The sequence below is a fragment of the Acomys russatus genome, chromosome 14 (assembly GCF_903995435.1).
Source record: "Acomys russatus chromosome 14, mAcoRus1.1, whole genome shotgun sequence".
Taxonomy (NCBI): domain Eukaryota; kingdom Metazoa; phylum Chordata; class Mammalia; order Rodentia; family Muridae; genus Acomys; species Acomys russatus.
This window is the reverse complement of record NC_067150.1, coordinates 21,215,041-21,287,129: the sequence shown is the minus strand read 5'-3', so window position 1 is coordinate 21,287,129 and position 72,089 is coordinate 21,215,041.

Sequence of the window (72,089 nt, the reverse complement as noted above, 5' to 3'; positions counted from 1 at the left end):
AAGCAATTAAAAAAAAAAATCAGTTTGAGAAAATGAGAAATTACCCACACCAAAAGTTTATGCAGGAAAAATAGACTCAAATGCTGGAGGAGTTTAAGTGAAATTATGACAACCCTACAACCAGCAGGCAGATTTGCATGAAAATGCACACACACACACCCCATAGGCTCAGACATTTAAACAGTTTGTCCCTACTTGGTGGTCCTGCTTGGTGAGGTTTAGGAGGCGTGGCCTTGCTGGAGGAAGTGTGTTGCTAGGGGCAGAAGACACTGAGATGTCAGAAGCCAGTTAGCTCTCTGTGATTTGTGCTCGCAGTTCAGGATGTGAACCTGCAGCTTCCTGCTCCTACTACCATGCCTTCCCTCTGCTATCATGGACTCTAACCCTCCAGAACAGTAAGCCCACATAAATTCTTCTTTCTTTGCTTTGGTCATGATGTTTTACCACAGCAACAGAAAAGTTAAGTAACACAGCCAGGTATCAAAGGAAAAGGAGACATTACAATAGTGACTACTTTATTATTTCGCTATGAGCCAAGGTCATTCCTAAATCCTTTAACGTATATGAAGTGATTTCATTCTAGAAGCTGAACTGTAGGGCGGGCCTTATACCGCCCCCACCCCCGGCCCCCATTCTACAGATAAAATAGGCTGTGAAAGACATATGAAGTACCAATGTGACAGATGGAAAACCATGGATCCGGGATGGAGCTGGCCAGGCTGGCTCCAGGGAACTTTTGATCTTGCTGAATAATGGTCCCCCAGACAAATAAATGCTAAGCCCTCAAACTTTACACCGTGTCAGCAGCACAGGAGGCTTTTGCAAGATGCTGCTGAGCTGAGGATCTTGAGATGAGAGAAATACCCTGTCTTATGAGGAGGCTCTAACTGCTGTTACAGGCATCATTATAAGCACACAAAGAGGCAAGACAAATACTTCGGAGACACTGGCCGTATGAAGAGGCAGAAGCTGAAGCAACAGAAGGTGAAGGAGGCAAGGAAGAGATGCTTCCTTCACATCCCCCAGGGCAGTGTGGTCCAGCAGAATTTTGAATCCCTGACCTCTAGAACCATGAGAGAGCAAACAATGGTTGATCTTTGCCGTCAAGTCTGTGACTATTTGCTGTAGCAGACATAGGAAGCACCAGGCTCTTAGGCAGAGTTTTGGGGAGACACATATCAGTCGATGTCACCTTCACTTGGGCCAGGAAAAATAATAGCAGCTAGCACAACCCACAAGAGGGTCTTGGGAAAAAGAGAACACCAAGCTGGGCTGGATCATGAGCTAAGCGCAAAGCTTAACAAGGCGACACTTTTTCAAAGCACTGTCTTGTGGGTCCTACCACGCAACCATCTAACCCCAGCCAAACCCTCCACACAAAGAACAGAATCACAACCTTCGTGTGACTTAAAAACCTGAGCCATGAACTCCTCACTTCCCTGTCCTCTTCCAAGTATCCCCTTTCTCTCCTTATACTCATCTTCTGCGGAAGAAGAGAAACAACGAGGAAGCCTCATGTGTGTGTGTGTGTGTGTGTGTGTGTGTGTGTGTGTGTGTGTGTGTGTGTAATTTAATCCCCACAGGAGTGTGTGGTCTCTGGGCTCTCTTCCTCTTCCTGTCCTCCAAGGAAAAAAAAGGCAAAGACAGAACCAGCAGTGCCTTGACTTTGGATCCACCCCAGCTACACCAAGATCCAGCACATGCAAATGCACAAATTCCATGCACAAATGCTCAGGATTCTTCTTTCTTTCTTTCTTTCTTTCTTTCTTTCTTTTTTCCCCCTCATTTAAAAATAAAAATAGCCTTGATGTAAAGTTAAAATGGGGTGATTTGCATGAGACCCTGAGCTCTCAATTACACCAATTACTTTATAATTACAGGCAATGCCATCTTGGTTGTTCAAAACCTACATCTAGTCTTAAAGCTCTGTCAGGAAGAAGGCTTCTTTTTGGAGAGATATTTCAATTAGTATGCATGCTGTATACAGAGGGAGAGAAGAGTCTGCTGGAGCTCCAAGGAAGAACAAGGAGAGGAAAGCTTGAGTCACCTCCCACTCATCAAATGGGCCTGTTCCTATAGGAAACCAGAACCTCTGAGAAACACCTCAACTCTCATCTCTGGAAGAGGGATACATGAAGGCTAACTGCTTGGACCTCTGCAAAAATGCCACCTGCCTGATGCTCTGGCTGCCAACACTTCTTGGAATGAGGGGAAAAGAGCTTAACATACTGCCTTTAAATGACTTCAGCCACCTTACAAGGCCATGAAGCAGTAAACAGAATGGGGTGCACGGATGCTCCACTGTCCCCTGTCCAGTGATCTCTGAGGAAAGATGAAATTGTCAGTAGGGATGTTTGTTTAGGACCTCTAAGAATAGGGCCTGAGGAGTGGGCACACACAGCCAGTAAGCCCAATAGCCCTTCCCTTGTGCCCTTGCTGAAGCACCAGCATTAAAATGCTATCACTCAAAGCACAGCTTCCTGACAGGAGCCAGGTATATCTCCAGGCTAGAAAGGGAAGCTGAGGGAGTTGGGACATCAAAGGACCTTGGCAACTCCTGAGGCTACCTCCTTATACCCTGTAAAAGCATGTCACCGGTCCTTGTCCAAGCAGAGTATTGCCGTGTGAAGTCACTGCTGCAAAGCACACATATTCCCTCTTCCCCTGTGTATGTACATGTAGGTATGTATCGACGATAGTTTGTTTTATTCTGACAGGTGGATGTCATCTCTCCTCCACCTCCTGGGGCTCCGCACATAAGATGGAGCATCGAAGTCTGGGCAAACTTGGTACTCAGCTCTATAAACAGCACCTTGAAAGGGTCTGTCTATGTCTCCCTTTCTGGAAGAAACTGCCACCTTCCTATAATTAACTGACTCTCTTCTTCGGAAGATTTTTAGCCCATGGCTGAAACCTGTTCTTTCCACTGCTGACGTCACTGTTCCATGCCGCATTTCTTTAAGAGCACACTTCTGGTTACAGTTTGCAAAGCACCTTGGTTCCTGTCAGCTCAGTCTCCCACCAGGCACAGCACTGCTGAGAAGGCTGCTTCTACCCTGTGCCTCCACCTTCTGCTCGCTCCATGTCTACTCTTCATAAAATGGCTGAAATAAATAAAGGAAAGGAAAAAAAGGAAGGAAGCAGGTCTGGGTTCTGAGAGATTGGAGCTCTCAGTGGGGATTAAGCCTTGAGTGGCTCCCTTTAAGCAGAAAACAAAGTCTGAGCTTGCTTGCATTAGCTCTCTGCTCTCCCCCCACCCCCTAAATTCCAATCAGATCTCTGAATAAAAGGCCCTGCCTGAATCGCCAGGAATTCCTATTTCCCTTTCTTTGCTTTCCTAGCATGTGGTGTCTCTATTTAAATAGTGTTTCTTATCTAGCTAGCTTCATAAAGGCATGCGCCTGTCTCACCTACCCTATTCATTTTCTGTGTTGCTCACTGATGCCTGCCACAGCATCACTAATTCTCAGCCTTCATCCTTTCTTGAACTCATCAGAAGGCTCACCTAAGTCTCCCAAGGTCACATGACAGGGAAGGGCCTGGCAGGCCTGGAAAGTAAATAGTAGGTAGCATGGACTCAAAGCCTTACCACCTGGGTTCAAACCCTACCTCTGGTCCAACGAACTGTATGGTGCTGGGTGTTGTTCGTTTTCTTTTACTTGTTCTAAGTCAATAATAATGACTCCCACGTGCAAAATGGGTTTTAAATGTCTAGCCCATAGAACATGCTCACAGAATATTTACACCTTTGGTCAGTCTTTTCCCTGCTCACACACAGTTACACAAGCAGGCCTCAGTCCCAGACTCAGACTCTGATGCCCACGGACTCTGATTTGGCTCCCTCCCATCATGTGAGACTAACCCTACCACTTACCTGGACACTTCAGATCAGGAATCATAGACCCACACCTTCCCCTCCTGTTAGACACTCCCCCCCCCCTTCCCCAAGTGTTGCCTTCAGCTTGTGGGACTTTCAGAACTTCCTACATCTTCTTACATTGCACAGTATCTTCCCTTCCCCTCTTCTTTAAATGTGCCCTATCCTGTGCCGCTAATTAAAACCCATCTCATCCCATCCTTGGCCTCTGGGCTTCCTCAGAACACATATTCCCTGATCCTTGGACTTACCTCCTCTTCTCAGCTGTGCCACAGCGTCCCTTGCTTAGATATTCAAGTCTTCTGACTGAACACTTAGCTACCACTCATCCTTGATCCAGTTCTCTGATGCCCCTTTACCTTAGAGCTTAACTCCTGTTGGTAAACTGAAAGCCACCCGCATTCCAGAACCAATCCACCTTCAATGACCCATCGATGGCAGGAACATCAGCACCAGCTGCCAAATGCAACGTATTTCCACTGTCACCAGGGGTTGCATATTCTCCCTTTGCACATGCTTGTGCCTTCACAGCTTGCCACTTTCCTTTTCCATCCTCACTCAGAAGCACCCTTTTATATACTCTTCCCCCAATAAATCTATTCTATGAGCTCTGTTGCATGGTGTGACTTTGTGGCATCCTTTGGACTGCTGATGGATGTAAACAAAACATAAAACAAAAAACAACAAAAAAGCACCTAAAGTGATTATTTTCTCTGAAACAAGGCTTTCCTATTTAGGGACTTTAATACGCAAATGATCATATATCAAATACCCTGACCTCAAGGAGTTGGGGATACAGTTCAGTGCCAGAGCACTTGCCTAGCACATAAAAGGCTCTGAGGTAGATCCCCAGCACTAAGAAAATGAATATGCAGTACACTAGCTAGTTTTGTTGTTGCTGTTGATGATGATGATGATGATGATGATGAGATAAAATATGTGACATGAGCAATGTAAGAAAGGAAAAACTTGTCTTGCCTCACAGTTGGAGCGCACAGTCCATCATGGCCAGAAACTCATGGCAGCGATAGTGTGAGACAGCTGGTCACATTACACCCATAGGAAGGAGAGAAAGATGAATGCTTATTTGATCTAGGATCGCAGCCCATGGAATGATGCTGATGAGGACAGGAGATGAAACGTGTTAGCTGGGTTTAGGGATAAGGAACCAAAAGTGTCTTTGGTTTTGTCCTGACCTGAGGTCAGAGATGCTAGAAGAGAGCTGATTGCTTATCTTTCATCCCCTGACTTCTGGCTGGAATACATGAGGGTGTGGCTAGAACTTCATTGTAGATGCTGATTTCTTCTCACGAGCGACTTTAGAATTGGGCCTCTGTATTTTTATGGTGGAAATGAGCCGATCTCCTAAACAGTTTTAAGGTCTGAGCTCTTAAGGAGGAATGCAATAAGGATCTAGACCGTGAAGATAGTGAGGAGGTCATCAAAGATGGAAGTTTTGTTGAGGATCTAGCCCGTGAGGATAGTGAGGAGGTCATCGAAGATGGAAGTTTTGTTGAGGCCCATTAAGGTAAATCTGTTTTCTCCTCGTCAAACGAATGTAAGCTACAGATTTGGTCCTAGTAGAGACAAAAAAAATCTGATCTGCTCCAAAATTTGAAAGGTCACAGACTGTGTTCTCCTCCCTTAAGGGTTAATCCAACTGAGCCTGTCAATTACCTGGACTACCCACAGGAAGGCTGATTCACCAAAATCCATGTTAAGGAGATAGGAGGAATACTTATCCCCTTAATGAAATAATATAATTATCCTTCTCAGAGCCCCTGCCTCTCCCATGTAGTCTGTAGGAGAGTTTCCAATATGTTGCCCCTGGGCTTTCTTCATTTCTAAATTACTCAGAAAAATGTATCACTTTGTTTCTCTTTTCACTGTCACTTTTCCTGAAGCCTGGGATGGTTTCCCAGACACTCTGGGCTTTCTCCAGTTTTCAGTGAAGCCCCACTCCTTTTCCCATGCAGCTTCTTGTCTGTCATGTGCTCACTTGCTTACCTCCATTGCTGAGCCTGCCTGCTTTCACAGAGATGACCTGATCATGTCCTCCTTCAGACAGCTGCCAAGAATTACCTCTTGCCTACCCTGTTATTTGTCTCTCAAACTCTGACACAAATTTTCTTTGAGCTCCTTTCTGAGTCTGTTTTAAATTATTTTATTAATAAGACTAAAAACCCTTGAAAGAGAATGTTGCTTTTAAACAAAATTCCAAACATTCTATTTTATTAATAAAGACTCAAGAACCAGATGCTAGGGTAAAAGGCTACTAGCTCAGAGAGGCAGAGAAAGAACCCAGCTGACATTTCTACTCAAAGAGGTCTCAGAAGGAAAAGGCCCCTTCTCCATCTCCACACTTTCTTAAAATCCCCTCAAACTGAATGTCCTTCCTTTCTACTTCCTGTGAGTCTCTCTGTTTCTGTGGATTTTTCCTATGTTCACTGCCTGTCAACTGGTTGTTTGCTCCACCTCTTGACCTATGGTTGACTTTATTTAATCCAGTTTCCAGAAAGCTCTGGGATTAAAGGTGTGTGCTAGGGCTGAGCCATGGCACAACTAGAAACAGGTTTTTCCAGTACACAGTCTTGGAGTTCACAGTATGATCAAATGCCTTGTAACAAGAGACTTTCTTGTCCTCTGGTAACGTGGTGTTAAACATGAAGCTTCCTGGTGTTTTTGGTGACTGTTATAGGTCTCCTCACCTCAGCTCACCCAATCTAGAAAGTCCCCCGTAGACATTCTCAGAGGTTTTTCTCCCAGTGTTTCTAGATCCCTCCAAGATGGCAATCAAAAGGATCCATCACACCCTGTACTCAGGGCTCATCTGAGAATCAGTCCTATTTCCTGACTTCCCTAGCTGTCCTCCTGGCACTATCTTTGACCTTGCCATTAAGGACACCTGCTGTTTGTCCCTAGCCATGACATGGAGCATTTCATGTTCTTATCATCTCATCCTCTCTCAAATCTTCTTCCTTGAGTAGCCCAATTTCTGTATAACTGTTCCTGAAGGGGAACCCCACTGCACCGACTCCATAGCCTGCACCTACCTCTCCCTCCTCCTCCTATAGCTCAAACTTGTACCCATCATAATGGCATGCCCTCACTTCTACCTTCTTGCCCTCATTCTCTCTACTTCCGTGTGCTTTCCTTCATTCAGCTAAAGCACACTCTAGTGTTGTCCCACTGGGTTTACTATACAGCAGAACACATTTAAGAAAAGCTCTCAGCCATGCTAGCTTATTTTAATTCATGATCAATCCATTCAAGGAAACCATGATGCTGTCTGGCATTCCTAACCAAGTGCTTTTTGCATGCATACTCTGAGGCTTCACTGCGTGGTTAAGTTCCATGTTCTCATTCATACGGAATGTGCATTCACGAATCCTCACTCACAGCTGATAACCTTGTTTGTATTTAATTGAAAAAAAAAGCCAGCAACATGAAAACAGACAATTCCTACTACCACATCTATCTGCCTTCTAATGTCTGCACCTGTAACACTTCCTTCCCTCTATTTCTCTGAGTGAGTACTCCTATCTAAGGCCAGCCCTTCAACTTGTCCATTAAACCCATCATTTCTCATCTGCTCAAGGACAACACTTGTAGCAATTTCCTCTCCTTTCTCTTACAGCACCGATTTTTCTCACTCTCCTCAGCCTTTTCCATCAACATACAAACACACTTTGGTTTTTCTATTAAGAAACCCCTCTCACTCATGCCTCACAGGCAACTACCCCTCCCCATTTCTTTCTTTCCCAAGAACAAGGTTTATATCTATTATCTCAAATACACCTTCCCACGTTTGCTCTTTAAATCTCCTACAGTGGTTTTCATTCTTTCAATTCTGCTCTTTACGGTCACAAATATCACACACATGCCCAAGGTTTATGGCATGTGTCAGTCTTTGTTTAGTTAATGGTCACCAGTATTTTATAGGGTAGATGGCCTTCCATCAGTTTCAAGGTTTCCCTTAGGAAGGCTTCCTGGACTTCTAACATTTTCACCATCCTTTCTTATTTTCTTCTTGAATTTCTGCTTTATCATACCTCCAAACTCTAGAATACCCTGAACATAGCTCTAGAACAGCCTCCCCCATTTCCTGAGTGTCATCATTCATTTCTTGTTTCCAATATCATGTTTATACTTCTGTCAGACTCCAGATTTTGTGTTTCTAGCCCAGTCTTTATTACATGCTTCATTCTTATATCATACTGTCTGAGAAGCCATCCCATCAGGTAGCTAATGGAGGTCTAAAACCTGAAGTGCTTAAAGGTAAGCTCCTGCCATATAAAACCTTGTTCCACTTTCTTACCAGTACCAATTAGTGCAACGTCATTCTTTCAACCATGGAGCTAACCACACTGGAATGACTCTGGCATTTCTCATTTCCTTGTCCTCATATCTAACCTACTAGCAAATGTTATTATCATGACCATTTTAACTGTGTGTACAGGATCTTATTCCAGCAGTTAATGATCATTAACTATCCTAGATTTAAACTCACATAGGAAATATAACGTTCCTCAATGTTTTCAGAGAAACTTAATTGAGGAGAAAAGATCCACCCTGAATATGGGTGGCAGTATTACACGGGCTATGATCCCAGATTGAGTAAAAATAAAAAATAAAAAATGAGGCTCTATCTATCTGTCTGTCTGTCTGTCTATTATCTATCTAATCTATCGCACTATCTTCCAACTGACTATCAATACAACCAATGGGACCGTCTGACTCCCAGTCCCACTACCATGCTTTTCCTGCGATAATGGGTGGCACTCTCAAACCAACTCTTTCTTCCTCAAGGAAGGATTGTCATAGCAACAAGACAAAGTAATGAATGCACAAAGCATGTGTGGTTTGGAAGAAGCTGGAAGAGTCTGGACCTGTTGCTAGAGAAGCCCAAGCGTACCATAAGGAGAGCTTAATGAACCATTTTGGTGGGAAGCATGGAAGACCAGACAAAAAGGCAGAAAGTAAATATTGTGCTCACAAAGATGCAGAGGGGAACAGGACCCTATTGGGCACTAGACTAGAGGCTATTCATGTTTCATTCTGGCAAACACATCTGGCTGCTTTCTGCCTCTTTTCTGGTCATTTGAAAAATGCCAAATTGAAAAGCAATGGCCTAAATTGTTTGGTAAAGGCAATTTTAAGATAGCATAACATTCAGACTGTGGCACGGTGATGGTTCACTGTGTTTATTGAGGTTTATAATGAGAATTCAAAGCAGGAAGATACTTTTCAAATGTGCAGTTTGGCACGAAAATGAGTGTGAAGGAATTTAAGCGACAGGCAAGGCAAGTGGAGAGAAAGCAGCTCTAACTTTTAAGCTTGCATATATATATATATATATAATTTATTATATATGTATATATATTGCCATCAGGGTAGATGGCAAGCCATTTTACCTGTTGAGCCATCTAGTCAACCCAACAGCAGCTATAACTTTTAAAGAGCTTAGCGCCACTAAATAGAAACCTCAGGCTCTGCACCAAGACAATTTTTTAAAAAGAGGGACTCCTGGAAAAATCCACAAAACAAAGCTTCCCACCTGTGGAAATGCAAATTTATTTGAAAAGAAAGAGCCTTAACCAAGAATTCCACTGAAGGAATTTCTTCTTCAAAAACTACTTAAGAATGTGTTGCCCATCTTGGTAGTCTGCTATCCTTCCTCCGAGTGCCATCGGGCCTCCCCATCAAAGGGACATGGCCAAATATGGGGCACCAGAGTTCATGTGAAAGTCAGTTCCCAGTCTCCATTTAACTGTGGAGAATATCTTATCCCATGGCTAGGTCTGGGTAGGGGTTTGATGATGACTGCACATATTGTCCTTGGTTGGTGCCATAGATCGAGCAGAACCCCTGTGCCCAAATCTGCCCATCATAGTGTTCTTCTTGTAGGTTTCTAGGACCCTCTGGATCCATCTATTTCCCTACCTCCTATGTTTCTCTCACCTTAGGATGTCCTCACCTCTATCCCACTTTCCTGGTAAGTGAGGACTTTCATGAGACATGCCCCTTGGCCTAGTGTCCAGATATAAGTGAGTATATACTATTTGAGTCTCTTTGCTTTTGGATTAGCTCACTCAAGAAGAAATTTGATACCCTAGCATCATATTCAAGGGGAGGAGGTCCCCATCAGTCACAGTCATAGGGAAGGGGAATGGGGTGAAAGCGGGAGGGAGGGAGGAAAGAGAGGATGCACGGGATGGGATAGCAATTGAGATGTAATATGAATGATTTTATTTTTCAATTAATAAAAACACAAAATACACACATACACACACACAGAATGTGTTGTCCAAAGTTCAGCCATCAAAGCACACAGAGGACAGCTTTGACTAAAGGGTGTCAAGAATACACCTTAAGCTTACCAGGTACTGATGAACTAGGAAAAGTCATTCACAGGGTGAAATGTAGGAGTAAAAGAGTCACCGTAAATTCCAACAAGGTTCCAGAATGCAATGGAGGCCAGGCAATGTGTGGCAGATCTGATTTTTCTCTGAGTCCCTGAGAGACCATTGCATGAAGTTGAGAAAGTAAAACTGGAGTTACAGTGGAGAAACACAGGATGTTGGAGATGCTATGACCATGGGGATATTCTGAGGAAAGCTGTAGAGCTTACCCGAGAGAGGGCATTTGTGCTGCAGAAGTAGAGCTGGGAGAATAAGGCTTCCTGAGGTATTTGAAGCACAGATGATGCCATCATGAGCTCCAGGTGTCGAATACAAAGCTGCATCATTTACTGTTGCCCTGCAGAGTCTTGTTTTAACCCAGTGTTTCCTTGCTTTGCTTTCCACTTCTCTTCTTTGGAGTGAGAATGTTTCTTCTATTTCATTGTATCTTGAAAGGATGTAGTTTATATTTTTATAACTGCATATGGACTCACAGTTAAGAGATCATCTTGACACCATGTACTTCAGACACATGACCTAGAGGATTGAACCTGGATCTGACCCAAAACCCTCCTCTTTAAGAACTGACTTTCATAGTCCCAGAATGTGCTATATACACTGCCAAGGGAGAAAAACAACGAAAACTCCCACCCAGATGAAATCCTATGAACAACATGGAAAGATATTTCTAAAGGCATAATAGTGGCAATTATATCTCAGTGGTAACCAACAGCTATCTAATTAGGCTTAAGTCCTGTTCAAGAGAAGGGAAATTATATCTGCTATGGAAAACCTAGGCAACAACCAATCCTGGTGATGTCATTGCTCATAGGAAAGAACCTGCGCTCTCCACTCTACTAAACTAGCATAAGCCTTAACTGGATTGTAAAATTTATACTTATGCCCACTATACCTCTCAACTCTCACCAACAAGGATTCTTTTTGCAGTAAAAGGAAATAATCACAGAAATCCACAACTGGTCACCCAGTGCTCAGGAAAAAAAAAAAAAACCTAGAAGAGGGCCAGGAAAGACTGTAAGAGCAAGAAGATCAGGAAATGTGAGACTGTGTCCCCTAGAAATAACCAGGGAAACTTCACCTATGATACCTCCATGATGCAGCTGCCTACACAAGTCCAAACAATAGGCAAGCTAACATGGAAGGGGAAATCACAGTACTATAGGCCACTGAAAGCTGCTAATAGTGGTACAAGTAGCTTTTCCCCTGGGAATGAGTTCCCTAATTGGTTATCCAATAAAAGGTGATCATCCCTGAAATCATATACATGTTACATACAAACAGCATTAAACAGACTCATCAAAAAAAACGAGGTAAGCAATTTGAGAGGAAGGGTGGAACATGGGGGAATCTGGAGGAAGAAAAGGAAATGGGAGAAATTGTGTCACCATATTTTAATTTTAAGACATTATCTTCCAGAAAAAAAAGAGATTGTCTTCGGTCTCCCAGGGGAGCTGGAATTCTAGACTTATGAATGGTGTTTGGACTGCTAACCACAATAGGGCTTTTGGAGATGTATGGTATGCATTTTGTACTATAAGATAGATGACAGACTTCAGCAGTCAGAGATGCAATGTAATGATGATGGGCTTCGGTTTCAAGGCGATAAGGAATAGAGTTGTGGTGGTTAGTCTTCGTCACCCGCATGCTGTGTTTGGAATCACCTAGGAAACACACCTCTATGCGCATGGAGTATTTCTAGAGAGGCTTCACTGAGAAGGTCTCACCCTGAGTGTGAGTGTCACCCTCCAGTGCCAGGGATCCCAAAATGACTATGAAGAGAAAAGGCTGGTTGAGCCTCTCTGCTTCCTGACTGGGGTTGCAATGTGACCAGCTATCTCATGATCCTACCGCCATGCTTCTCCACCATGATGGCCTGGCCCCTCAAACTGAGCCGAAATACACACCATTCCTTCCTTGCATCGGTCTTGTCACATATTTTATCACAACAACAATAAAATGTCTTGGCTCTAGCCAGCTCCCATGCTCCATGCACACTGAGATTCTTTCAGAAATTATTCATCCTACTTGCTGCCCTGCACTCATCTCTTCATACAGATATCAGAGCGACGTTGAATTGGACACATCATTTCACCTCTCAGCGTGCAGGGAGTAAAATCCCCAACTCAGTCCAACAATGCTGCGGGGCCTGCCTCTGGAGTCTCGGGCCCATGCAGGCCACCTTCCTGCCATCACTGTGGAGCTCCTTGGCATTGACTGTACACTGCTCCTGGGCCACCACAAGCATCTAATTTTCAGACTCATGTACTTGCTGTTTCTCCTGTCAGAAGGCATTCTTTTACATTCCATTTATATCTTTCAAGCATTTCTCTAAATTTCACCATCTAGTGAGTCATCACTTGGACGCTCTGTCTAAAACTCGTAGTCTCTGTTTTGGCTCACTGCTGTCAAAGGTGACGCTGCTCTCCAGAGAGCACCACCCATCTATTCATCTTGGGTGTTGGCTATCTTTTTTACTTCATGAGTGAGAAATTTTGTCTGCTTTTATTCTTGCTATACCCATAGTATCCAGAGCAGTGTATTGACGGTATAACAGAGGCCAGAAGCCTTGAACCAAACCAATGGTTCCTTGCAATGAACATCTGCAAGTAAAGCTGTTTGAGCCAAAGGGTAGACAGCATGACACAGCACAGCTTCCAATGCCAGCACAACAGAGGAGTATATGATGGAGAGGCAGGGAAAATGGAGGAAAGATGGTACATGCACAGCAGTACTGGAGACATAACAGCTGTGACAGATGTGAGAGAAGGCTGTGGTTGATAGAGAAGCAGGTGGTTACCCAGAGGAGTTGGTTCATATATATATATTGGTTTTTTGAGACAGGGTTTCTCTGTGTAGTCCTGGCTGTCCTGGACTCACTTTGTAGACCAGGCTGGCCCCAAACTCACAGGAATCCACCCGCCTCTGCCTCCGGAGTGCTGGGATTAAAGGTGTGCGCCACCACCACCCAGTTTTTTGTCAGGAGGTTACAAGAGTGGAGGACTGATACGGAAGGACTCTGAAATAAGTGATATTGGGGTACATGATGTGAAATTCCCAAAGAATCAATAAAAGATTATGTTTTAAAGAGGGGAAAAAAATAAATGCACGTGTAATAAGTGCACAATAAGCTAACAATGAAACTGATGATAGCCATTGTTATCTGTTGGACACTAACACATTCTGATGAGAACTCTTAATTTATATGCCCCTCTGGTCCTACACACACACACACACACACACACACACACACACACACACACACACACACGCTCTGATTGTTTCCAGTATTTCTTCCTTTCCTTTCTCTTCCCTGAGTCCTTCCATTTCCTCTTGACCCTCAACCCACCAAGCATAAACTCGGCCACTCTACTTTCAGGTTGCTCACAACTCTAGCTCCCAAGTCATTCTCCACCGTTCTCCTCTCCCATCTCCAAACCAGGGCTTAGCACTGGCTGGACAACTGAAGCCACTCTTAGCTGATTCCTCTAGCCTCCCCCTCTACAGTCCACTCAGTTCTTTTCTTATCCCTGGACTTGCCGCTAAGACATCTGCCACATGGCCCACACACCATCTCCTGGTTCTTAACCTGTCTGGCTTTTCCTCCTTCGGGTCTCCCTTGGCTCTCCAATTGCCTTTTCTGAACACCCTCCCTAAAGCAGTTACCTTCTCGACTATATTTACTCTTCCACCATTGCCATTACTAGTTTATTTTCCTGCAAGCAAGTGTCAAGCTGCAGTGACCTCATTTATTTATGTAAATGTTTTTTCTATGTCCCCATTGAAACCATGACATCAGACAGAAAATTAGCATGCAATAAGTAAACTGTTTGTAGGGCTGCAAATGCATCCAGAGAGGGCTAAAAGGGAGCACAGAACAGCTACCATCTCTGTGGCCATCAGCTGTCCCCATCCGCCCTGGGAACAACTGCCGTATAGAAGCAGCAATGAAGACAGAGCAACTTGCTAAAACATCTGGCCACCAAAATCAAGTGTTCTTTCTTTCCACATTTCTCTGCCCATCCTTGATCTTTGCCTGGGGCAGTTTCTCACCATCAAGCTCAGGGAAGTGGGGAGAGCCTACTCCATCTAGCCGAACCGCCCCAGACAATATGTGAAAGGGCTTAAGAAGCAAGAAATAACTCATCCCAAAATAACCTCTCCTTGGCTTCCAGCTGCTCTGAACAGCTGGATGCATTTTCCAAGCTAGATACTTCTGACTTTATACTAATAACGCGGGGGGAAACCAAACACACTGAGACATGCTAAACAGGGTCATTGTTGCTAATTCCCTTAGGAGGATAAATGCCGTCAGCTCTCTCCATGAACATTTCCAGCATAAAGTTTCAGACTCGGAGCTTAGCACTGGATTGAGTAGCATCAGAGATTCATGGAGCATCCACTCATATGAAATATATAAACTAGCTGTGCTGAGAAAAATAATGGCACAGGCTAGACAATTGGAAACTATCATAATGGAACATAATAAAGTAACAAGCAGTGCCCTTGAGGTTCAGAAAGAACTGGGGACTGAGGCAATTGAGAAAGGCTCCTGGAAGGAACTACACTTGGACAGGTTGAGAAAGTTAAAGGAAAGGCGGGTACACTCTGGATAGCGTTACCTGTATGTGTGTTTTCAGGACTCACTGCTTCATATTAGCTAACCAATCTCTATGCTCTTCCTCAGACTCTTTCTCCTTCTCTCAGCATTCCTAACTTACCTGTAGTTCTTTTGTGTAGGGCTGAAGCCTACTAGGCTTTCCCCTGCCCATGTCAGCATGTCAGTTAACACACACACACACACACACACACACCACCACCACCACCACCACCACCACCACCACCACAACAACAACAACAACAATAACAACAACAATTAGTGAAAAAAGAGGGCATGGATTTTTAAAAGAGCAAGAAAGTTTTGAGGGAGCAAAGAAAAGGGGAAATGTTTTGATATATTATAATCAAAAAAATAAACGCAGCAGCTTTTAAAGGTAGGTACACAGAGAGAGTGAGCATTGTAAAGTTCTGAACTGGAATGAGGCAATTGGCCATCATCCTACAGCTTAGGAGTGGCAGAGGAGACAAGCACAATGAAAATATGCTGTGTGACTCTCAAATCTACCACTTACACAAACTCTTTTACCTTGCCGAGGTTCTTCTCCTACCAAGTAAAAGTACTGCCTGTGTTGCCTACTTAGCTCCCTACACAGCCCACGTGGGAACCAAAGGATGTGGGGGAAATCACTGCACACAAGGCACTAGTGCTGTTCCTGCTCCCTGGGAAGCATTCAGTTAACAGGATGGAGTGAGTCTGCTGAGGCTTGAAAGGCAAGCCGAATTGGAGGCTCCTCTCTGAGAGAAGCAGTGAAGACATTGCATGATGGATGCACGCTTTGTGAAAACATGTTTCTCTTCCACATTGAATACAAGATTGCTGGTAAAGCCATGGCCACATGCTAGCAGGCAACAGCAGCTCCCTGCTTGACAAGTAAAAGATTTTTATAAAGGGCAGCGCCCCAGGATTGGGAAAGCATCTGGTGTTCCTTTGGGAAGGGTATGATATGCTACACTTAGACTTGCTTGCCCTGCTCTGGGGCTGTCTTACAGTGCTGTCTCTGGAAATATGGCTTTGGCAACTTCCTGGGGCAGGGCTTTGTTCCCTTGTAAATGCCGCCATCTGCATTTAGCATATGAGAAACCCATCAGTTTGTCTGGCATTTTACTGGCCTCCAAGTAGGAATGCACAACCTTTCAGGAAGGAGGGAGCTGCAGTCTGGAGCAGGTGGGGTTAACAGAGGGTGGAGACAGCAGGCAGGGAGCCATGGGAAGTTTCCCAACTCTCCCACAGAAGATTTTGCCCTAGTATGTAAGTAAGAACCTATGTGGCGTGAGGGTCCCATAGCTTGGTTCTTAGCACCGCTGTGGAAGCAGAGGGTGCACAACAAATTCTGAACTCAGATCTACCAGCTTGCCTTCAAGCAGCCCCTGTGTATCCCCTGTATGGCCTCAATCTGCAACATCCCACCACAGGCTCTGGTTTTTAGTGTTTGGGTCTCTGTTTGTGTAACCATTTTGAAGGTTCACGAGTCATTAGGAACGGGGCCTCAATGGCAAAAGAAGGGGGGCTGCCTACAAGATGGCTTTGGCATGTTGTATGTACCCCTGATTCATGCCTGTCACTGTATAAGCAGTCTCTACCCCAAATAGGGCCATCCTTTCACGATCATGGGCGGCTTCAATCCCTTGGAAACCCAGAGCCAAAACAAGCCTTTTCTCCTTTTAATAGATCGTCAGGTGTTTCATTACAGTAACTCAAAAGTAATACACCCTGAGGTAATTCTGTTTCTGTTGTTTCCTCTGTGAAGGTGGGAGTCAGGTTTCTTTTAGTAGGTCTCTATGTAAATACAGTCAATGTCAGACAGAATGCCTGTCTGTACCTCCCCACTCCAACTCCCACTTTTTAGAGGTTCCCACTAGGACAGGCATTAGACCAGGGCAGTCATCAAAGCCTTGACAAGGTCTTTGATAAGCTGCAGAGTTTTGAAAAAGCCTGATCTCCAGAGTCACTTTGCATGCTAACTATGGCCAAGTGCCTGGCAAGCAATTTAGAGGAAAATGTTCCCATAATTTTACTTCAGCCAACCATTTAAGGACAGAGGGTCCATCACGGAGGGGGTGACACGATGCCAACTACCTCCATGATGGCAGAGGTGTGCTGCGGGCACTCATACGTTGTATGAACAGGAAATGGGGCCAGGCTCAAATCCCCCAATAAGTAAGATCCCCAGGCTGCCCGCCACCAAGGCTCTCCCGCCTAACGGTGCCACAGCTTGCCAAAACTCCACCCCCAGCTTGAAACCCAGTTCAAACGCATAAACTTGATTCTTGCAGTTTGTGCCCCACCTTCCTTCTGCCCAAGCAGAACAGAAAGAGTCCTTCTTTACACTCATGCCTCGCCTGTGTGCTCATGTCTCTGGGCTCAGGAATACTGTCACAGTTACTGGGTGTTCAGCTCTCCTGTGGTGCCGGCCTTCCTTGAGGGCAGTTAACAGGTGTGTCTGATTCCAGACTCTACTGCAGCAGCAAGAACATGGCCGGGTGTAGTGGGCACACAGCTGAACTGTGATTGGTGATGCCCTTTGTTGTGTACTTCTGTGTTCTTCCTGCTCTTTCATTTCTTTTTGTCGCTGAGGTGACACTCGAATTAAGATTAGAGTTGTGCATCCAAATAGCTGCACTTTCACACTTGGGTATCCATCTGAGGCCCAGGCCGGCTGCATTTGATTCGCCAAATACAGAAAGGGTCAGCTGCACTCTCCTCATCTTCTTCTACCCTAGCTCAGATGAGACCATTAGCCCTGGGGAGGTCGGCAGCCTAGAAGAAAGCTGGCCGCTCTGTCCTTGAGCTAAGGCCACAGTCCCGGGCTATGGGATGCCCTCTGCAGCCTAGCCTGCCTTTCTGAACTCAGGCCAGCACCTCCCTAGGCAATGCCCTCCTGGGAGAACAGTGTATTTAAGATTCCCTGCACGGGGGAAGGTTTGGGAGGCAATCCCAAACATCTTGCTGCAGAGTGAACTAATCCTACCAGGTAAATTCTCCCTCTCAGTTCAGTCCATCTTATTAGAACTGGCAGGCACCCTGCGACGCTTCATTACCCGTGCCACTCGAAGGTAAGGCTTCCTTTAATGAGCTGAACAATGTGGGGAGCCCCTGCTAAGCACCCCAGAAGATGCATTTGTCCTAAAAGGGAGGAAACCTTAACTACTTAGCTTATCCACAGGCCAAACTGTCAAGAAACAGATGGGAACGGCTAAAGAGCTGATGGCACCGAGTTAGAGGGGCTGATAATGCTTGTCACTCACTCCGGACACACTTCACAGAGTATAGAAAATGTTTAGTCTCAGTCAAAGGCCCCAGGATTGAGAAGATCCAGCCCTTTGTCCACTTACTGCAACTGCAGTCTCAGGCATTACACCTTATTTTCTAACAGAGAAACAAAGCTACAGAAGGTCTCGCTTCCAGCCTCTAGGAAGCACTCCAAGAAGTGGATGGAGGTGTGTGCAAGAAAGGGAACAGGAAAGCTATGTGGCACGTGGGTGGATTTGAAGCACCCAGGTACCTGGAATAGGGCCTGCAAGTGGGTGAGGTGTGGCATGTAGAGCAGCGACAGCCAACCCTGTGGACAGTAAGCATCTTTGTCCTTACATAGCTCCACCCCCCACCCCACCCCCCGCTGAGCAGGCACACTGTCTGAAAGAGATTTCTCCTAATTAACCAGTCCTCTCTTGCCCCTAGCATGAGAAAGGACTCCCACCAGAGTATAAAGTACTGGGACAGCTAAGAGAGGACAGTCAACTTGGCATGGCCAATGGGGACAAGGCAGAAGGCCATCAGAGGGGCTTAATTACATCTTCCAGCATGCCATGCCTCTATTCCCAGAAGCCTCAGCTGCCAAGCACACTCCCCCACTTGCTGGCTTTGCTTTGTTTGGTCTGTGTTTTCTCCCTCCCCTCACTCAGCTCTCAGGCCCCTACCCTTTTGCTGGGTGGCATTTCATTTGTTACATTCCATGTGCTCCTTTTCATGAGTGTGTGTCTGTGCACGGTACAGTCTTTCACAACATTTCTCAATTGCTGTGGCCCAAAGGGAGGAGAAAAGAAAGAAAGACCGTGGCTAACACCAGAGCGAACACATCCACGAGCTGCCACAGGGTAGGGACAGCTCCCAGATGAAAGGGCCTTTGCATGCCTTGCATGGATGGAGGAAAAACCCTGAGAGGGCATGGAGAGGGAGAGGAAAATAGCTTGTGGAATGCACCAGCTTAGTCTCCAGCATAAAAGAGTCTCCAACAGAATAGCCCCTGTTGTGAGGCTCCACTTGCTGGCAATTGGCAAACAACTTCCCAGAAAGAAACCAAAGGGGGGGGAGGGAGGGAGGGAGAGAAGGAGGGAGGGAGAGAGAGAGAGAAGAAAAGGAAAGGAAAGGAGAGGAGAGGAGAGGAGAGGAGAGGAGAGGAAAGGAAAGGAAAGGAAAGGAAAGGAAAGGAAAGGAAAGGAAAGGAAAGGAAAGGAAAGGAAAGGAAAGGAAGAAACTAAAAACCAAATCCAAATGGGCTCTGGGTGCCTGGCGGGGAAGCCAAATGAGTAATGAAATCTACTGAGACCTGTTTACCAAATCTGTTCATCTTGCTTGTGTCCCACACTAACACAGCCTCCTAAAACTTTCTCCTTGCCCTCTGACTAGAGCTTGAGATGTCTGTACATAGTCAGCTTTGTAATGTTGCAATGAAGTACCTGACACTGGTTGTTTATGAAATGGAGAGGCTTATTGAACTCAGTGTGAAGGTTCAGGTCCTCAATAGATGGCTATACCACTCTGGAATGCTGGAAATGGTGGACTTATTTATACGAGAAAACTTCTCCCATCATAAGCCAGGAACAGAGACAGTCAGCAAGACACCCCCAATACTCTTCTACTGGGTCTCATCTTCCATAATACCGTCTTGAGGAATCAAACCCTTACCAAAGGAAACCAGCACAGTGCTGAAGAGCTTACCAGAAATGCACCCCATTACTGAGAAAGTCATGTGACTTCCAGGAGGCTAAGTTTCTCCTACAATAGCTTCCTATCTTTATTATTATTATTATTATTATTATTATTATTATTATTATTATTATTATTATTATTAGCATTAGCATTTTGCTTGCACATAAGGCTGTACACGATGTGCATGCCTGCTGCCCCTGAGGCCAGAAGGAAGGGCTTCAGATCCTCTGGTGCTGTAGTTACCGATGATGATGACTGTGAGCCGCCCTATGGGTGCAGGGAATCAAAGCCAGACCCTCTGAATGAGCAGCCAGTGCTCTTAACTGCTGAGTCATATCTCCAGCCCCTAGTTTCCTATCTTCTGTACAGGGAATTGGAAGACTAGTGTTCAGGTGCAACACTTTTCTTTCCCTTGCTGTAGAGACTCATTTCTCTAAAGAAAGTCAGTAGATTTTGCTGCCTTTGGGAAAAGGAGGGGTGAGGAAGTGGATGAAATGTTCGCAATCACAGGCTTTGAGCAGGGCTCTGCTTTCCACACAGAGGGGGGTTGTGGGCATCTTCCTCCAATCCATCATCTGCCCATGATTTCATCCTTAGCCCCTTCAGCCCCTCCATTCTCCTTGCCCTGCTACATCCTGTTCTCGTCCTCTTCTGGCCCCTGGCATGCCACCTAAGACTCCAGAGTTTCTGCGTTCCTCCTTTCTATTGCTCCCCTGGCCTTCCTCTCCAGGCATCTGCTATGAAAGGGGTGATTAATGTAAAGGCCACATGGGTACTGCATTACGAGATTAAATTCTATAAAGAGCAGCACCTGTGAGATTGAAGAAACCTGCATCAGCATCCGGGTCACACCTGGGCCACTGCAGGATTCTTCTGGCATGAGAAATGGCCCAGGCAGAGGGCAAGCTACAGTTCCTTGAGTCATCAAATCATAGAAGGCCTAAGCTGCACAAGATAGCAGAGGCCATTTCCCTAGTTGACTCAATCCTCACAACGCATTAGATTAAGCGGTCGAACAGACTGCTCCTGGAACTCCTCCAAAATGAGAGACTTCTCTTTTCTACAAAGGCTCTACTCCAATGTAGAAAAGTAATCTCAAGGATGCCTGACTTTAACTGTCATCTCCATCCGCTGCCCTCATTAGTTCATTCATTCCTTCAGCCATTCATTCATTCATCCATTCATTCATTCACAGATTTGTGCAGATCATCCTATGCAGTGCGGTCATTGGTCATTTGCAAACAGGCAAACATAGCCTAATGATGCAACAGGAGAGGTTCTGGGGCCTATGGGAACTCATGGGAGAAATGCCACTTGAGCTTTGCAGGGAAAGCCTATGAGGATGAGTCAGAAAGGGCGTTCTGGTAGGAACAACACCGAGAGTGTAAGTCGATCTTAAAGTAAGCCGAATCGATTGCAAGGAAGGGAACAAGATTGGATCAGTAGGCCAAGGGTAGAGTCAGCAACCCATAAGGGAGCCAAGCAGATGAGACAGGTGACGCCAGTGCAAAGGACTGTGTGGAGAAAGGAGGGTGTTCCCAGGAGATTTCATGAGACATTCACTCCATGTGGACCCCGTGTGTTCAGGCTGGTAGAGCACATCATCATAGGCTGAATGTCTTATCTACAACAGAAAGTAAGAACTCACAACGCTAGAGTAATGGAGCCAGAGACATGGCACTGGCAGAGATGGTGCCTGGTGAGGGCTCTCTTTCTGCTTCATGGATAGTCCCTTCTTGCCACATCTTCAAATTCTGAACACAGGAGGGCTCTGACATCCTCAACCCCTTGGAAGCACACTGGTTTGACTCATGAGATGCCACCTTCATGACTTAGTCACATCCCAAAGGCTCCATCCATCTCCGAAGACTGTTCCTATCTACGCAGGGTTGGCTTTCTACATAGGGATACTAGAGAATACAAATATTCAATCCTGTCCTTTCCTTGTCCACCATGATCCTAGTGGCCTCACCAACATTCCTGATCTCACCATCCCCAATGGAAGCTCCAGCTCTGTCCCAGGCCCTCACACGTGCTCTGAACACAGAGGCCCCCTAGCTCTCTGCTCTAACAGTTCCCTGGTGTCCCTTACACTCATTTGTCAGGCCACTGCTCCTGATGATGCTCTACAGCCATGTTAGGGCCAATCCAAGAGGCCCTCATCTTCTCAAGTCCATCAGAAGTGGTCCAGAGCTCAGCTCCTTCTGGTCCCTGGTTCCCAGCAAGAGCTTAGAGGAGCTCCTGGAGGGCTGAAGAGGTTATCTCCTCTTCTTCATCTTGCACATTCCTGCCCATCTCCAGCTACAGCTCCAGTGTGATGATGATATGTTGGGTGAGATTTTAGAACATAAACTACCATTCATATAAAAGAAATGCTGCCCGGCCATAACATGGCCTAACACTTAGCCACAAAAGGAACGAAGCATTACCATAGACTGCAATGTGGATGAACATCGACACGATTTTCTGGACACAAGCTATGAGCCTCTGCAGAAGGGGTCCAAGAAGAGTTAAATTCATGAAACAGAAAGCATATTTGAGGTTCCCAGGGACTAGGAGAGTAGGGAACGGGAGTAGCTGCCAGTGGGTAGGGACTTCTGTGGGTGATAAAAAAATCTTCTGAAACGAGGCTATGGTGGCAGCTGCACAGCAGTGTGGTGTACAGGATGCCAGTAAACTATATTCTTTCATATGACTACCATAGTGAATCTGCTATGCATACGTTGCCAGAATAAGGAAAGCCCTGCTATTTGCACAGTATCCCATGCCATATGCAGCATTCTCCTGGTGTTTGCATTGCACCTGCTCATCCTCCTTCTGCCCCACTGCATCCTTCTCCATGCTAAAGCCCTTCCTACCCTGGACAAAAGGCCCACTAGTCAGGCTCACACCAGCCTCAGGACACCTGATCCAGAGTCTTTGTTCCAAACTGGTGAGTCCCCGGACTCATAGAGGCTGGCTGGTCTACAGTGCAGTATGTTAGGGAATTTCACTTGCCGACTCTGCAACAAGGAGATGCAAGCGGGAAGTCTCAGGTGGGAAGGGACTTAACTTCCTTATATGAGTACAGAACCAAGTTAAATCCTCCATACTCCTTCTTTCCTTCTAGACAGCTGCAGCTAGGTAGACAGACACTGGGAGTGATGATGTGGGTGAAGGGGGCAAGCTCTCCTTCAAATGGGTGCTGTAGCCTGAACACCCCCTCAACAGCTCACAGGAAAGCCATTCTCCACTGTGATGAGTGATGAGGGTGGAAACTTGATCCAACTATGGTATTTTGGAGATGGATAATTGAAGCCATATGGATGAGGCCCCAACCTCTGGAACTGTGGCTTCCTAAAATGAGGAGGCGACCTGAGCTAGGACGTCTATGTCTCCATGGTTCTGTATCACCTTAGAACTCTGCATAGTTCCTATGCACTAAGGAACTTCTCCATTTTGAACCATCCAACCTTCAGATCCTTCATTTGTCATAGGTAGGACCATCAGCCTTGCTTTCTTTCATAGGCTGATTCCATCCCAAGAGCTACAGAGCTACAGTGCTGGCTCTCAGGTTGTACCCACTCACACACTTCAGCAGTCTCGCTACTACTGCAGACAGCTCCTGTGAAAGCAAGGGGTTCTATTCCCAGACACTTGTTAGAAATTCTGGCCATAGAGATGTCAAGGACACCACAAGAAAGCCTACAGAATCAACTCACCTGGGCCCATAGAGGATCACAGAGACTGAACTGCCAACCAGAGAGCATGCATGGAACTGACCTAGGCGCTCTGCACACATGTAACAGTTGTACAGCTTGGTCTTCATGTGAGACTCCTAACAGCAGGAGCAGGGGCCGTCTCTGACTCTGTTACCTGCTTGTGGATCCCTTTCCCCTAACTGGGCTGCCTTGTCTAGCCTCAATAGGAGAAGCTGTTCCTAGTCCTACTGCAACTTGATATGCCAAAACTTGTTGATATCCATGGAAGGCCTCCCATTTTCTAAGGAGAAAGAGAGAACAGGAAGATGGGGTTGAGAGCAAGAGACTAGGAGGAGAGGAGGGAGAGGAAGCTGCAGTCAGGATGCTTATTAATTAATTAGTAAGAATAAAGGAAAAAAGAAGAAAGAAAGAAAGAAAGAAAGAAACAAAGAAACAAAGAAAGAAGAGCTGACCATCAGCAGGAATGATAGCATTAGTCTGGGGGTGTCCGGGGCCATCCTAGGAGACAACTTGTGTAAGAGTGAAGCCAATAGAGAGGAGAGCACAGCTGTGGAAGGAAAGGCAACAGAGAAAGGAAGAAAAAAGGGAAAATGATGGCATCCCAATGGCATGGCTGTCCTAGAGTCAGCTGCGCTTAAAGCCAATCCTAACTCCTTCACTTACTCTCTATAAGAGGAAGTTGAATTGAATTTTTGACACTAAAATGGAAACGATGTCTCTATAATAGGCTCTCTGGAAGGCTTGGTTGAGATAATATAAGCAAAGCACTTAGGCCAGTGCCTGGCACATAGTAAGCCCTTAATAAATAATGATGGCTATTATGGGAAGCAAATGAGATGATGGATTTAAAAACACTCAGAAAGGCGTAAAACGTTATATAAAAGTGAGGTACCTGTTATGGGCTCTCCTGTTCTCTGGTGATCTATACCTCACATTGTAGCTTTATTACCCTCTCTCTCCTTCGCTAAATATTTCATGTCTCCAATTAGACTGGGAGACCCTTATGGTAGGAACTGTGGTTTGTATTCAGTTGTAGTCATCACAGAACACAACTTGGTTGTCAAGTACACCACAGCATGGTCCAGCTTGCAGTCTTCTGATGCTGGCCTTGCCTCTTACCAGCTGGTAATGGGAGATGCTTTTACTCCTGAGAGGCCTAGTTTTCTAACACAGAAAGTAGGGCTAAGCTGATAACCACAATATTTAATCACTAGGAAGATTATGCTAGATTCATTTTGCCTTCTATTTGTTTGCTGTTTTGTTTTGCTCTTTTAAAATAGGTTTTCATGATCTTGTTCAGGCTTGCCTTGAAATTGTGCTATAGCCAAGGATAGCTTTGAGCTGACAGTGATCATCCTGCCTCAGGTATCTAAGTATTGGGGCGACAGACAGGTGCTACCACTCCCAGCTTAAAATTAGTTTATTTACTCATTAAATAAATTAGCTGCAAATAAGACTAATGTAACTGTACAGCACACATAACCACACTTGGCACACAGTCATTTCTATGACAGTATGTGGTAAGACCCACTAATTAGATTATTATTAGAAATAAAACATCTATTAACTCTAGAAGGGACATACAACCCTTTCCTAAAGCTGTGGTGTGGGCACAAGAAGTCCCTGCCTGTAAGGTCCTGGCAGTGACCACCTCCTGCCTCCATACTGTCTTCCTTCATCTGTAAACCTCTTGTCTACCTTTAAAACTGGAAGGAATCAAAGGAGAGGTGTGACTTTGTGGATGAGAAGAGAGAGAGAGAGAGAGAGAGCCAGGAAGGCTGCATGATTTATCCAAGGTACACAGCTTGCTAGAAACAGTGTGTGGGAGAATTCAGGCCCTGTGACTCCAGGCTCCTCCTGTCTTCCCCACTCTACTACACTGCCTAAGGAGATGATACACAAGCATATGGCCGAAACGCATAAACACAAACAACTGCAGCTGCAGATTCCTCCCTTCCCTTAACAAATATTTATTTAGCGCTGAAATATGTACAACTGCCAAGCAATTAGGGAAATGGACTAAAATCCAGTAGAACCCCGCTCCATCCTGTCATTCTTAGGAAACAGGTGGGCAACTTACCTTTCACTTGTTCACTTGCCAAAGGCTGAAGCACTTGCCATTTGCCAAATGCTCGGGATAGACACAAGGTCGATAAAGCTTAAAATATGAGTTTAAACATACTATAAGTCTTCAATCCTGAGACAAAGAATGAATTACTGAGAGTATCAATGAACCAATGGATGGATGGGATGGATGGATGGACGGACAGATGAGTAGATGGGTGGATAGGTGGGTAACCAGATGAAGAGATAGATAGGTTTTTCTAGAGGCAAATGTCTTTGACCCATGAGCACAGAAAATTGTACAAATTTCTTCTCTTGGTTTTTCCCCTCAAGCATTTGATATGTAATATAGGAGAATGAGTTGTTCCTTTAAGAGATGAAAAGAACGGAGGGACTCAGAAAATCCCTAACCTTATAGATAAGGAAGGCAGTTGCCGGGGTTAGGGGTTGTACATGAGTGTTCAGTTTTGCAGCCTTTGGCAAACATAAGCATCTAGATCATCGATTGCTCCTATTTCCTGAATGAGATCACATCTAATGCAATTAAGACTTACCCAGAGCCCATCCTTGACCCAGCGAAGCCATGCTTCCTGAAGGTTCCTACCACCCAAAAAAAAAGAAAAAAAAGTATATTTTACCAGGAGAGTTATCTGGCCTTGTTCCCTCCAGCAAGGTAGATAGATCTTGGCTAAGGAGTCGAAGAGCATCAGATGGTTCCAGGAGCACCATTTGGAGAAGCTACTAATGAAATCCATCTATCCCTAACAAGAGCTGGCGCTGCCTGTGACCACTGTTCATCCCTAAGGAGATGCATCTGCCTTTCCTGTCCTGTTGTTCATTGTCATCCCCCACTTGTCCCATCCCTCACCCAGTCCAGCCATGCACAGTGATGAGAAAAGATGTGCCTGCAATCCTGCTTGCCTCTTCTCCACAGTCTTACTCTGTCCTTCTGTCTGCCCCCTCTCTGGCATACTCTCTGTCATTTCTGGACCTTTCAGAAATGGGAAGCATTTACTCATTGACTGTATTGAAAGTTTAATACCTTGGACTCCATTGCCAAGACATACCACAAAAGCACACTGTATGTTCAAAACTGTATTAGTCTTCTTGGTAGTCAGTAAGATACTATCCTGGCCAAACAAGCTGAGACAAGCAGGTAATGATGCTAACCACAAAAACATATTGCACAGGAGGGAGAGCATCTAACCCTGAAGTTCTGTTGTAAACTGCCAAGGCTAGCGTAGAACTCCTGATGCAGGTTATAGCTACAGCAGTTACAGTTAACTGTGAGAGGGCAGGGAGATTCCTCAAGCCTCCGAGGAATCAAAACATCAAATGACACAGGTTAAGAAATGCAAACTGAGACACCTGTGGTTCTCTTCAAATATTTTCAGTGATTTTTCTGCTGCTTTGAACTGATTCAACCCACAGTATATTTAGACCTAAATAGTTATTCCTTTGATTTTTAAGCTGGATGTAATTTAATTCACAGATTCCCAGCTCTCCACCACTCCTCAGCATGAGGCTGGATGGAAAAAAAAGCCTCTGAGGCCAATGATACGCTTCTCCTTAGGACAAAAGAATTGTGGTTTATTTCTGTCTAAAGAACAAAACCAAGTCAGGAGAGGGAATGGACCAAACAGCAGAATCTAATAAAAGGAAGGATGAGCCTGAGCCTGAAGAGACCAGCTATGAGCTGTGGAGGGGGTTAGCTCCCAAATAGAGTTTCTCCTATTCTAGATCCTTCTTCGAGGTATTCTTATTTCCCAACAGCAGAAGAAAGAACATGACACGGAAAGATGAGAAAGACAGAGGACCCTTAAGGAAGGTCCTTAAGAACCAGCCACTCTCCTGCCTCTTGTCTAAACCCAAAGCTGCACTGTCACCACCAGACTGAGGTGCATGCTGCTCAAGAGGCAGTGAACCATGAGAAACATCTCTGTACTGGCAAGAAGGCTAACTGAGGACAAGGTGGCCAAACCTGAAGCTCAAGTGGCCACCTCCTGGTGTGACTCCCATCCTCCTACCTGTTGGGTTTGCCCAGAAGAACCAGTGTGTTTGTTCTCCATCCAAGAACAGCCCTATTGCTACATTCAGAACCATTTGCTAAGCCTGTGTCCTTAAACATTCACAGTATTTTTATCAGACATTAGGAATGCCCTTGGTAATTTACAGCAATTTAGTATGCTTGCTTTGCTTTTAGAAAATCCACAGCAATTCAATAAACACCCAGTCACTGTGGCTGTTAATACACACACACACAATATCTCTACAGCTGCCTACCAGCTGTCACTCCAGGAAAGAGCCATCAGAGCCTTCCTATAAGCTCCCTGTCTCTGTGACCCTCACAGCCTTCTCTCTCCTACTAACATAAACATCCTCAAGAAGGCCACATTCCCCCACTACACACACAGCTCCCATTCTACCCTTCTGGGCGCTGGAAAACAATGCATACACAGCCAAGTGGGTAAGCCCTTTGTGTATCCCAAGTTGGCCTCATCTGCCTGTAAGGTGCCATCTGTTGCATTTCCAGAGTTGAGCAAGACCCAAAAAAAGAAGGATCCACCTCTCCATCTGTTCTCTTCAGCACAAGCTGGCTTGGACTTGCTAAACCTTGCAAACACACCAGTACAGAGGCAGTAGTCTGGACTCTATCCACCCCCACCCCCCGCCAAACCTGCTGCTCTTGCTAGGCCCTCAGAGTCAAGATTAGTTTTTAAATTCCTAATAATGTGGCATCAGTTCATTTTCCTACTTGTTTCAAACCCTCAGGGGTTCTCCCTTAGTATGTGTTCCGCTAGCTACGACCCAATAAAGTTCATGTGTGAAGTCCAAGTACCAATACCTGTCTAGTGCTTTGAGAGCCTAAGGCCACATCTTTCATACCTTTTTCTGACCTGAGCAGAGAGCTCGATATATAATAAGCACTGCTTGCAGTCAGGAGTCAAGCAGAGTTGTCCCCTGAGATGCTTCACCCAGCAGTGCCTCAAAACAGATGCTGAGACTCACAGCCAGATGTTGGGCAATGCGTAGGGAACTTTATGGGAAAGTGGGGGGAAGGAGAAAAGGACCTGGAGGTGACAGGAGCTCTATAAGAAGACCAATGGAGCCAACTAACCAGGGCCCAGGGTCACCTGCCAAGACTGAAGCACCAACCAAGAACCTTGCCCTCTACAAAGATGTAGCCGAGGGCTAGCTCAGGTTCTGTGGGTCCCCTAGTAGGGGGAGTAGGGCTCTCCCTGACATGGATTCTCTTGCCAGCTTTTCAATCACTTCCACCTGGCAGGACTGCCTTGCCAGGCCACAGGGGTAGAGGACATACTCAGTTCTGATACGACTTGATGAACTGGGGTAGATGGGAAGGGAGGCTCCCCTTTTCTGAGGAATAGGTGAGAGGGAGGGAGGCTGGCGTTGGGAGGTGAGGAGGGGCGAGGCTATGACCAGGAAGTAAAATGAATAAATAAATTTTAAAGTATGTGGTGACATTAATGAATGAAACAATTCATTATTGAGTACCACCATTTGCCTAACTTACACAGTAGGACACAAACGCACTTCAACCTTCGCATCTTGTTTTGGTGAGTCCGAACCATCCCCTCGTACAGATCCCTGTCAGTAGCCTTCAGTCTAACTCAGCACTGTTTCCAATGGGAAATAAAAAACGTAGATGTTCCCCCAACTAAAAAGGATCATCTTTATTTGATGCCATGTCATCACCTGAGCCTGTTCCTTACCCATAGCCACCAGGGACTAGAGGTGAATATTTGGTAGAAATCACCCACAGAGATGTCTCCTCAAAGCAGCATCTACCTGCTGTGAGCCAAAGTGTATGACAAGTAAGGCTTGGGCAAAGCCAGCCACCTTCTACCAAAAGCAACTGATTGCCTTCAAAAGCAGGAGGCACCGAACGTCCCCTAGAGAAACACCATATAGCACTTCTAATGCAGCCTTGTAGAAAGTGCCCAGGACATGGGTTGCCCCAGAAAGCGCTGCCAACTCCAGTCTTTCCGGCCTGGATCCCTTCATGGCCCAAAGAGCCAGCTACTTCCCGAACCGTATCTTGTTTTATGTTCAACACACTGCTTCCCAGGTGCAAACACACACTATACTACATGATGGCTACCTTTGTATGCCAGTGACTCAGATGGCCCCACCCCAGCACTGTCCTCTAAAGAACTCCCATCTTCCCCCAGGGGCTGCATGTTATTGCCGGCTCCAAGGAGCTTCATGCTAAGAGAGGGACAGAAGAAAAAATTTAAATGGCAGTCCCTCCATCCATTACATAGATCAAAAATCCCTGAAAAGGCATGTTTGAGAAATTCTTCCCAAAGCCACAAGCAACCGAAAGTTGGGTGAGGACGGCCCTTTACGAACATAGGGATAGACTGACTATTTAACGTTGCTCTGTAGAGCCTGGGAGCCAGGTTATTTATTTTGCAGGGTTGATCAATCATTTGTTTCCCTAAAGAATGCCAGGCCTTTAACTACTCATCTGATTGCATCTGCAGCAAGCACATCACTGCCGCCTGATACTTAATATTTCATCCACGTGGCTCCCAGGCACACCAGTGGCTGCAGGAGGTTGACTCTCCACCACAATGCCTGTTTGCTCTGAGGAATCATTCTACCAGCCCCGGTTTCACTCACCTTCCCCACCCCCCCCCCCCACCCCCCCCCCCCGGCCCCCAGATTAAAAGGTAAAGGACAGAAATGGAATAATAACTGCTTATTTCTTTTCCTTCTCACTTCAAACAGGAGATTTACTTTCAAAAACCCCATTAAGGGTTTGATATGTTTGCTGAAAAACTGCTACTGACTTAAAAAGCCCCAGCAAATTACATTGGCCTGCAGCTCCAGGTAGCTGTAAGGCTTCAAGATAAGACAAAGTTCTTGTCTCTGCAGCAGGGCTGTGGTTTGAATTGATACCAGTCCACGTAGCAACTGCCTTTCCATGTGTGGGGTGGGCAAGAGGGATTCCGCTATGTGTCAGTATCAGTGATAAGGACAAATAGGTGTTGAGTGCCTATGGTTAGCTAGACAAGGTACCAGATACAGAAAAGGGGGCACCACCCTTGAGCCGTTTCAGCCCAGAAGGGAGATGACAGCAACAAATCTGTCACTTTGGGGTACTTCCGGTCTCATTGGTGACTTGCCTTCTATCCGCCACCCAAGTAACTTCCTAGGCCATCGTTTGTGTTTGCTACTACTGGTGGTTTAGTCGAGAGCCAGGCTTGACACTGAAGGGAAGTAAGGAGGACAGAAGTGTGCTGGTCAAATGCACGGTACAAGTAAGATAGGATGACAAACTGTACTGGAGAAAACTGTCGTTAAGAGCACTGGATGCTCTTCAGAGGAGCAGGTTGATAGCCTTTGTGGCTCATAGTCAATGATAACTCCAGTTATAAGAGATCCGACACTCTCTGCTGACCTCCACAGATGCTAGGCACACTTGCCCTGCACGTTCGTACATGCAGGCAAAGCCCTTATACTTCTGACCTCCACAGATGCTAGGCACACTTGCCCTGCACCTTCGTACATGCAGGCAAAGCCCTTATACACATAACGTAAATCTTTTTTTTTTTTTAAGATTTATTTTTTTTTATTATGTATACAATGTTCTTCCTGCATGTGCACCTGCAGGCCAGAAGAGGGCATCAGATCACATCATAAATGGTTGTGAGCCACCATGTGGTTGCTGGGAATTGAACTCAGGACCTCTGGAAGAACAGTCAGTGCTCTTAACCGCTGAGCCATCTCTCCAGCCCTGTAAATCTTAAGTAGAGGGCACCTTATTATCTTAGATCATTTATGCTTCTATGACAAAATTCTCATAACCAGCTGGTAACAAAAGCACCCTAAAGTGGCTGGCTTATAAACAGCAAACAGCTCTCTCCATTCTAGGGACTGCTGAGTCCAAATATCAGGCACCGAAAGCCGCCACTTCTGGTGAAGGCCACTTACTCATTTTCAGATGTCCCCACCACAGTGGAAAGGGGACTTTGACTCATGGGATCTTGGACTTTCCCTCTGCTTAAGAACACTGGTGCTGAAACTAGAAAGGAGTTCATGAAAAGGGATGACGAAGATCTTAAGGGAGGTAATAAATACAGAGGGCAACAGAATATGCATGAGAAGAAAACAGAGGGGACCCACTGGAGGAGGAAAGGAAGAGGGGCAGGGGGCACGGCAAAGGGCAGTGGGGGGAACAAGTGACAACAAAGTATGGCACATAGGTACAGAGTCACCCTGGTGAAACCCATTACTTCACATGCTCATCTTAAAAACCATTTCACAAAATATGTCTGAACTTCGAACAACAGCAACAACAAAATTGAGTCCGTATCCAACCACCCTATGTCTGCTCTTTATACCTTTATACTCAGAACTTTATCATCTCACCCATTTGTTTATGTCCTAGCAGCTTCGCGGAATTTCTGGGGACAAAGGGCAGCAGAGAGTAAATGCATGCACACGTAGAGAGGCTGATTTCGGGTCTCTTCAGAAGAGACAGGCCATCCGGAGGACAGCAGCGTTCAGCTTATACCACTAGGGGAGAAACGGTGCTTCAAGCTCGCTTCTCTTACTAAGAAGCACTTCAGGTGCCTCCCAGGAAACAGCTGAGAAAGAAAGCACAGCAAGGAGCTGTCTTCAGGCTCTGACTCTCCTGACCCTTGGGACCAGGCTCACTTAGGACAGAAGCTCTGGCCCAAAACCCAGAGGCTCAACGCTTCCAGGAAAATTCCCTCCTCCACCGGTCTGGTCTGGCATATCTGTGAGGAGCATTCTCCAGCTGCAAAGATGGAGACCCTTGGCCAGGAACTAAGCAAGTTCCCAGTCCGTTCTCACTGGATAAGCAAGAAAAGAGATTCACAAGTGATTGCCCGCAAAACCAGAGTTCAGCCCAGCTTTCCTTTCAGTCGGGTTAATTTCGGGAGATTTATAGTAAGTGGGTTCTCTCATCCTCTGAATAAATCCCAGAATAATTTCCAACTTGTTGACTGGTGTGTTTTGTGCCTCCAGTCACCAAAGATTTGCAGGGTCTTTGAAATAATTGAGGAGGTAAAGGTGAGGAGGTAAAAAGAGACAGATAACAATAATGCCTGGGAGATTAGTCAATAGAAACCTGGATTAATGGACCCATCCAGTTCCTAAAAGTCTGTATTCCCAGTTGCCAAGGCCCCCTCTGACTTAAAGAAGTCAGCCGGGACCCTTGTCCCCAGAACTGAAGAGTTCCCAGTCTAGCCATATGTCTGTATCGCTGCCTGTACTTCCCTTCCTGTCAAGTATAACATGAAGTAATTCAGGGCTTTCCTATTTTCTCATTTATCTTTCCACTCTGAATCCCTTATTTTCAAGCCCGTTGTCTTTTGTATATTTTTGGAAGCTCCCGTGCTTCGCTGCTGACAGGAGGCTCAGGGAAAAGCAGTCAATGATTTCATCTGATATGTTTGTCTCTCCTAATAACAAGTCTGACTCTTCTTGCCAAAGATTTAGGCCTAACCTTTTCTTCTGAACATTTTAGACAGAACTGTTTTCAGAGAACAACTTTCCCTCAGCTTTCTAGCTATTTATTTGGTTACCATAATACACTATACAGCTACCCCATGGAATTTGCGTTTGTTTGTTCACACTCACCCTGCCTGGGGTATCTAGGCTTTAGACAGAAACTCCGGATATGGCAAAAGGCATCCCAGGGCTACAGAGCAGTGGACCATAGCCAATCCAGGAAGCTCTCACACTGAAACCGTGAGAGTCCTTGTTAAAGACGGTGAGGCCCAGCTTAATTGCACATGGATGGCCCTGCTAACTAGGCCCAAGGTCTGAAACAGGACTTGGTGCAATCTTGAAATCATGTAATTTTTCGCTTCAATGAGCATGCAAATGTATTAGGGGAAGCAAAGGAGAAAGGGGTCTTAATTCAAAAACTTCTGAAAACGGCAATGAATGATAAAGGGGCTTAGATCACAGGCAGCTGAGATGGGAGGTAGCACTGCCATCTCCAAACACAAAGTGGGCCTCTTGCACATGGCCTGGGAAAGACCTGAATGCCTGGGGATCCGGGGCTCGGTAGCTCACCGCCAAGCACAGCCACTGACGCCCTTATCCCGAGCACTGGGATAATGAGATGTTTCTGGCAATGAGGGTGACAGAAGAGAGGCAGAGGGCCACAGACAACCTCCCTGTGTTGAAGGAGACATGGCAGGCAGAGAAGATGGAGGTAACATTGCCACTTTGGAATTATTCAACAGTGTCCTAGTTATACAATTAGTAATGCTAGTGCTTCTCAAAGAACTGGTCTAAACTGGAAGGGGAGTGTTTAAGGAATTTCTAGTAATGTTAAGAGTCAAGAAAGACAACCTTCTAGTGCATTTTCTAACGTTCTGGAACATACTGTTTAGATTTGCAGAAGAATAAGAAATGGTTCACATCTCCTACCAGCCTCTGCCCCAATCGTCGCATGCCTGTTAGGACAGAAAGTGATTCTGTAGCTAAGAGCAGCAACAACACCCTGACAAGGCTCAAGTCAACAAACTCCCAGCTACACAGAGAGGCTCCACAGCAATGCTTCCCTTTCTTCCTGCAAACTAGCTCATGCACAGCCCCGGGGGACTGCAGGGTATGGCCTCTGGGTCTTCCAAAGACACCACTGAGGTAAATCGACAGCCTGGACACTTATGAGCCAAGTACCAAGTATACAATGGGTCTACTTTCCCAAACCCCAGGGGGAAGCCGATGCCCTGGACTTCAACTTGAGAAAATAAAGCAAGAAGGAGTGATGGTAAATGTGATGAGACTTTCTTTGCCATTTCCTGCTGGAAATTTTGATCTCCCTCTTCTACACAAGTTAAGAGTTTGGTAGCAACATACTCATCAAGAATTTATAGACAGGGAAAGCAGCATATCCCTAAGAAAGTGCATGTATCTTTTCCGTCCTATGTTCTTTAATTCCAAAGTAATCCCATTTTAATTACATTTATAAATATAAAGTGGTTAATATTGTGCCATGTAAGACACCCACATCCACCTTAAAACCACGCTTTAATTTCCAACTCAATTGCATGTATAAATTTGAAAACTGAACACTGGGCAGATGAGAACAATTTCACAGCCTCCCTCACATGAGCCGCTTTGAAAGCCACAGTTGCACTTTACTTCCCTCAATTGCATGTATAAATTTTTAAAAAGTTAATGCCATGCTGTAGAGAAGAGCTTTAATTGAGTGTTAACGAGCTGCCAGATCAGCTTCCAGCCAGCCTTGCTCCTCAGCAGGGAGCCTCAGAGGCCCCAAGATACAGAAGTGAGAGCATGTAAATAAGGCCTGTGCCCCAGACACCTTCTGTGAGCCCCACACCCATCACACTTGGTCCACTCCCCGCAAATCAGGTGGACGAGCATACCCAAGAGGGTGGATGCCTGGGGTCAGGGGGAAACTGGGAACCAAGCATACCCAAGAGGGTGGATGCCTGGGGTCAGGGGGAAACTGGGAACCAAGGTCGCTCCATGACAAGCTATTATGCCCTTTAAGGTTCTAGAACAAAAGGTCAAGAAAAAAACCTAAAATGTCTCTAAACAGAGACTGCCTGGTTTTGCAAATGAAGAAGCAAAAAAAAAAAAAAAAAAAAAAAAAATTACTTTTAGAAGAGGTTGAAAGGCTTGATGAAGGTTGTTGTGAGTTAACGGTCAAAATCAGAAGTGTAAAATCTTTTTTCAGTTTACTAACTCCACCTCCGTAGGGACACTTTTTAAATTTGGGGTTTTAGTTTAATTAAAATAGCACGCATGTGTGCATGTGCGCGTGCCCCCCCGCACATGCGCACATGCGCACATGCGCACACACACACACACACACACACACACACACACATCGTTTAAAAATACATGAAGGGCTGGGGATGCAGCTTAATGACAGAATATTTGTCTGGTGTGTACAAGACCCTAGTTTGATCCCTAGCTTGGTAGAAAAGAAAGAAGGAGAAGCAATCAAACAAAACAGAGCCAAGGCTACAAGAGGCAGGTCTCTGCCCCACTCCTCTCAGCCCCCCAAAGGCCTCATTCCTACACTCGAGGTCGGGCTGCTGTGTCATAAGAATGCTTGCCCACTTTTCTCTTGGGATTTCATTTCAATTCCATCCTGTACTTAACCTCCCTGAATCCCGCCTCTGCTCCAGGCTGTATTCTAGCTTTCTGTGGGGAGAACATTGTCTGTTTCTTGACACAGTCTCACTAGACAGCCCTGACTGGCTTGAAATTCCCACATAGACCAGGCTGGCCTTGGATTTACAAAGATCTGATCACCTTCATATCCCAAGTGCTCAACACAGATGTATATGTCCACACCAAAATTTGTGATCGCGTCCCTCCCCCTGCCTCCCAAGCTGAAAGCTGAACCCAGGGCCTCGCACTTGCTAAGCAAGTAAGTATTCTACCCACTGAGCTAAATCTTGTAGCTTTTGAGCTGCTATTGGTGAGACTAATACTAACCTAATCTCAAATACTTTGTCATCTAATATGGCACAATTGTCCCTCCACAGGAAGTGCCAGGAGCCTTATCTTACTCCTAGGACCCGAGCGGCTGACTGAAATAAACATTTCATAGATTATTTTGCCTTCCAACATGGGGGGGGGGGGGCTGCCTCTTGTTTTGTGACATTCCTGTGGTCTGGAAAGATTCTTCTGTTTTGCTTTCCTCTGCCTGGCTGACTCTCAATAATTGACAGATGGATTTTCTCTGTGCATTTACATTTTTTTCTCTTCTGTATCTAAACTGGGTATTCTTCTATGCTTCGTATCAACTTCTCTGTTGTTTAAATTAACTTTATTATATAGTTAATAAATATTTTATATGACAAATACATATTTAGTTAAAAAAATACTTTGTCTTTTGGCTTTTATTTACATAGAAACCCATACTTTTCTGATGCAACAATTTTGTTTTGAAATCAACTAGAAAGCTCCTTTTAAACTGTTCTTCTGTTTCCTGCATGGACCCCTTTGAGGCCTTCATTTATGCTGTTTTCTGGTCTTCATAACAGTTTTGATTAGTATCAGGTGTAGTCTCCTGCTATAACAGTACCTCAGACTGGATCCTTTATAACGGTATAGATCTCTTGGCTTATAGTTTCAGAAGCTGGGAACTCCAAAGCCATGGGTGGGCCTGCATGCGATATGGGCCTTCTTCTTGCATCATTCCTTGGCAGAAAAGAGGGCAGGGCAAGAGATAAGAGATGGCCGATCTCAGCCACATGCGGTGGTACACGCCTATAATCACAGCACTCAGGGAGGCAGAGGCAGGCAGATCTCTGTGAGTTCAAGGCCAGCCTGGTCTGCAGACCAAGTCTAGGACAGCCAAGGCTACACAGAGAAACCCTGTCTCAAAACAAAACCAAAAGAAGAAGAAAAAGAGATGGCCAATCCTACTCCCATCATCAAGTGGAAGATGAAAGATAGGCAGACTCATCACTGTCAGGATAGCTACATTAATCCTCCCATGAGGACTCTGTCCCATGAGTCTTTTTACCTCATATTAAACTCCACTTGCAAACACCTGCTCTTGTGGTTACATCTGTACTGCATGCTTTGTGGCAAATGCATCCACACCATAGCACTCGTGGTCCTTGACTCTCTGTTCACATTAATGAGACAGGCACTCAAAAATCCAATGGAAGCTTCTTGTACGCAGCATATGTGATCGTTGTGGCTATCCTAGCTGTATGCAAACACCTTAGTATGACCAGTGGCTTGTGACCAGAACATGAGTGTGTCCTCCTCCCCTCCGTCATGGCAGCAGTCTCCCAGTGGCAGACATATCACTTTCTGTCTTTATACAGACATAATTTGAAGGTGCATCCTTAAATGGCCCACAAGGGGTGGTTCAAATAAGTGAGAAAAATGCTCCTGGTGTAAGTTACTAAGATTTTATTCTTTGCTACTGCAGCACAGCGTACATCATCCTGAAGAATGCCAGGAGTCAATGCACAGATACAGGGATTGCTGCACTGCTATGTAGAAAGCTGCTCATGACAGCTCTAACTATATGGCATCTCAGGGGTTGGAAAAATAGTGATTCATATTTGATAATGGGAAAGTACTTGGTAAAACCTTTGCCAGAGGTATCTCAGGAAATACATAATAAAGGTGACAGTCCATTTTATGTGTCAACTTGAGCCAGTCATCGGGTACCCAGATATGGGACTAAATAGCACTCTGGGTCTGTGAAGCTATTTCTGAATGGCATCAACATTTGCATCTTTAGACTGAGCAAAGGGGATTTCTTCCCAAGTGTGGGTGGGCCTCACCAGTCTTGATAGAATAAATTGCTAAGTGAAGAATTACTTTTCCCTGCCTCACTGAGTGAGTCCTGGAATCCAATCTTCTCCTGGAGACTCCCGTTTCCATCTGAACAAAACACTATGGTCTGCTCTCCTCCTCCTTGGGTTTTTGGGACTTGAAACAGAACTATAATTTTGACCCTAGTGTACAGAGACTTTCCAGCCTACTAATGGTGTGAACTGACTTCTTGCAGCAAAGACACTAATTCATAATTGTATTGGTCTACTTCGCTGAAGAACTTTTGCTGCTACAATAGCCTAACATACACATAGCTCCAGAGAACCAGCATGTTAAGGATGAGTGTTTGTCCATGGCAGTTGCATTGGGAATGAAACCAAATACAAAAGATAGTGATGGAGGCTGGGGATGCAACTTATTGACAGAGCACTTTTCTGATTCTCACGTGGCCTGGGTTCATTCCCCAACACTGAAAAAGAAAACAATAAAATGGTAGTGCTGCCAAGCCTGGTGATACAGGTATGTAATTCCAGCTACTTGGAGGGCTGAGGCAGAAGGATCACCAGTTCAAAGGCCACCAGTATTATAGAGTGCATTCACAACTGGCCTCGTCAATGTAGTGAAAATCTTTCTCCAAATAGAAGACAATTTCAAAGGGGGCTATGGCAATACCACAGTGGTAGAGCATTCTCTTAGCATATGTGAAAGTCTGACTAAATCCCCAGTGAATACAACAGAAATGCGAGATAATAATGAGGCCTCATAGAGAATATGAGTGTCTGTAGGCATGGGTGCCAAGAAATAGTCAATAGTTAAAGGGCTTTTTTCATGATTGGAGAGGGAGCTGCTCTTCTGACTCAAACATAATTGGAGACAAATGACATAGCCTACAAGAAAAAAATTAAAAGATTATTACCCCAATGGCAGAAATCCTGAGTGAGTGAAAATATCAACTTGAAAATCTATGGAGAGAGAAGAGGAAAGTCAAGGGCCACCCTGAGTTAGATAGCAAGTTTGAGTTCAGCCTAGGCTACACGAGTCTATCTAAAGCACACATACGCACACATACTGCATTCAAAAGTCCTTTCAAAGGAAAAGGAAAAGGTGGGGATGACTCTCCACCAAGGTCTCATCAATTTTTTTCTAGTATATTTCTAATAAATTGAGAGAGCATTTAACAGGCTTAACTTTTTTCTGCAGAAGAACGATATAGTCGTTAGAACAAGGAACAGACTAGAATCGTATAGCGAGCGCAGATAATTTGTGGACTATATTTCTGAAAGGTTTACATGGCTAAAAGGACTGTGGCTCTTCAGAATGTAAAATGAGTGCTGAGTTCCCACCAGCACTATGCACAGAAGTGGATGCAGAAGCTGGCACTGTTCCAAGGGAAGGGGTCTTCTCCAGCATCCACCTCACAGAGGGCATAGTTCCCTACCTGAGACCAGGACCTGAGAGGGAGCCTGAACATGGCTGCCCTGTGGAGGCATCACTTGCCACTCCAGTCTCCCTTCCTTTTTATTCCCTTTCGATATATTGGAGTCACCCTGTCTCTGTTCCATGACAATGCGTTCATGTGTTTGGTTCCTGGATCACCAGATGGCTAGAAGTCTTGTATGGTCTGAATTGCAGAGTCTTGAGCACATCCTCTGATGGAGAGATGGCTTCATATGCTAACTTCCAGAGGTTGCATTTTATGCCTTTGCTAGGTGACAGGGTACAGAGGTGTACTCGGGAGAAATAAGCATACCGTCATGTATGGAAAAGAGGATATATGCAATACTTGGTGCCAGACAGGAAGACTGTTGCATAAGTTGTTCATATTATCCTCCTTCTATTTCTAGGCTATAGTAAAATGTCACTTCCTTGCCAACTTTTTGTGTGGCCACATGATTTGCTTTGACCAATGAAAAGTGTACAGGAATGTATCACTTCACTGGGAAACTTTTAAGAATCAAATGTAGACACTGTTGATGGGAATGTAAATTAGTGCAGCCATTATGGAAAGCAGTAAGGAGGTTCCACAGAAGCTAAAAATAGAGAGACCATATGATCTAGCAATCCTACTTCTTGGTAGATATGCAAAGGAAATTAAATCAGCATGCTGGAGAGATGGCTGCATCCTCACTTTCACTACAGCATTGCCCATAAGAGCTAAATGTCTAGTCTGCCTGGCAACACACAAGTAGATAAAAGAAGGGATAGATAGAAGATAGATGATAAATAGGCAGATAGATAGATAGATAGATAGATGATAAATGGATGGATGGATAGATAGATAGATAATAAATGGATGGATAGATAGATAGATAGATAGATAGATAGATAGATAGATAGATAGATAGCGTATATTTAGCCTTTAGAAAGAAGAGGATAACATGGATGAACAGGATTAGCATTATGTCCAAGGAACTAATCCAAACACAGTAAGGCACATATCACATACTTTTACTTACATGTGGGATGTAATACAGTAAGGAGTTATAATCACCAGAGCCCAGGAAGGGGAGGAGAAAGGTTGGAGATTTGATGATATGAGAATATAAAATTCCAGCTTGGAAGAATAATAAAATCAAAAGATTTATCTTAAAACATGACGAGTGTGACTCATGGAGATGTATGGCACACTTGAGGACTCCCAAGAGCTGGCCATGGCTTCCACAAGAGAAGGGGAGTGCTCGGCAAGGGGCTCAATTTCAGCACTCTACAGAGCAAACATGAAAACATCATGTTGTTTCGGTAAACATACATGCTTTATTTGTCAGTGGTTTGAATAATTTAATATTCCATCGCATCAAATATTTAGAACAGTGGTTAGCATCTCAGCAAAAGGTCCACCTCACACCATTTCCTCAGCCATGGTGATGGCGGACGCTGAATTAGCATAAGCTCAGCTGAGGGTAGCCTGGAGCAGAGGCCCCAGCCAACCAAGGATGACATGTGGCTCCTTTGAGAAGAAATGTTCATTGGTGCAAAACAGCAAGATTAATGCTGGTTTGTTCTCATGTGGCAAAGCCTAGCCGTTGCTGCCGGCTGAGCTAATCAACGGGGAGTTTCACTGCAGATTAGGCTTAAATTTGGCTAGGCTGTGCTTGGGGAGCTGAAACCCTTTTGCAGAAAATTGATTTTCATAGGGAGGAATCATCCACTGGGCTTCTAGGAGTATTGTTTTCATGGATGAAGGAGAAGGATAAGAGGGGCCCACACATCTCCCATTTCAGGATACAAACTTTCACTTGGTCCTTCTTTATTTTCAGAACAAGTTCAGGCCTCTCCTCCTCTTTACCAGCTGGCCAGTTTCTGCTAGGTGGCAACATGGCAACCATATAGCTCCATACACAGGGTGGCACTTTTCAGTTTGTTTTTCATTTGTTTACTGCCCCCTCAAACCCAGGCACACACACACAGACACACACATGTATACCACACACAATACACACAAACCCATAAACACATGCATGTATACATACACACAAACACACACACACATACATACATACACACACATACACACTGTATGGTACTAACTTGTCTTTCATCTGCTCTCTACTAACATGTATATTCATTTCTCACATGCTATTCTCTCTTTTCTTCATCCACCTGCTTATTACTAATACTCCTTCCTTTTCAAAATCCCATAGTATCAAAAAATGTAAAAAAATTTTTAAATCCCATACTATCATTTTAGTAACAAAAGTATACGTTTCCAATTCCAAGTTTTACCAAAGTTCTTCTACTAGTTGCTAATTCCAGTTGAAATTCATAACCTTACTCATTGCCATGAGGGAACTCAGCTTATTTATCAGTCAATTTATAAGTATTTACTGAGAAATTCACATGCCATATGGAAGACAGTGTCACAGGAACAAGAAAAAAGTGAAAGCCAATTACCTCTCCCTGTCTCTCTGTCTCTGCCTCACTCCTCTTCAGGCCTCGAGTTCCCAGAGAACAGAAGTCATAACCAGGGTCACCCATCTCTGTAGGCCAGAATCAGCTGAATAACGATTATCTCATCATGGATGAATGTGAGAAATGTATAGAATAGCCATCCCTCAAACTCCACACCAGATTCTTGTAAAGGGTGGCTAATGTTTTAAGCAAGTAAATAACACAGGTTATATTTCAGGGGGTATACAGTAATGAACTCAAGCTGATCTCATTTTGACAGTGTATGTTTTTTTGAAACAAAGCATGAAGGCTCAGAGAGATTAAACAGATAGTCAAAGGCCATGAAGCAAAGGATGGATTGACACAGCCCTCACTATAGTCACTATGTCTAGATTTGATCTAGGAAGGTTTTCAGTGGTCTAGACCCCAACTAGCAAATGGCATGTGACACGCGCGCCAAGCCTATATCCGTATACAACATCACAGGAATCTTGAGGTTGACATTGGCTTTGACCATGGCCTTCTGTGGAAGAGGTGGGATGTCAGCAGAATGTCCTCCTGCCTTAGCCACCTACAAGGCAGTGCTCTCAGGACAGAGAGCGCCCCTGAGGCTCCACAGAAGTCACCTGACCCACCAAGCCAGGCTTACCTCCTGTGACTTCTAACAGCAAGCCAGAGTCTGAGCAATTTACAACAAAAAGAAACCCACTTCCACACAAAGTTAGAAGCTCAGAAGCTGAGGCTTCTGATGGCTCCTGCTGAGCCTCTGCTGTATCACAACACAGACTTGCTCTCTGTGCTGTGATTAGGGACTGGAGATGTGGCTTAGTAGCAGAGAGCTTGTCAAGGGTATACATGGTTTGGAATATGATTTCCAGCCCTGAAAAATTAGAGCTCTGCCCACAAGGAAGGAGGACTCATGCCCCATCACAGACATGTTGAGATGAGGCAATCGTCACCCATCTTTCTCCCAGCATGATAGCACACTAAGAATGTCTTTCCCAGATGTGACCCCTTGATATGGGACTCAGGTTCCAGGGCTATGCACCAAATACAATTGGATTCAATATACAAAATACCCAGCCTGTGATATTATATCACTCTGGCACAAGACGAGTTAGAAATCTTTCTGGATGTATTCCTCTATATTCCCCAAAGCACAGACCAAGTGCAGTCCTTGGGGCTACAGGGATAAGGGGAAGTAAGCCCAACCGATTACATCTGAGATAGATTTGACATCTCCTTGGGTGTCCCCTGTAGGCCATTTCCTCACACACTCTAACTCATACTGTCCAAATCTTCATACTGTCCTTCCCAACAAATGACAGCTCAGGACTACCTCAAGGTCAAATGTCACAAAGCCAGCCCTGAAATCTGCTTCCACCCACCATTTCTCATTGTATGTGTATAGTTCCCATACACTGCATTTTCAGTTTTACTACCCATTCCCTCTGGTATCTGTTTCTTCTTCCATGTCTCCTGCCCTCCTTATTAGCTGTAAGGCCCTAGAAGTAATGAGGTAGTCCACATGAAGGTGGGGGTGGGGGCTGGGAGAAGGCAGTGGTAGTACCATCATGGAACCAATGAGATGTGATGAACCTTTGCCTAAAAGAGCTACAAAAAGTCAAGTCAACCAATATGGTATCCTTGGGACTGATGACTTTAGAAACACCAGAAGATGGTGTATAACCTAGGTTTCCTTGAAGACTAAGGACAGAACTTGAAGACCACAACAGAACCCTATGCAGGTGCTTGCAGATGAGAGAGTAGGAGGCACAGGAGATGATAGACAGAGAAAGGGGTTGTACTGGTCACTTACCAAGCTTTGTATAGGTGAGTGGCTATCCTGGTCTTGCTGACATGATTCCCTAGAGTGCATCAGTAGGTTTGCACTGAGGCAAACCATCTGCCCCCATATGGCTGCAGCCCAGAGCACAGGAAGCAGCCTTGCAAGCCGCCTGAACTCACAGATGCGAGTGGGAGGGTGAATCAGAAGCAGGAAAGGAGCTGGAGTGTGGGCAAATGGTGGCGTCTTCAAATCAGATTGAAAACCTCTACACCAGAGGTCTGATTACCAGGTCTGTGGTGGCTCATCCACTAATTTATAAAGCCCGATGAGTTTCAGGCTTCCAATCCTAATTCTTGTTGGAATTTACAATCAGAAGCAGATGTGAGAGCCATCAAGAAGGAAAATCAGAGTAAATGTGCATTTAAAGTGGGGGGTGGGGATGAGGGGAAGAATCAGGAATGTTACAATTGCCTATGTTTCTACACTTTGGCCCAGAAATCTTTGTAAAATCCTCAACCAAATGACTACCATTAAAAATAGCAAATTTCAGGGGACAATTTGGAAGATGAACACCTAACAAAGCAGTGAAGATTATTTCAGTGTCTCACCAGGGAAGACTGGTATATGTGAGTTTAGTGGAGAGATTTGGGCTCAGTATGGCAGAGGACCATCCAGTTAGTTGGAATAAACCAAATATAGAATGTAATCTGATCTCTTCTCCAAGAGCTGAGTAGACCATTCTCTGCTGCCTTGGACAGAAGAACTCAAGGCACAATGACCTTTGGAGTCCATAACTGTACCAGTGGCTTCCCATTCCAACCTCACGTTCTTAATTTTTTACCATAAAAGTTAGACTGGCTAAGTTTTGTCACCTTAACACAAACCAAAGTCATCTAGGAAGAGGGGTCTACAGTTAAATAATCACCTCCATTGATTGGCCTATAGGCATACCAGGCAGGGGAGACATTTTTAAAATTTCTAACCAATATAGGAGGGCCCAGGCCACTGTGGGTGGTGCTATTCTTAGACAGGTGTGCCTGGGATTTATAAGAAAACTAGCTGAGCTCATGGAGAACAAGCCAGTAAGCAGATTTTCTCCACGTTCTCTGGCTTCCCTTCATGGTGAACTGCACCCCATACAACAGATAAAACCCCAGATTCCCCCCCAATTTGGTCTTGCACAGTGTTATCATGATAGGAACTAAGATTCTTGGACCTTTGGTTTACTGAGCCAGGTTCGCAGCATCCCAGAGTCTCTAGCTTGCAGATAGTTGGTCACAGGACTCGGGGGCCATAATGCTATTAACCACATCCCTTAGCAAATCACCTCACTATGAACTTATTTCATCAATCTGTCATTCTGAGGAAGCCCTGATTGATATACTGGTCAGTCGTTTGAAAGTGTCATAAACACTCTGGTTCTTCTCAATGGATGGAAAGGTGGGACAGGTTCAACTAATATGAGAGAGGATTGAAGGTAGAGGGGAAATCAATGGGGAAGGAGTCCTCTTACTGAAGACTTTATTCTAGATAGCAGTTAAACCACGTCATAGAGGGTAACCCACTTAGTTCCCGTGAGAACAGCTGGGGAGGGATCCGCAGATGAGAGTGCTGAGGGAGGCTCAGAGTGGTGGAGCGGCTAAGAAAGCAACAGAGCAATTTTGCAGCAGATTGCACTTGAGCTTGGGCAGTCGCTATGAAACACCAAGTTCCAAACTCCAAATCATACTTATGATGACTTCACTTTCCCTCATGGTTAAAGTACAAGCTAACCATTAGAAAATGCTTGAAAATATAGATGTACAGAGCCACTAAGATGCCACTCTAAGCCAACTCTTTCTGCTATCATCTAAATTTAAAATAGAATGGGCAAAAGTCTGGATAGATTCCCTCTCTCTCTCTCTCTCTCTCTCTCTCTCTCTCTCTCTCTCTCTCTCTCTCTCTCTCTCTCTCCCCTCTCTCTCTCCCTCCCCTCCTCCCACCCTCTCTCACCCATTCTGTCCTTCTCTCCTTTATTGAGTGAAGTCACTCCTTTTTTGCCAACTCATTTCCCCATCCCACCCCCATCTCGCTACTCTCTTGCCTTCTGATCTTCAGCAATGTATTCATGTATTCATTTAAAAGTTCTGTCTGTGCTAAAGCCGGTGCTGCTTGTAATTGCTGGCGGCCAAAAGCTGTTCTGTTTTTTCTGGCTGAGAGTGCTAGGCAATCATCAGCTGTAATTATTTCGAGTCTTGTTACAGATGGAACTTCGAGGTTTTCAGTCTTAAACAGAATTCGTTATTCAAATGTCTCCAGAATTGACAGGAAGGGGTTCAGGGCAAATCTTTGGTGTGAACTGGGGAATTGTAGAAGGTCCAGAAGAAGAGAACGGCTGTCTGCATTACATCAGGCTTCCTGGTGGCCCACATGGAAGCCCACATGCTCCTGTCATCACCTCGGCTTTGGATTCCAGGCCCTTTCTTTTAATTCAGCAGTTTCTGCATTATGGTTGGTTCTACAAACACCAATGGGCTCTCTTACTCCAAACCCACAACACCTTATGTGTCTGTGACCCTAAGACTGATCCTCTTCATCAGAACCCTTGTTGCTTAGCAAACAAGTCTCCCAGCAACAGAACTCTATTGAGAAACTACATGTCCCAAGAGCTCAGAGAGCAAAGCAAACCCCACTATTATCATCTCCCTAGCACCTGGTTCCTTGGGAGTGTAGTGAGGGCTGAGTGAAATACTGCTCTTACTTCCGAGTCAGTTCTCCAGACTGAGGGACACACAGCCTTGAGAGTAGGAAATGGAGGTAGAAAGTTCTCTTCTTGGGCTGCCAAATGGTTCAGTATGCAGTACTTGCCCAGCAGGCATGAGGCCCATAATAATCCCCAGCAATGTAAAAGAAACGTGTTTAAAGAGTCTCTCTGGGACTAGGGAGATGGCTTGTTCAGTAAGATATTTGATGCACAGCATGAGGATGTGAGTTTGGATCCCCTGTGCAAAAGAAGAGGAAGAGCAAGGAGGAGGAAGAGGAGGAGGAGAAGATGACACAAAAGTTTATTGTAACCCCAGAGTGAGGGTGTGGGTGGAAAAATGCAGATCCCTGGAGCTCAGTGGACAGCGAGTCCTGGTGAATCAGCAAGCCTCGGGGTCGGCACAAGTACTAATCTTCAAAAATAAGGTAGACAGACTGGAGAGATGGATACAGCTCTCTTCAAGGACCAGAATTTATTTCCCAGCACCAAGTAGCTCACAATCACATGTAATTTCAGCTCCAGGGAGCCAATGCTTCTGGCCTGTGGCCTCTCAGGGCACCTGCACTCACATACATACGCTCACACTCAGACAGACATATAAATTCCCCACAACATATTATAGTTAAAACACTGAATATATCGAACAAAGAGCGTGTATTGAAAGCTGCAAGAGAAAAACCACAAATCACATATAAAGAAAAGCCATCAAAACAACAGCCAGGTTTTCAATGGAAACTTTAAAAGCTAGAAGAGTCTAGGCAGCGGACTTCAGTTTCTAAAAGATCATGGATGCCAACACAGACTAGTGTAGCCAGCAAAACTATTGGCCATAGTTGAAGAAGAAAGAAAAGCTTTCCATGATATCAACAGGCCAAAAGAATTCATGTCCACCAAAACAGCCTTACTGAGAATATGGGAAATAATACTTACGACTGAACAGAGGAATAAAAATAGCAAGAGACTATAAAAAAGCGATGCTGTAATTACAGGAACACAAAATAGGCATAAGAACACCAACAGCAAACAAATAATAAATTGAAAGTAATCAAGACACAGGTTTGAATAAAAACTTTAAATATTAATGGTCTCGTTCACAAAAAATAAAAAAAAAAGCCCTACAGGTTAACTGAATGGATGAAGAAACAAAATCCATCCTCCTATTTACTACAGTAACTCACTATCAAAGATGAGTACGGCCTTAAAGTGAAAGAAGGGGAAAGGTCCAACAAAATATATTTATAGATTTGGGCCCAGGGGTCCCGCTCAAACTAAGGCACCAGCCAAGGACAATACAGGCGGTAAACTTTAAATCCCTTCCCAGATCTAGCCAATGGGCAGAACATTCTCCACAGTTGAGTGGAGAGTGGGATAGGACTTTCTCACGTACTCTGGTGCCTCACATTTCACCATGTCCCCTGGAGGGGGAGACCTGGTGGCACTCAGAGGAAGGACAGCAGGTTGCCAAGAAGAGACTTGATACCCTATGAGCATATACAGGGGGAGGTAATCCCCCTCAGGAACAGTCATAAGGGAGGGGAAAAATGGGAAAAGGGGAGGGAGGGAAGAATGGGAGGATACAAGGAATGGGATAACCATTGAGATGTAACAAGAATAAATTAATAAAAAAATGAAGCAATAAAAATTAAAAGAAAAAATGTATATACTTATAAAAATATATATACTTATAACCGGAGGAGATAATAAAGAGCACTTCATTCTAATCAAGGACACAATTATCCAAAAAGACATTACACTCCTAAACATACATGCACCAAACTCTGGCACACACAATTTCATAAAAGTGCAGTAATGGAATTAAAGACAAGGATTAGCTCCAACTTAGTAATGGTAGGTGGTTTTAATATATCACTTTATCCAATAGACTGCTCTTATTGGCAAAAATAAACAAAAAAGTATCAGAATTAAGTGATATCATATCTCAAATGCAGATAACCTACAAAAAATTTCACCCAAAGACCAAGGAATATACAAGATATTCAACAGCCATAAAAGAGACACATAACAAATTCAGAAAATTTGAAATAACTCCATGTTGTTTCTTATAAAGCTCAAAATTAGCAGCAAATGAATCTCCAGCAATTACGCAAACTTTCGGAGAGTAAACAACGCATTACTGAATAATGAATGGATCAAAAAGGAAATCAAGATTTTTAAAAAATTCCTACAATTAAATGAAAATAAAAACACAACAAAACAAAACCTCTCTAATAGGTTTAAAAAATAAGTCTTAAAAGGGAAAGTTATAGACCTATACATCTACATTAAAAATTCAGAGAGAAGGTGGGCATAGTGCTGCACGCCTATAATCCCAGCACTTGGAGAGGCAGAGACAGGCAGATCTCTGTGAGTTTCAGGCTAGCCTGGTCTACCAAGTGAGTCCAGGACAAGCCAGAACTGTTACACAGAGGAAACCCAGTTTTGAAAAACAAAAACAAACAAACAAACAAAGTCAGAAATAAATAACAACTTCATGGTGCCCCTCAAGGATTTGGGAAAACAAGGACAAACCAAAACCAAATTTAGTAGATCACAAGAAATAATAAAAATTGGAGCAGAAATTAATAAAATATAAACACAGAAGATAATACAAAGAATCAACAAATCTAAAATTTGATTGTTAGAGAAGATAAATAAGTTTGACAGAGATTTAGTTCAACTAACCAGAGGAAGAAAGGAAGGGATCCAAATGAATAGAACCAGAGAAGAACCAGGAACTGTTAGAAGCCAAAAACATCCAGAATATTATAAAGGAATTCTTTAAAAAAAAAAACTGTACTCCAGAGACTTGATACCCTATGAGCATATACAGGGGAGGTAATCCCCTTCAGGAACAGTCATAGGGGAGGGGAATAAGGGGAAAGGGGAGGGAGGGAAGAATGGGAGGATACAAGGGATGGGATAACCATTGAGAAGTAACAAGAATAAATTAATAATAAAAAATTAAAAAAAAACTGTACTCCATTAGAAAAAGCTAAAAGAAATGGATGCATTTCCAGATTTATCCAAACCATCAGAGTTAAACCAAGAAGAAATCAACAGCTTTAATAGATCCATGCAAATAAAGAAATGGAAACAGTTCTAAAAAACCTTCCAACTGCAAAAGTCCAGGCCCAGATGGGTTCACAGCAGATAGCAGACTTTCAGAGAACTGAAACTAATATCCTTTAAATTATTCTTTTTTTAATTTTTTAAATTAGTTTATTCTTGTTACATCTCAATGGTTATCCTATCCCTTGTATCCTCCCATTCTTCCCTCCCCCCCATTTTCCCATTATTCCCCTCCCCTATGACTGTTCCTGAGGGGCATTACCTCCCCCTGTATATGCTCATAGGGTATCAAGTCTCTTCTTGGTAACCTGCTGTTCTTCCTCTGAGTGCCACCAGGTCTCCCCCTCCAGGAGAGAGAGTGAACCTCTGCACTTTACATGCATACACACACATGTATACACACAAGCACATGAGCGCATGCGCATACATACACACCAAAGCAATCCAGTAAGTCTCTCCCTCTCTCCTGATCTTTTTCTACCCCTCCTACACACACACACACACACACACACACACACACACACACACACACACACACACAGCCATCTTTCTTCCAGAGTCTTCCTTTGCCCTCCTTCCTTTCTCTTTTCTCCTGCCTCTCTCATTTTCTCCTGTCCCTTTTCACTTATTTTCTCTGGCTTTCAGCACTCCTTGACCCCTTTTGCCACACAGATTTCTACACACTCCTAGCTAGCTCCTTCCTTAAGAAAATCATACAGGGACCTCAGAGGCATCCTTGGCCCAGCAGAGCCCCTCATCAAGAATGGACCTAGACCAGTGTAGAGATCCTGGATGGCAGAGAAAGTCCCAATAGGAAACAGCAGAAACAGATGGCTAGGTGGGCCCAACAGCACAGAAGCCCTGGCAAAGCCTTTTCCTCACCTCTCCCTCAGCGAACTCTGCACAGCCGTTCCTAATGTCTTCCCTAGTGATTTCAACCTGCCACAGCCAGCTTACATTGCCTCACCTTGGTGCATGCTCATATTGGCACTACTGTGTGCTAAGTGTTCTCCAGGTGAAGGGGTGGGAAAGGAGAGTGCTGAGAAGGCCAGGCACACAACAGCATGCTCATCTACAACCTGACTGGGAAACCCACTAAGGCAGGGACGGCTTCCTGGAGCCCTTCACGTCTGTGTACTCCAACCAAGGAGTAAGGTCCAGGGAGATGTGTACCTCTCCAAGTAAGATAGGGAGTCTGGAACTTGGGGTTTGTGTCTTTCTTGACAGATGACACTGTGATGACAGTAAATATGGAATCGTTGCTAGTAGAAGCCACTTGTAAAAATATCTGTCCTCATCAGAAAGAAAAGGAACTAAGATCCACTGATAACCTTCAATGTATAAAACATAAGCAAGGAGCCTAACACATATGATATATCATCTTGTTGCAAGAATCCTGCTATGTAATTATTCACATTTCACTCTCAAAGACACTGAGTTTGAAAGGTGAACTTGCTGCTAAGTGATGGGCAGAGCCTGACCGGGGTGAAAATGTGGACACTGGGATAGTTGGAGTCTTTGTATTCAAGCATCTCGGTATCCAGAACTTAATAAATTGCCATCTGTGAGTGTTCCATAGCCAGAGGCAAATGTGTAGCAATTGGGGTTGTAGCACCATAGTGGACCTCACAGTACTGTGAGGCAGTTGATGTAAGTGGGCTAATGTGACCACTTCTCACAGTAGGTGTCCAGGTATATAAAATTGCAAGGCCTGCATGTGTGAGCATAGCTGAGTCCCAAAGTGAGTGATATATGCCATAAGCTCAGAGGGCTTGGAGGCCTGGCTGTTTGACTAAGTGTCTTAGTCCTTTTGGGAGGCCCTAATGAGATATCGCAAACCACGCATTTATATCCCACAATTCTGGAAGTCTGGAAGTTCTGGATCACATCACCATGACATTTGACTCATAGAAGCACCCTTCTTCTTGCCACCTCATGAGGTGGAGGGGGTGAGGCAGCATCCTGTGGCTTTATCAGGAAAACCTCCACGTTATGGTCTAGTTACACCCCTAATACTGTGACACATCTGATCAGATTTCAACATATAAATCTAGGGGTGACAACAACATTCAGATAAGGTCACAGCATCAGCTTTGGTCTACAGTCCCACAGTCAAGGAGCGATGCATGACAGGGAAGAATGCCACCACTGAGCAACTCCTACCTCTTGATGAAAGAGGACCATTAGCTGGCCCCCACCCCGACCCCAACATGAGCAGGACAGAGTGTAGAGGCAACCTTCTCCAAGCTCTGAGCACTGGAGCACTCAGTGCTGTGTGCAGTGGGCAGTGTGAGACCACATCCCCCAGGAGGAGGTGGGCTACACACTAGAAAGGGGAGGAACCCATCCTCCAATGTTGGAATGGCTTGGCGATTGAAGATACATCTGCTTCTGAGCAGAGGACTGGCCGGTGACAATATGCTCTCTTTCAGATTAAATAGGTAGCTAGGCCAGAGAACAGAAGAAGGCAGAATGTAAAGAGGCAATTAGTGATCCACATACAAAGCAATGAAACCAGAACAAAAATGGCTAAAGCAAAAATAGGCAGGATATAATTTAAAAAGAAAAAAATTAAAAAGATTTGAAGACTTAAGTCCATGGGGAAGCAAAGAAAAATCTGGGGACAAGAAGATTTTGGACATTAAGGCGAAGAAGAGACTCTGATAATGGGCAGGGGGTCATAAAGAGCAAGGCTGGGATAGAGGACAGCTACAAATTCAGACATTTACTTGTCAGACACGTCATTCCACCCAGAACCGCACTGGCATCCAGTTTGGAAGATAAAATATATACACATGATGACAAGCAGAGCACAGCCACATATGGAACAAATGGAAAATGCTGTGGTGTAAACTCTATTCCAAAATGCTGGGGCTGCATTTGAACAGGCTGAGAAGTGGGACTGGGCAATGTCTGCATTCAAGAATAAATTGAACTAACTCTTTTCTTCTTTCATCTGTCCTCTTAATTCCTCCCTCTTTCTCCTCCCCCTTCCCTCCCCTGAACTTCCACATCACCCCTGTTTTCCTCCCTCCCTCTGCCTCTACCTCATGAATTTTCATACTCACTCTACTTAGAAATCAGATGGAATGCCTCCAAGACCTTTGACAGGCACTACCTCTCTCTATTCCCGCCACACCCAACTCTCCCAGCCTTTTTGTATTTAGTTTGGTGGCAGGTCTGGGTTGTGGCTTGTAGGCTGATGTTTCTCTTCTTGAGGCTTAGGAGGGCCAGGGGAGGGCAGGCTAGACACAAAAGAGGTCAGACATGGAAAGCAGTGAATACAGCAGAATTAGTGCGAGTTTATGAGAGTTTCTGGTGTCTTCCTCTACAGCTGCGGTAAGTGAAAAAGCACTCCAGGCTGAGGTGCAGGGGGATTTGGGTCTGCTCAACTGCAGATTCGGGGAGCCCACAGGGTCTCTGGCTTCAACCCAGGTATCTATTACCCTAGGGGAGGAGATTTGGAGCAAGAGGCACAGATGGGAGAGAAACTATAAGAGCATAGGGAGGCCTTGCTCCTGCGTGTGAAAGAAACAGACACTTGCCTACCCAGGCTCTACATCCAGAGCCTGGCATGTAAATGGATGTCTGACCATGCCCCTCCATGGATAAGGATAGGACACAGATCCCTGTATGTGCCAGTACAGTGAGCTGGCTGCGCATGAAGCGGGGATGGGGGGGGGGGGTGCTCACAGCCTGAACACAGTTTGGCTTGGCTAAGAAGCAGGAGCTTGCTTCAGTGCCTCAAATTGTGGACTAGCTCTAGATCAGGATGCAAGGCTCTACTTTCTCTCCCCTTTCTCCCTCTCCCTCCCCCCATTTCCTCCCTCCCTCCCTCTCCCCCTCCTCTCCCCCTGAAGTGTGTAGTATATGTGCAGCATACACACATGTATATGTGAGGGTGAATGTATGTACCCCACCCCATAAACGGACAGGGAGGCCAGGAGAAGGATACCAAATGTCCTCTATCACACTCCATCTTTTTCCCTTGGGACTGAGTCTCATTAAATCTGGAGTTACCCTGGTAGCCAACACAGGAGTCTGCCATCTCTGGCTTGCCCTGACCCACCTAGCAGTGGTATGGCCATGCCTAGCCTTTCTACATGGGTGCAGGGCATCAAACGTAGGTCCTGACTCTTGTGCAGCAAGCGAAGGATCCATCTATCTCTCTGGGTGATGCTCAGGGAAAAGTTCAGCAGCCAGCATTGCTCAGTGATCCTGGGGGAGGTGGTGTCTTCGCAGTCCGACAGCTCCCACTGCCCCCCGCCCGCCCAAGTCTGTAGAACGGAGCTGAGGTAGGCTACCACCACCCCCCATCCGCAAAGGATACAGACATTTTAGTGTATCTTTACGTTCCAATTCGTCGGCATCACCAGATTCTCTGGGCTTCTCTCTTCTCTGGCACTCTGTGCCCCACAGCATGTATAAGGAACTACTGCCAAAGAAATTGGCAAGCGCTCTTGTTCAAAGTATTTATTAAGCCCCCAACCGAGAGGCCGGCACTGTGCTAGTGAATGAGTGAGTGGGCAGGCGAGGCATGGCAGAACCAAGAGGTACAGAACCAGTGTGGTGCAAAACCAGTGCGCTGTGGCTATCGCCTCTAAGAGGCCACGCCCCCAACCTGGATCCTTCCCTTGCCGGTCACCCAAGGAGGTGAGCCAGGCAGGATCCACCCCTTCTTTTCTCATGTAATTGGGTGAAAGTAACTGCTCCTGCCAGAATCTTTGCTGCCTAATAACACTAATGTTGTCTGTCTGCTATGTGTTTATTTTAAAAAATCAAAACCCTGAAGAGACTTGATTAAAATATTCTAATTATTTGTACTGGGTATTCATTTTTCCTCAGTGCCTATTAAAAGTATGTATGCAAATGTGGCGTGGTTCTGGCCTTCTCTTGGGCCTGCTGCATCCTACCAAGCCTGACACATTTGCCTTATGAAAATGCATTGGCTGGGTTCCTTCAAAAATTGTTATTTGGTTTTTAAAGGGTTGTTGCCCCCACCCCCCAATTTCCATCTCAAACAGGCAAAATAATTTATTAGCTGCACAGGGTTTGTTGTTGTGTTTTTGTTGTTGTTGTTTTTGTTTTTTTGGTTTTTTGGTTTTTTGTTTTGTTTTGTTTTGTTTTGTTTTGCCTTTGTGTGTTTTCTCTCCTTTCTGGACCAGATTGTTAAATCAACAGAAAAGAGTACATGGAATGAAAATGTAAGAGAAGGTTACTCTCACAGGAATCACTCGCAGATAGGATCAGAAACCCAGGGTTAGCTAAGGGAGGGAGGCCAGCCAGGACTTTTCCGCTCTCTTGGATTAATTTTTAATATTTTCCCAAAATTCATCAAAGTCTTCATAATATATTATATAGTCCAGAAATATCCCTGGAATACAGGCAAAGAGCTAGCAGTGTAAATAAGAAAGGACTGGCTTCTGGTCTGCAGGTCTCCAGAACTTTCTAGAAGCCCAGTGGAATTCAGCAGGGCTGGATCCGAAGGAGGGGCTGGAGAGCATGTCACCTGTGGCCGTCTGAATAGGTATGGCCCCCAAAATTTCATGTGTTTGAATGTTTGGGCATGGGGAGTGGCACTATTAGGAGGTGTGTCCTCATAGGAGTAGGCGTGGCCTTGCCTAAGGAAATGTGTCACCCTGGAGGTGCGGCTTTGGGGTCATAGATGCTCAAGCTACACCCAGTGATCCAGTCTCCTCCTGTCTGCCTGCAGATCAAGACATAGAACTCTCAGCTCCTTCTCCAGCACCGTGTCTCCCTGCATGCTGCCATGCTTCCCGCCATGATGAAAATGTCCTAACCCTCTGAAACTCTAAGCTAGCACCAATCAAATGTTGTCCTTTATAAGAGTTGCCATGGTCATAGTGTCTCTTCGCAGCAATAAAACCCTAACTAAGACATTGCTATAGAGAGGCAGATGGGAAGCCAGTCAGACAGCAGTGTCCCTCGCAGATGGGCAGGACCCAGTGCCTTACCTTAAGTAGCCACTGCTAATTCAGAGCCAGGCTCTTCTGCTGCCCCATTGCAGGTTCCCAGTCAGGTAACCTCTGAAGCTCCACAATCCCTTGAAACCATCAATCCTAAGAGGGGAGCACTCATGTGGGTTCCACTTCCTACTGGGCAGCATATCAGGAAGGAAGGTGCAATGCCATGCATGCCTTTCCCAGCATCTCTGCATCCTTGCCAGCTGTTGGATCCTGGGTGTCCACTGTGCTTTGTTTCCTTGTTGAGCACTCTCAGTCAAGGGTGCCCAGAATCCCAAGTAGCAGAGAATCAGCATTAATTTTATCCTGTCCTTCATGAGTGGGTCATATTTTCCTTCTTAAATCTCTTTCATTTAATACAATTTTAACTACAAAAAGACTGCCTGAGTCTCCTGGGGAGCTTTTCTTCTAGACCTGTGGAGTAAGGCCTTTCTTCTGTTCTGTGTCCATCTCTCCCTCCCACTCTCAGGAGGAAGCACGTTTTGCAGCTTGCACATTTCCAGGAAGAATAAGCCCTTCAAGTTGCCCTTCATCCCCAAGTTCACTCTCCATCAAAGAGAACATCCTCTCTCACACTACAAGGCAAAACAGTGCCCAAGAGGCCTCAGCTTTGCCCCCATAGACTCTCTCTCTCTCTCTCTCTCTCTCTCTCTCTCTCTCTCTCTCTCTCTCTCTCTCTCTCTCTCCCTCCCTTCCTCCCTCCTTCCCTATCTATCTATCTATCTATCTATCTATCTATCTATCTATCTATCTATCTCTTTCTCCTGTGCTCCACAGGTGGCCAAATTCTCAGTGCAGCAACTGTTGACCAGAAAGCTACTCCTTGTCTTAAGGGACCAGAGATCCAGGGTGTCGCCAGAGACACCGAGACCATTTTAGAGAAACCAAGACTCAGGCCTCTCTTCTGGTTATGCTCAACAGTTTTGACTTGGTGTCTGCAGCAAAGGTTTGCAAACGTGTGGTGATTGGCTTTGTACGTGGCTGACACTGAGACATGGAAGAGAGATGACAAATGAAAGAGCAGGAGGTTGCCTGAAATTTCCTGCAAAACTTAATTTTGTAAAGAATGATGATAGGTTAGAAAGGTAAAATGTTGTCTGTGGACCAAAGAGGAGTGCTAGAGGATGGAAAGAGAGAGTGGTGGTGGGGTAGGGAGGAGAAGAAATCAAAGGAGAAACCCTCTGTGGGAAGGGAGACATGTGGTATTGGATCACTACCTGGAAGACAAGCATTAGACCAGAATGACTGACAGTGACTGAGCGGCATTGTTCCTGCTATCTATTGCCAATTCAACACCATTTATTTTTTTAGAAACTGATGAGCAGATTGTAAATTTTATTTGAAAATGCAAAAATCCTAAATAGTATTTCTAAATGACAAATTTGGAGTACTCACACTTCCGGATCTTGAAATCTACTGTAATGCTATAGTTATCAAGGCAGCCTGAAGATAAAAATACAAATCAATGGGATGGAACTGGGAGGCCAAAAATAACTCCTTACATTTGTAGCCAATCGACTTTGGGGAGACACTGTTCTACTCAACAAATGTTACCGGGATAAGTGGATATTCAAAACATGAACTCAGGCCGTCACATCATCCCCCAGTGAAACCACTCTGCACACGCACACACAATAGTCTTCACCTGCCTGATTGGGTGGAACAGTAAGTTTTTACTCATAGGGAGAAATCCTTACATAGATGAAAGATTGAGGCACACCTTAAGGATGATGAACTTTCTAGTCAAATAAGGAAGTGCTGTTGAAAGGCCCTGTGAAAATTTAAACAGAAGCCAAGGAATCGTTAGAAAACAAGATGGGAGAAGAAAACAGCATGTCACTTCAAAACTCATGGTACTGCTAAGACCTCTTGTGTACTTGTTGCTTTGGACCCATTGCATCTAAGAATCATGAATAAATATGTGCTGGGATTTCCCACAATGAAGATGGGTTTTTCAAATTCTTGCTGGGGTCTTTATCTGTTTTTACTTCCAAGACTTCGCAGGGTTTGTTTTAATTGTATGTGCTCTTAGTGAGGTGAACACTGTTTTGCTCTGCACAGATCTTCTTTATCGCTGCAAATATATTAAAGTCTCCTTAAATCCTCTCACTGTCTGGTCCTTCGCATTATCTTTTACCAGGTCTCCTGGGCCTTTGTTTTAAATGTTTATCTTATTTTTAGGGTTACATGGGTATGTCCATGGGTATGGTAGTGCCTTTGGAGTCCAGAAGAGAGTGTTGTATTCCCTGGAGCTACATGTAATTTTAAGCCATCTGATGTGGGTGCTGGAAACCAACCTCAAGTCCTCTGCAAGAGAAGCAAGCGCTCTTAACCACTGAGCCATCTCCCATGTGCGTTTATATTGGTTCTTGACAATCAAGACATTCTGTGTGCAGCAAGGAATCAGGAGCCTAATCTGCATTTATTTTTTTTTTCCAGTAAGGCACTACATACCAATCACAACCCTCTAATCTAGTTCCCAAAAGCATAAATATGCACAGTAAAATGCCTGTTTTCTAGTCACAAACTAGTTAGTTTGCAAAACATTGAAAACATCTCCTCTGAATCACCAGTAATCAGCATGGCTGTTAACAAAACATTTCCGCATTTGCAGTAGTATCTCCGCCATTCAATCCGACTTCTTAGTCTTTTTGCTCCCCCCCCCCCAATAGTCTCTTTAAACACTTGTCAACTTTCTGGGGCACATGTCTTCCAACACTAAGCTAAGAATGAGCAGCCCTGCAGAAGTGTGCTTGGTAAAAGTGCACGTTGACACAGGACTGCTCAGATGGTACAGCTCTGTGATGGCTTTCAAGAATATCCAAAGTGAGCATCGTCCCTACGAACACTTGTCAAGCCTTCAAAACCACTACACATGAATTCAACAATTGTGTTTGGAAAAATAACTTTTTTTCTCTGAAATCTCTTTGCTAAAAATTGAATTTGGTTTGATGGGTATAAATATAGATTTTTCCCCATTTAACTAGATGAAAAGTGTGATGCTAAGAGGCTTACATGTTCTGTAAAGTTTGGCTAGTAAGAGAACTTCCTACCAAAAAAAATGAGCTGAGGAAAAATTCTACAGTTACACAGGGACATTTTCTAGTTCCATATATATTGGTCATGTAAATGGTGAGATTGGTCTCTTTATATTTATTGTAATATAGATATGATCAAACTTGCTCCTTCTAAAAAATTTACTTTTTGTTAATCTCACATTTCCCATATGTCAATCTATTCTTATCTCTTAAAAAACAGTATTTACTCTTTTTTTCTTTTTTTTATTTATTAATTTATTCTTGTTACATCTCAATGGTTATCCCATCCCTTGTATCCTCCCATTCTTCCCTCCCTCCCATTTTCCCCTTACTCCCCTCCCCTATGACTGTGCCTGAGGGGGACTTACTCCCCCTTTATATGCTCATAGGGTATCAAGTCTCTTAATTAAACAAAACATTTAGCTCTTTCTTACTGCCTTTGGAATCTTTCCCAACATCTAAAATATTTATACTAGTCTACATGTTTTACCAGTAAAATAAAAACAATAACACATAGGTATTCATTTTCATTTCACTCACTTTGATGTATTCTGAATTAGTTCTCTGTTGGCATTAAATATTCCAGCCCAAACCACTTTCAGCTGAAATCTTCATGAGACAAAGCCTTGTGTCTCCAAGACACTTATTCTGTACTCATATCTGAACAATGGTTTGGCTAGACATAGTTCTGAAATAAATTATTCTTCAACGCCTTAAAAACTAATGTTCCAGAGTTTTGGTTTCCTATCAAGATCAGAGACACAGGGAAGCACACTCCACCCCTGCAACCACAACCAAATGCAAGGATGCAGCTGGAGTAGTGAGTATGCAAGGGAGCCAACTGGGCTGAAGTCTGAGAGGAGTCTATGCCTGCAGGAAAGATGAGACCCAGGAACTGTCTCAGCTGGAGCAAAGGCAGCCGGATAGAATGCAGGGGGCATGAGAGTTGTGTTCACTTGCCAAGTCTGTGGTCTAGAAGTGGAAATGCCCTACACTATTACAGCATCTTTCTTTACACACTCTACTGAAAACATACCCAAAACACTGGAAGCTACAAGTGCCACCACCCTCCCTCGTGCCACAGACATCACAGGAGGACACTGCACCACTGATACCTTTTACTCTCAGGCCCAAGACAAGAACAGCAACATTGATTGGTGGGGTAGGAAATACTGTCATCTAGGAGTACACACTAGGGAGGAAAAGGCCACATGCAAAGACCCAGAGATATCCTACTTGCCAAGATGGAACTTGATAAGAACAGAAGAGTGCCCTCCTCTACCCTGTGAGCATGTTCTCGGGTGCACTATTTCACACACTGCAAGAAGCAAACCTCCCAGGTTCATGGCACATGAAGACCTCAGCTGTAAAGTGGCATACATTGAAAAACATCCTCTGACAAGGCAGCCCACACCCAAAACACAAATTATCACCATGGAAACATGGCATCTTTAATTATTATTTGCTCTTTTCATTTATGTCCTTTATTGCACAATGAGATTTTATTACTCAGAACTTTTCAAGTACAGAGAAAGCAAACACCAAGGGCCTACTCATGATGGAATATCCTGCCATGTCTGTAGAACAATGTGATGTGATCATTACAGAGGTCCCTGTGAAGTCTGTAAGCCATTAAGTATAACCATAGCAACAACAAAACTGAAATCCAGGCCAATTTACAGCCAGATTGACTCAAAATGCTACTTTTAAGTCTTAGTAGAAGAAAAGCCATGTTTTGCTTTTAAGCATGAAAAACATTTTCTTTAGTCTCCAATGTCCTTCACAAGATGTCTGCCTTTCCACAAAAAAAAAATTTTTTAAAAATAAAAATAAAGAATTACAGGACATACAAGGAGGCACAAAAGCAACACCCCAAGTGATCATCAGAACAGATCCAGAGAAGATGCATGTGTTGGAGAATTTAAAGCACGGATAGCATGTTAGGGGCTCCTGTGGCAACAATAAACCAGATGCAAGACTCACTGAGGGATATCAGGAGATGCAGCTGTCTGGATCAAATAGAAATTCTTGTGGAAAAAAAAAGTATCTTGACAAGAGAATCAACAAGTGAAGGAAAAGCCAGGCATGGTGGGGCATGCCTATGGGAGGCAGAAGAAGGCGGATCTCTGTGGGTTCAAGGCTACAAAGTGAGTCCAGGTCAGCCAAGGAGGGAAATAAATGTAATTTTAAAAGTAAAATATGGAAGTATGGGAAAGAGAATGTGTCAACATATTACTGTAAGGTTTCTTGTTGATTTGTTTGTTTTTGAGACAGGTTCTTACTATGTAACCTTGGGTAGCCTGGACTCAATGTGTAAGCCAGGCTAGCCTCAAACTCATTGAGATCTAGCTGCTTCTGCCTCCTAAGTGTTGAGATAAAAAGTGTGTGCTACCAAACCTGGCGATGTTGTAAGGTTCTCGTCTTATACATATAATGGGATAAATCTGTCTGAAAATACACCATGATTAATTAAGGATATTGTTGTATACTCTAGGGAAATTACTGTTTTATGTCTTAAGAAAAATAAATAAGTCAGTAGTATACCTAAACGGCATAAAAATTCACAATTACCCCCATGAGGATGCAGTTACAAAAAATTCTAAGGGAAAAATAAAATTAAAAACCACTGGCCAAGCTGCACGAACTAAATCCAAATATAACAACAACCAATTAAAGATGAAATATCACAATGACACAATGTTCAAAGCACAGAGACTAGCAGGGTGGATCTTGAGGTGGCAACAGTGAGCACACAGCCTTGTGTTTACCTGTTTGAATCTTATATTAACTATGAAATCAAAGTTAGTTTAAAATGACAGCAATCAAGGAGGGAACTTTCATATGTACACAAAGGTACCTCAGCATGCTCAAGAAAAAGCCAAGTACAGAAAGAACCTCATCCTCCTCCCCAGCAAGGAAACCCTCAGCCAACCAGACCCTGTAGCCACTGCAGGAGAGACATCAGTAGCAAAGCATTAACATCCTGCTTGGGCACCATCAAAGAAGCCTTGTACACAGTGTGACTGTCACTATTAGCCAATGGAAATAAAATTACATCCACTACATCAGTGGAGACCACATGGTGACACCTAACACCTAATCTAGGGAGGCAGTGCATAGTGGGTCCCAGCCTAGGGAAAATGACATGTCAGTAATAAGGTTCAAGCCCCCTACCCCGCCCTTTCCAATTTGGGGAGAAGTGTCAGCCCAAGTCAACAAAAGCAGTTATAAATAAGATTCAGAGCCTCACTCTAGGCATGGTGGCACATGCCTGAAAGTTAAAACATGAAGGCTGTGAGTTCAAAGCTAGCCTGGGCTACATACCAAGGTATTGTCAGTTTTCCCCCCAGAATCTTATTATAGCATCTGAAATGCTTCCATTGGAAAAAAATCACTGGTCATGCCAAGAACCAGAGATGCCTCTACTGAGTTCCTAAAAGAAATATTATTAATTGATGCTAACACTGAGGTGACAGGCTGATAAACTGACAGATTTTAAGGTAGGGAGAAGGGAAATTAAAAAACCATTTCTACACACAATAATAATCATGCTCGAAACAAATAAAAACGTTAGAAGTTCCACCGAAGAAAAATAGAAAGTAGGAATGAGCCACAGAAAGATTTAGAGCCCAACAAAACAACCAAAAGGAGCATGTTCAGTAGGCAGCCTTCGTGGCAGGAGCGAGCGCAGGGAAGAAGAAGGGATTGAAAGATAAGGCAATAAACATTTACCCAGTGTCAACAGCAGAGAGAAAACAGACGGTTCAAAGCAAAGAGAGCCTCGGTAACCTGTGGGACTTATTACAACAGGAGTGTCAGAATCTAACGTTGTGCAATTGGAGCTAAAAGAAGACAGAGCTGAAAAAGTATTCAAGGAAATCACGGACAAAATTTGGCAAGAAACATAAATCTACACATCTAAGAACTGAAAAATTCCACAACAGTATGACTTGAAAGGACTCCAGACTAGAACGCATCATAGGCCAGTGAGAAAGCGTTGTGGGTAAATGGAGCCTGCTGCCAAGCTCGATGACCTGGGTTGGATCCTGGGGAAGGAGAGACTGGTTCCCACAAGTTGCTCTCTGATCTTCACACCCTTCCAATGACATGCATGCACCTACAGAAACACACCTACACACAAAAACATAATAAAATGTATGTAAAACACATCACAATCAAACAGAAAAAAACTAAGGCAAAGAAAAATCTTGTAGCCAAAAGAGAAAAATGTCACCATAACTACATGTAGGAAAGCAATTTAAATGATAGTAGATTTATGAGTAGAACCCACTGGAGCCAAGACGAAGAGACACATTGTGACAGTGTGTTCAAGTATGAAATGGGAACTGAGAGATAAGGAAAGCTATGTCAAGACACAGGGAGATAACAACAGACTACAAATCAAGAAGAGGTCTCAGAAGGGACCAGCCCTACCCAGGGTTTTTTCTTTCTTTCTTTTCCCTACCCAGGCTCTTTTCTTTCTTTCTTTCTTTCTCCCTACCCAGGCTTTTCTCTTTCTTTCTTTCTTTTGTTGTTGTTGTTGTTATTGTTGTTGTTGTTGTTTTTCAAGACAGGGTTTCTCTGTAGAGCCTTGGCTATATTGGACTCACTTTGTAGACAAGACTAGCCTCAAACTCATAGAGATTCACCTGCCTCTGCTTCCCTGAGTGCTGGGATTACAGGCATGTGCCATCATGCCCGGCGGCTGCCCAGGTTTTGACAACACTGGCAAACTAACACATCTAAGAAGATCAACATTCAAAGTGGACAGATTCCATTCAAGTGCTTCAGCCACTTCCTGGGCTGTTAGAAAAGTGCTAAAGTCTACAGCCCATGGAGAGACCATTTGGATTTGGTTCTTTTGTGATGATGGGTATTTTTAAGACTCCCAGAAGAAATTATGTATGACTAGACGTTCAGCAAATGCTTTATAAGGCAGATCCTGTGAATCTTGCTGTCAAGATGATTGCTAGAAATATTCTGATCCTGATTTAATCTCTGCAAGACAACTCATCACTCTATCCTCACCCCCAAAACTTGGAGATCTCGAAAAGGGTGACAGCTAAAAGTGTGCCTTTGAGACTCAGGGACATTTTTGACTTGGACTTTGGAACTGGAACAATTTAAGGCTTTGAACCTATTAGAGACACACATGGACCTCAGGATCCAAGGGTAGAATGGCTTGTCCCCAGAGGATCGTGTGTTAGTAGCTTCATCTTTGCTGCAATGCTAGGAGGTGGCACCTAGTGAAAAGTCATTGCCATCCCCTCCCCTTGCTGCGGCTTCCTGTCTGGAGATGTCATTTCTTCCTACAACTTTTGTTCCCACCATTGTGGTGACTCAGCCATAATGGTGTTTCATCCATGAATTTATGGAACTGTGAACTAAGTAAACCTTAAAAAGAAACAGAGAAGAGGAGAGAAGAGGGAAAGAGAGAAGAGCCATCACCCTAGGATTCTAAGAGTATTGAAAATAACCCTCAGAGATGATGGGGAGCAAATTCTCAACTGAATAAAATCTAGGAAAAAGAGTCTTTAGTAAAATATTCAAGAATATTACTTAAGGCTCTTACTAAGCAGAAAAAGAAATAGTGATGGAGCGTCATAAGAAAAAACATGACAATAAAACATATGAATAAATTAAGTAGAGTTCATCTTCTTATTTCATCTATGTTTAATACTTGAAGAAAAAATAACTCTGACTCGTGTAATTCAAAGCATATACGCATGGAATATACGACAGTTGCATTTCCAGGACGGAGAACAAGGGCTATAAATGGAAGGAATTTCTAGCTTTGATGAAGAAACTAGCCACGCTAGTGGTCTGCAGCAAACTTCTGTTTTCCACTTCAGTGTTCACTCTGGATCAAGTGTCACCTGGTATTTGGGGCCAGACAATTCTTTGGGTCCCTGTGTCTTGTGGAAGCAGATTCCCTAACCGCTGTCCATGGTGCTGGCACTTGCCACTGAGACAATAAAGGTGTCTAACAGACTGCCAAATATCCCCTGCTGAGGAATCATGCTTGGTGAAGAGCACTGTTCTTTATTCCCTCTGTGTCTGTTGGGGCTGTGAGGATGTCCTGATGGCAGGTAGGTGACCTCCTAGAAACCAGAACTGCTCTATCATGGCACTGCACTCTGCCTACTTCTCATCAAGGGGACCAATTTTTAGAAGTCCAGCCTTAAATTAGCCCCCTAGTCATATGAGGAAAATTAAAGGGAAACTATACAAAGGAGGTCATTGGCCATCAGCCTGTTGAGACATGTGGCCCAGCCAGGGTCCTGAATGAGAGTGAGGAGTTTTCTGTTGGCTCATCAGTCACTAACCAGTCATTGTCAATCAGACTGCCCATCTCCCAGGGCTGAATGCAGTCAGCAGAACCAGGAACCGCGTGCTGTTGGCCAGATCCTGACATCAGCTGATGGCTGTCTCATCTGGGCAAGGCACGGGCTGCAGCTCCCCTGCATTTAATTGGTATTAAAGATTAAAAAACAAATTACCAAAGCAATCACACAGAATCCACTTGTCTGTATCTCGCTACGGCTCCCAAGCAGTTTGATATTTACTGTCAGCTGGCATTTAATTACTCAACCAGATTTGGAGGCCATAATTGACAGAATGCTGAAGACTAATTCTTTAAAAGGACGTTTTCCCCATACAAGAACACTTGGGCTCAGAGGTGACTCCGGTTCCCGTTCCAAGGATCAGGAGACAGCACCACAGCAGATTGGCTTCCTCTGGCTCACCCCTCCAGACTGTTCTCTAGTTGACTTCAGTTTTTTGTGCTTGCTGGAGTAGGTGGGAGAAAGCCAGAGGCATTGCAAATGAAGGCTAGCCCTTTCCCAGGCACCAGAACCAGCACTGCCACAAATCAACCAAAATCCCACAGGCTAGTGAGGGACCTGCCTGTCCCTGAGGCACAATCCCTCAGCCCACAGAACCTCGCTGCTACTCAGAGCAAAGGAGGCCCCTCTGGTTAGAGACCGCATTAAAGAGATAACAGCTACTTACTATGGGCTGTTTAGTGAATTGTAGCTGCACATTGCAAAAACAAAACAAAACAAAACAAAAACCCTAGCTCAACCTCATTGCCCAGCCTTTTTAAAAAAAAAAAAATTATATTGCCCAGCCTTGTGTCACCACCTGCATTGCTCTAACACTCTAATCTGGATCTGTGACATCATGTATATTTAATAATGTAGACATTTAAAACCGGATTGGACTCGGGTGCCTAAAATTAAAAGCAAAAGAGGCTGGTGTGGTTCTAAGGAAGCCTTTCCTCTTTGCTGTTGGGAGCCCATACACTCACACACTCAAGGCCATGCTGAGAGAGGAGGGAAGGGGAGCATGCCTCTGGTTTAGGCACAGCTTTGAGCTTCAGCAGAGAGCCCTTTAAAACAAATAATTCAGACAATCCAAATAGAGCCAAGTTTTTAGAAGGAAAAGCAATGTCCAAGTATTTCTAAGTCTCAGTGACTGGTCAAGGTCAGAATGGGCAAACTCTGATCTTGATTGCTAGCTATTGTTTTGGATTTCAGACTTAAGTTTGAAATGGGGAGAAACCAGGATTTTTTCCAAAGGAGGATGGTAGGAGACTAGGAGGGCAAAGGGAAACACTGACTTTGTTTCCTTTGGAAACTCTGGGCTTTGGACCTGCACCCAGAGCCTGTGGCCCATCTCTGTGCTCACTTGGCCTCTGTCTTCAATACCAGGAACCCCGGGGCTCTGAGACAACGCAGCTGCAGACATATCTGAACCTGTACAAGGCCAAACTATCGAAGCCTGGATGAAACTGCACAGGGCGGGGGGGGGGTGCTATTTTGTAAGCCAGATTTGCATTCATACCCACCTGGCTTTATGTGGCTATTTTTAAAGTCTTGTTTAAAGCCAGGAGCTGCCCTAAACAGATAGCATGTGCTGGGGCTCATGGCTTGCAAGGCAGCTGTCAGTGGCCCAGGCAGGGCTCACCGTGCAACCCAAGTTGGGTAGATTCAGTATCTGGATTCTCTCCAAGCATTCTGCTGCTGCATAGGTGGCCAGGATCTTCCCGTGCTCTGCTTTCCCTGACACTGCTCTTCCCAAAGCTCTCTTCTTCCAGACTCTCCCATGAGCCACGCCCCCTCACTCAGTACTAGGATTTGCTTATGCTTTTTTCTTTCTTTTTTTCTTTCTTTCTTTTTTTCCTTTTTTTTCTTTTTTTTTTTTTATTTTATTTTAATGGCTGAGTAACTCTCTATTGTACAAAAGTAGAATGCTTTCTTTACCCACTCTTTTTTCATATACATTTATTTTTATTACACATGCACAAAACAAACTATATACAGCAGGTAAAGCCATGTGACAATTGTGAGTTCTATAAATGCTACATTCATAGTGGTTTGGCTATTTGTATTTGTCAAACTTGATGAAAACATCTTTCCTGAGTTGTTGGGTCTAAATTTCTGAATAAAATTCAATATCTATCATATCTCATCTTTATTGACTTAAAGCATCTATCTTGATCTAAAAACATCTTAACCTCTAACCAACTAAGCTTAATTATAAGACTAAACTATCTTGTCTTCAAACCCATCAGATTCATAACCTCTGTTAGCTTGATTATTTCTCTACTTAATTTCTGCCTTGAGGATCTGTCCATTGGTGATAGTGGGGTGTTGAAGTCTCCCACTATTACTGTGTTGGGATCAATGAGTGATTTAAATCTTAAAAGTATTTTTATAGGTGCACGGCTGGTGATTTCTTTTAAGAAATCAATAAAAGATCATATGTCACCCATAGTGTGGACATCTCTCCTATTATTACATACAAGGTGCACCATGTTTGTTCATGGGAAGGTAAAGGCGGGTACCATTTTCCACCAACCCACTGCTGCCCCTGGGATCTTTGAACTTCAGACAGGAAAGCTCCACTCTGCTTCCGTTCACAGTGCCCCAGGTCATTTGCATTCTTAACTTCAGTGCTACCAGGCTTGCACATTAAAAACCACCATGACCCTCAGATCTCAACAAAGAATATTCACCATAAAAATAACAGGAATTCATATTAATATCCACTCATTGACATTACAATCACAACAATCATCATCCTTTTCATAATTTTTCTTCCCATACGTTGGTTTAAATATCTATGTCTATTTTTCCACATTATGATTATACAATCTATTTGGTTTTGAACATTTACCAGTTGATATTTGGCAGGCCTTTTCTCATTGCAAAGTGCTCAAAAGTTTTATTTTTAAATGGAAACACAGCATCCTGCAGCCAGAAAGCCTTTTGTTTATTTAATCATTTTTCTATTGTTGGGCAGTCAGGTGGTTCCATCTTTTTTCATTATGATGAATAACCTAGAATGAACATGCCTGGGTATAAATCTCTGCCCCTATCATTGATTGCAGTTGTAGGTTTCTAAGAGTGGAATTATTGAGTCAAAAAATATGAACATGTTAACGTTCTTAAAACAAATTGTCAAATTTATATCCAGAGGTTGTTTCAATTTGTTCACCCACCAACATGTATTATCTTTATTTTTGAAAAAAATCTTTAATAATCTGATAATGCTAAGATTGTGAGTAGGCGAAGTTATTGATTAGGCCCTTTGTGGTTCTTCCCACCATCCCAGGGCTAAGGAAAGCCATCCTCATCCTGAAGGCCGGAAGATAACCAACTAAACGATGTTCACAAATTTATTCTCTTACACTTAACTCTAGAATCTATATGACATTAGCAGATTGGTAAATAGTGAAGCTCTTTTGGGGGAGGACTCTCGTTACCTCATAGCCTCAAGTTTCATGTGTGTCTTCTTCGTGTTTGATTTCTGTCCTGTTTCAGGGTTACTCATTTGATCTTATTACTAAGCCGGGTAACTTAATGGCTGGGTGTGTGCGTGGGAGAGAGAGGCTCAAGCTCCTTTTATTTTTGGGTACGCATCCCCCTCAAGGGGCTCTGTCCAGTTTGCTCATCTGCCCTGTAGCTTCAGAGTTAATTTAATGTTTACTGTGCCCAAGGGTTGAATCTGAGCAAGCCTACCTCACCAGGTACAGAGTGTTAGCAAGCTTGGCTTCCTAACAGATGGAGGCTCCAACTCTCTGACGCGTGTCAGTCAGCGGTGAGTGTAGCTAACCTGCAATCTGCCTTTCATATCTGTGTCCTCTAGCTCAAAAAGAAGTGCCTGTACCAAGAATACAGACTGTCTTCTTCTCATTACTCTCTCAATAATTCAATAGAACAACCATTTATGTGATGCTCACACTGAAGTGTCTTAAGCGATCTAAAGATAATCTGAGCTATGCAGGAGATGTGTGCTGGTCCCATGCAAATACCGAAGCATTTGAAAAAAAGGGATGTGAGCATCCGTGGAATTTTGGAACCCCGCTGAGGTCCTCAAACAAATCCCCTGTGGATACAGAGGGGCAACAGCATTAATCTTTCTGACTTTATGTTCATCCCAACCCAGTTTGAACGTGAATATAATAGAGCAAGTTACCAGCCAAAATCACTAAAAATTCAACAACTTAAAAATGACTTTTCAAAACAGCTCAGCAGTGTGCCCTAATAATCCCCCCCTCAGCAATCTACGGATCTTTCTTCACCAGATGTAATATTATATACAAACATACACTCAACACTAAACTGATACATCTTATTTATTTATGATGCTGATTCAGAGATAACTATCTGTAAGATTTTTATTTGTGCTTCTTAAAGTTCTTGTGTCGTTTTTCTTTTCTTTTTTGCCCCCTGTGTGTGTAGATCCACGTGTGCCACCATGAGTGTGTGAAGGTCAGAGGACAACTTTTGGGAGTCTGTTCTCCTCTCAGCCACATAGGTCCTGGAGCTCAGACTCAGATCATCAGTCTTGGCAGCCAGCACCTTCACTTGATAAGGCATCCTGCTGGTCCCTGCCATTTGTTTTAAAGGCTGTGATGATGAAATTATTCACCTGGATTGTCAGAGGAGCCTGAAGGCAGAGGGTCCCAGATTTTCCTGTGTACTAGAATCATCTGGGGAGCTGGTGAAATGGCAGTCTGAAAATGCATGCTATCCCACCAGTTAAATCAGGCCTTGTGGCGGAGAGTGTCAGCCATCTAGTCCTCATGCCAGATGATTCTAATGTGCAGCAAAGTTTAAAAAATAATTGTAGGAGAAAACATCTGTGCCCAGTCAAGAGGTCAGATACCAAGCGTGCTGTGCCCACCCCTCCCCCACCCCTTGCTCCTTACTTGCAGAACACCAGTGTATTAGTGCTCGTTTGCTGGTTTCCATATTTGAAAGGGTTTATATTAATAAAAGAATGTCTGTTCCATAGTCACACTACACAAAAGAAACGTGTGGGGTTTCCTTCCACTGTAACTCTTGCTAGACAGTAAGAGTGTGTTGATAAAGACCTGAGGCTTGTTTCCCATGGGATAAAGTGATGGAACAGACAGGGCAGGTGCAAATCAACCACAAACACAGACTGCATCACAGAAGTGGCATCCTAAGCCCCCATAATAGGAATAAGCCACCACAAAACAGTTGCAGTAGGCACTCATTTTTTTTTATCGATTCAAAGTATAATTTAAAAATGTGAATTTTTTTTCCTTTTCATTTATAACATTTGCAGAGTCTTGAACTTGGGCCAGACAATAAAAAAAGCCAAGAATTTATATAGCATGTTTCATCTCCACCCCAGCCCCAAATGTGCATCGACTGTTTTAGCTTTCTGCGCCTCTCGTGTGAACCAGGACTATTGCAACTTCCACAGGGCCCTGGTGTCCTTGTTATAACCCTGATGGAGAGTATCTGCTGCAGGGAAGGACTCGGACAGGACACTCTAGCCCCCCTTTCAGAGTTGCAAGAAAGACCTGCCTCCACCCTCCATGATTTTGGTGTCCACAGAGAGATTCTTTTTCTGAGCCCTACATAGCTTTAATGCCACAGTCCACAATTACCTTATATAGTCTAAAAGGCATAGCCTTGTCATCTGCCCTTTGGGTGGCTCCCAGAACTACAACACCCTAGACAGTGTTCCGCTTTGGGCTTGACCCTTCTCGGTTCCTATACCCCATCTCTGCTCCAACCCACTTGCCCCTCTACTTCTTGAATGTCTTCAGGTAGGCAGCAAAGCTGAGCCAGCTCCCTTCAGGTGACAGCTAAATCAGCTTTGCCTAGGAACCAGTCCCTCCATGGAATCTATGTCACTCTCTTTCACACTCTGTACCATCAGATGGCACACTAGCATCAAGGCTTCTAGATTCTGCACATTTTTTGCTTGGTTGGTTTGGTTTTTGGTTTTTCAAGACAGGGTTTCTCCTGACTGTCCTGAAATCACTTTGTAGACCAGGCTGGCCTCAAACTCAAAGAGATCCACTTGGCTCTGCCTCCCAAGTGCTGGGATTAAAGGCACGTGCTGCCACCACTTGCCGTTTCTTCTTATTCTTTCCAGCTGCCCCCTACCCAGAACATAGGGACAGCACCAACCCTTCTCTCCTCACTCTCAGCCTGCCCCCAAGTGTGTGATCATGTAGTCAGAGTTTTTACAATTTTCCTCTGACAAAACTATCATTCCCTTGGCTGTCTCCAAAGCTTCAGCTGGCTGCCAGAGGTCGGTCCTCCAGTGGCCATTCCAGGGGAATCCGTTGCCAAGACTCCAAAGCCAAATGCTCTCACTTCCACCAGTCTTCTTGTGACTATGTAGAGAGCTCCTTCAGTAGTCACAAGAAGCAAGGGAGTGGTGACAAAAAGCAAAGTAGCAACCAATGACAAGATCTGTGGCATTTGTCAGGCACACACTTTGAGGCCAGGCACTATGCTGAAACTCAAACCTACATCTCCTTCCTCAGACAGCCAGTCTTCCAAGCAAGCAGAAGCATCATCGTTTTATAGCTGTGCAGGCTGAAGCCTAGGGAGCCTAATCACCTTGCTCTGAGCAATGCAGCTAACACGTAGACTCTGTGATCTGGAGCCTTCTCTGCTACATTCTAGGTTCCCCCATTCCTCTCCAGTGTCTTCTGAACACCATTGAGTCAGAACTGTGGACAGCTCCCCAGCAATGCCCCCTATGACTTAAGCCAATAGAAGCCAATAGGACCTCAATCCAAGGATAGGCTGTGGTTGTAGTTGGAACTGTGTTCTCTCCAACCCCACGCTCAAATAAATAAATAAATAAATAAATAAATAAATAAATAAATAAATAAATCCGCTGATGCACTCAAACCAGGATCCTCCAAGGACTCAGAATGAGACTCTACTTGGGGAGGAACCCTTTCAGAAGTAACCAAGTTAAAATTGCATAACTAGGATACAATCTAATCTCTAATCCACTGTGATTAATTATCCCATAAAAGGGGAGAGTTTGGACATAGTGCCTCACAGGCAAATGTCACCTGAAGATGAGAGTTTGTCACCCACCAGCACACAGAAGAGAACAGGAAACATGCACTGGGACTAGGGGCCAATGGCTCCTTGGTTATAGACTTTGATCTCCACAGCTGTGAGTCAATAAATTTTTCTGGTTCTAAGCCATTTAGGTCATGGTACTGTAGCAATAACGTAGCTGCCCTCAGTCATCTTGGGTAACCACACTTGAGAGAGGAGCTGCCCATGACATCTAAAATGACACTCCATTCCCCCACTGGTCGAGAGAAAGGGAACACATTGCCACCAACTGATGGCTGTGAGCATCTTGCAAACATAAGGAAA